This window comes from Meles meles, chromosome 1 (assembly GCF_922984935.1).
Source record: "Meles meles chromosome 1, mMelMel3.1 paternal haplotype, whole genome shotgun sequence".
In the NCBI taxonomy this organism is placed as follows: domain Eukaryota; kingdom Metazoa; phylum Chordata; class Mammalia; order Carnivora; family Mustelidae; genus Meles; species Meles meles.
The window spans coordinates 173,512,786-173,581,638 of record NC_060066.1 but is presented as its reverse complement, the minus strand read 5'-3'; the positions used below and the strand labels follow the sequence as shown (position 1 = coordinate 173,581,638).

The 68,853-nt window shown below is 40.4% G+C and overlaps 1 protein-coding gene and 1 pseudogene across 1 annotated transcript; both read right to left on the bottom strand.

Moving 5' to 3' along the window:
- Positions 1 to 14,402: 14,402 nt before the first annotated feature.
- NDC1 (NDC1 transmembrane nucleoporin) lies at positions 14,403 to 62,531 on the bottom strand. Its single transcript, XM_046027374.1, has 18 exons — positions 62,198 to 62,531; positions 60,531 to 60,651; positions 58,193 to 58,294; positions 55,820 to 55,994; positions 54,002 to 54,140; positions 49,932 to 50,040; positions 47,520 to 47,571; positions 44,734 to 44,869; positions 43,857 to 43,949; positions 42,130 to 42,211; positions 39,732 to 39,887; positions 36,509 to 36,754; positions 36,288 to 36,403; positions 33,752 to 33,802; positions 31,970 to 32,033; positions 30,646 to 30,746; positions 19,740 to 19,900; positions 14,403 to 17,086 (listed from the first exon to the last, which is right to left on the bottom strand). Exons 1-18 carry the CDS (start codon positions 62,252 to 62,254, stop codon positions 17,023 to 17,025), a joined length of 2,025 nt encoding a protein of 674 aa, XP_045883330.1. The 5' UTR covers positions 62,255 to 62,531; the 3' UTR covers positions 14,403 to 17,022.
- Positions 46,707 to 46,786, bottom strand: LOC123927816 (annotated as a pseudogene).
- Positions 62,532 to 68,853: the final 6,322 nt, after the last annotated feature.

Below are 68,853 nucleotides of genomic sequence, written 5' to 3'. Positions count from 1 at the left end.
TGTGGTTCCTACTTCTCAGGTGCTTCTCGCCATCTGCGGCCCATCTTCTCTGCGGCCCTCATCAGGCCTCATCATCTCTAGTCAGAATCACTGGGCCAGCCTCCCACCTGGGTCTCCTCTCCACAGCCACAGAGGTCTTTCTAAATCACTGATCCAACCATGCCGCTCTTCTCGCTGAAAGCCTTCTGAGTGCCTGTAGCTCTTTGGGGGCAAGAATTGTTTTAGGTGCCAGCCTAGCCCTAGTACTGAGCACAGACAGGGCCTGGTATCCGTGCACACTCAGTGAATTATGGCTGAATCCAGGCATAAGTTAATAGAGTGAGTGAAAGAGTTACTAAAGGATGTGCAGGCCTTCTGGAAAGTCATTCAGAGAGGTCTGAAGTAGTGTATCCAGAGGACCCACCATCTTGGTCCAATAATATTGAGAACCTACCATGCCCAGGAGCTGTCCTGAGGAGCCAGAGATTCATGGAGCTCCCCTGACTGGTAGTGGACTCAAAGTCTTCAGCTAGTCATACAAAGGAGTGCACATCTGGGAATCATAGGAACCACTAAAGATAAGGTCCCGAAGGAGAAATGCTCCGCATGATGAGAGGCAGTGAAGTGGGAGGAGGAGTTGGAGGCCTGATGAAGTCACGGAAGGCTTCCCTGAGGAGGTGATGATTCAACTGGAATCTCAGAGGACACAAAGTCCCTGGTTGAGGAGCCAAGGAAGAGCTTTTCAGCAGATGGTCAAGTGTTCTCTGAAGCCCTGAGATGAGGGGAACAGAGATCCCTTCCAGGCAGTGAAGGAAGGGGAGTGGGATTGGAAGCCATAGAGTGAGGGGGAAGGCGCCATGTGAGACTGGGGAAGGAAAAGGGATGGGTCCAAAATGAATGAAGAATTTTAAGCTGAAGACTAACATGATCTGATCTGTTCTGAAAATACCGTTCTACCTGTTGCGTGGAAAGTGGATGGAGAAAGAGATGAGTATGGATGCTGTTAGAATCATCACGAGGAGCCCCAGAGAGCAAGGCTGGGGAGCCTGGACTCAGGTGGCCGGGTCAATGGGGATGGACAGAAGGGGCTAAATGCGGCTTTACTTAAGAAGGAAACCTGACAAGCCTGGAACCTGCGAGTGACAGGGAGAGAAGGGAAGGGAGAGGCCCAGTGTCTGGAAGTAGCAGTTTTCAAGTTTGGAACTTCCCCTGGGTGGCCTAAGGCATTCCTCATCCTTAATGGTGGTTTCTGTAAGCAAGGTGCGGCAACTGTCAGTCCACTAAGTTACATCCCTTCCTCACTCTCATTTCTAGGCAACTGCTCTTGCAAAACAACTTGCTTTGGGTTTTTTGTTTTTGGGTTTTTTGAGAATAATTTTATTTTCTAAAAAATCAAACTTCTGGGGCACCTGGGTGGCCCAGCAGTGGGTTGGGCCTCTGCCTTTGACTCAGGTCGTGGTCTCAGTGTCCTGGGATGGAGCCCCACGTCGGGCTCCCTGCTCATCGGGGAGCCTGCTTTCCCCTCGCTCTCTGCCTGCCTCTCTGCCTACCTGTGATCCCTCTGTCAAATAAATAAAATCTTTAAAAAAAATCAAACATTTTTTTAATTTTTAAATTACGTCCAGTTAGCCACTGTATAGTATATAATTAGTCCTCGATGCAGTGCTCAGTGATTCATTAGTTAAGTGTAACAATCAGTGCTCATCACAGTGTGTGTCCTCCTCAATACCCATCATCCTGTTACCCCCTCCTCCCACCCCCCTCCCCTCTGAAATCCCCAGATGTTTCTTGTGGCTCATTGTTTCTCATGGTTCGTCTTCCTCTCTGATTTCTCCCCCTTCGGATTCCCCTCCCTTCCCCTATGGCCCTCCGTGCTATTGCTTATGTTCCACATATGAATGAAACCATATGATAATTGTTTTTCTCTGTTTGACTTACTTCACTTAACATAGTCTTCTCCAGTTCCATCCGTGTTGATGCAAATGGTGGGTATTCATCCTTTCTGATGGTTGAGTAATATTCCACTGTATATATGGATCACATCTTCTTTATCCATTTGTCTGTTGAAGGGCATCTCAGCTCCTTCCATAATTTGGCTAGTGTGGACATTGCTGCTATGAACACTGGGCTGCATATGCCCCTTCTTTTCACTACATCTGTATCTTTGGGGTAAATACCCACTAGTGCAATTACTGGTCATAGGGTAGCTCTGTTCTTAACATCTTGAGGAACCTCCACGCTGTTTTCCAGAGCGACTGCACCAGCTTGCATTCCCACCAACAGTGTAAGAGGGTTCCCCTTTCTCCACATTCTCACCAATATTTGTTGTTTCCTGTTTTGTTAATTTTTGCCATTCTAACTGGTATGAGGGGATATCTCATTGTGGTTTTGATTTGTATTTCCCTGATGGCTAATGATATTGAACATTTTTTCATGTGTCTGTTAGCCATTTGTGTATAGCCATTTGTGTATCTTTTTTAGAGAAGTGTCTGTTCATGTCTTCTGCCCATTTTTTGACTGGGTTATTTGGTTTTTTGAGTGTTGAGGTTAAGAAGTTCTTTATAGCTCTTGGATACCAGCTCTTTATCTGTAATGTCATTTGCAAATTTCTTCTTCCATTCCATGGGTTGCTTCTCAGTTTCACTGTTTCCTCTGCTGTGCAGAAGCTTTTTATCTTGATGAAGTCCCAAAAGTTCGTTTTTGCTTTTATTTCACTTGCCTTTAGAGACCTGTCTTGAAAGAAGTTATTGTGGCTGAGGTAAAAGAGGTTACTGCCTATGTTTTCCTCTAGGATTTTGATGGATTCCTGTCTCACACTGAGGTCTTTCATCCAGTTTGAGTTTATCTTTGTGTACGGTGTAAGGGAATGGTCCAATTTCATTCTTCTGTATGTAGCTGTCCGATTTTTCCAGCCCCACTTATTGAAGACTGTTTTTTCCCCCCTTTGGATATTTTTTCCTGATTTGTCAAAGATTATTTGACCACAGAGTTGAGGGCCCATATCTGGGCTCTCTACTCTGTTCCACTGGTCTATGTGTCTGTTTTTGTGCCAGTACCATGCTGTCTTGGTGATCACAGCTTTGTAATATAGCTTGAAGTCAGGCAACATGATGCCCCCAGCTTTGTTTTTCTTTTTCAGCCTTCCCTTGGCGATTCAGGGTCTTTTCTGGTTCCATACAAATTTTAGGAATTTTTTCCAGCTTTTTGAAAAAATGCCGATGGTATTTTAATAGGGATGACATTGAAAGTGTAAATATCTCTGGGGAGGATAGACATTTTAACAATTTTTATTCTTCCAATCCATGAGCATGGAATGCTTTTTCCATCTTTTTGTGTCTTCCTCCATTTCTTCCATGAGTGTTCTGTAGTTTCTTGAGTATGGATCCTTCACTTTTTTAGTTAGGGTTATTCCTAGGAATCTTAAGGTTTTTGTTGCTATTGTAAATGGAATTGATTTCTTAATTTCTTTTTCTCCAGTTACATTGCTAGTGTATAGAAAAGCAACTGATTTCTGTGCATTGATTTTATATCCTACCACATTGCTGAATTTGCTGTATGAGTTCTAGTAATTTGGGGGCTTTGATTTTCAGCACATCACAATATTTGCAGGGAAATGGAACCAGACGATATAGTAGCCTCCTAGCTAGTAGTCTTCCTGCTTTCACTCTTACTGGGTACCCACTCTCCCCAGTCTACTTTCCACGGAGAAGCCAGATTGAATTTTTAAAAACAGTAAGTGGTCCCATGTTACTCCTTTGCTCAGAACTTTCCAATGGCTGCCTTCGACTCAGAGTAAGAGCAAAGTCCTGATTGTAGCCCACCAGGCCTGACATGGAGGTCCCCTCCTGTGTCTCTGACCTCCCCTCCCCACTTTGCAATCTCTTGAACTTACTAAGCATGCTCTGGTACCGGGGTCCTGCTGTCTGGGACTTTTCCCCTAGGTATCCACATATTCTGTCTCTTACCTCATTCAGGTCTCTGGCCCAACACTGCTTTACCAGGAAGGCCTTCCCTGACCACAGCATCCCACTGTGCTATCTACTATCTACTTGTTTTTCAGAGTACTCACCACCACATGGCATTTGTTTATATTCCTCGCCTGTCTCCCCCAACTAGAGCCTTAGTTTGGCTACTCTGAGCTACTTGCTATCCCTGTGAAAACTGGTTAAATATTTGCTGACGAAGAAAATAAGCCAGCTCCATCTTATTATTTAATTAAGAAGATCTAAAAGGGTAATATGGTCTTCTGATCTAATAAGAATAATAATTGTGATTATTTATTATTATAGTTAATAGCAACCACAAAAACATTAACGTTTTTGAAATAAGAATGATGGGCTGCAGTATGCCATGCCAATTTGGAAGACTGACTCCAAAATCCAATGTCCTTTTATAGCAGCCCAAAAGATACAAAGCCTTTTCTTGCTGTTCTCACATGACCTCTTCAGTGAGAACAGGGGGGTCAAACTGACCACTCATTATCTGGTGATGAACACAGCTGTCCTCTCATAACTCTCTAGCTTCGTGGAAAATCCTGGTGACTTATTCATGTTTTAAAACATGAATAACTAAAAGTCCACTAAAACAGATTTATCTTTTCATTCACGAGCAGTATTTCCAAAGTTCGGAAGTTTTCCATTGGACTTACAAATTGAAATACGAAATCTTTTTAGTAAATTTGACTCACTAAATAAGTCTTAAGCTTGAAACATTTTTGGAGACAATGTATTATAATGTTCTGTTTTCCGGAGGCAAAGGAGCAAAGCCTGGCACAACCATCAGGGGTTTCCAGTTTCAAAGAAGACAAAGAAGTCTAGCTTCTTCAAGAAAGTCAGGCTGAAATTAGCCACAGAAAAACAGCAAGCTATTTCTAAGGTTTTGCTTAAAAAATACACACTCCTCTCACACATTCTGGGATTGTTGGCTTCAAACTGATAAAATATTCCTTCTTTGGGGGTGGGGGGGAGAGGAAAAAAAAGAAAACTAAGAGCCTGACTTTGAAGACTGATCTCCCTGCATCTGAATCCCTTCTCTATTAGCTGAGTGTCCTCGAGCAAATCATCTCACTTCTCATCTCAAGCTCCTCTTCCGGAAAACTGAGGTAAACGTCACGATAACCCTGGCAGATCAATGGCTATTAAAGAGAATTCGCATAGAGTCCAGAATCCAGCACCTAGCAGGTGCTTAAAAAAATAAAAAATAAAAAATAAAATGGTGGTAGTGATCGCTCTATCGCTCTATAAGCATCTCTCTATGGAAGCCCACTCAAGCCATCAGCACTTTTAAACGTAATGTATATAAAATCAATTTCTAAGAACATATCGAAAATACAGAAAAATATGAAAAAATAAATCCCCCATCAATACTACGAAGAAAACCTCCCCCCCCAAATGAGAAGTGGTGTGGATCGCAGACTTCTCCTCTAACAATTTCGAAATAGTGACCTCTGCTGGCCAGTGGGAAACGTGAGCTTTCCAGCCAACTCTTTCACAATTGAGCAAGGGTTGAGTCAGCCAGGCTTGGTCCCTGTCCCTGGAACAAAAACCAGGTGTTGCATTACAAGGACAGAAATCGTCACAAGGGTTACCACGATGTAATTGGGATGTTAACAAAATTAAAGGCCGGCCTTTCCATTTGCTCATCCACCCAGAAGATTCTTTTTTTTTTTTTTTTTCAAACCCCGTGGTCTCCTATTTTTAAAATGTCATAATTGCATGCAAATGTTACAGCTGAAAAACAACGCAAGGGGCATTAAAAATCAATGTTCCGTGTAAGCCTCAGATTTTCCAGCATGAAGATCCAAAAGCAGGAGTGGTGACAAATGTGGAGAAAACAGAGTGAAAAAGTCAGAATGCATCATTAAGAATATTACAACAAAAGGAGGGGGGAAATCTTGGGGAATCCATGTCTGATTCAGCGGGACTAAACAGCCAACTACAAAGGAGGCTTTAAAGAGCCCTGCAGACTTCTTATAGATAGGACCCAGAAATCCAGCTAGGAAGCCGCCACGACCCTTCTCTTCGAGCAGAAGTGAACTTGATGGAAGAGTCTACTTAAGAGTCTGCTGGCGGGGCCACTGAGACACGAAACACATTCCCACCACGTCAGGTGTGAAATAAAACAGAGGTTGCAAACTGGCAGCCGTAGGGCTGTGTAGTTTGCTTTGGCACGGGCTCTATTTTTTTTTAATTAATTGGTTTCCAACACTTAAGAAATGGAGATTTCACATCAAAATCTGAATTTGTGCCTTCTTATAAACAGATGGGGAGATCTAGTCCTCTCTGGCCAACACACTCCCATAGTGACAACCAGGGGCAAGCAGTGGCGGTCCTCCCTCCAGAGGGGGGTGCACACCCTCTGGTTTGCTGTTTCCCCATCCAGTCCACCTCGCTCATCATGTCACCTGTCTGGCTTTTGCAAGCCCTTGGGTCTGAGACCCTGGGTTTCAAAAGCCCCAAGGCACTGGGGATGAACTCAATTCCATTCAAGCAAGTATCAACCACATGCAAGGCACTTAATATAGGCACAGGGGTTATAAGGAATAAGACATGATCCCCGAACCCCAGGAACTCCGAGGTCACAGTTTCCAGGGAGAGCGAATAAACTTGAAATTATAATACATTACCACATATGCACTGAAAAGGCATAGAAGTGGTAAAGACTAATGATTAAATTTCCTTTCTATCTTTCTGAGATGGTACTTCGCTCACTTATTTCAGTCTTTCTTCTCTTCTCTATGCACTTAAGGGTATAAATTTCCTTCTAAGCACAGCATTAGCTAGATCTTCTAAGTGTAAACGTGTATTTTCATGATCACCCAATTAAAATCATTTTCCCACCCATGTGGTTTCTTCTTTGACTTTTAAAGGTGTATTTCTTAATTTCCCAACATGCAGAATGTTCTAACACTCTTAACTGATCTCCACCTTGACTATCTTGTGGTCAGACATACTCTAAATGATTTTAATCCTTTGAGATCTGTTGAGACTTGCTTTATGGACGCACATCTGGCCAGATGTTCCATAGGTGCCCACTGAATCAAGTTTGCTGATCGTGTCACTCAAATATTCTACAGCCTTCCTGACTTCTAAAATCCACTTATTCTACCAGTGGCTAAGAGAGGTACGTAGAAGATCTTAAGATATGGCGGACTTGTTTCTTCCTCCTTATAAGTGGCTCTGTCCTTTCTTGTGGATTTTTGAAAATTGAGGTATAAAATACAGAAACCTTACATATAGGGCACCTGGGTGGCTCAGTGGGTTAAGCCGCTGCCTTCGGCTCAGGTCGTGATCTCAGGGTCCTGGGATAGAGTCCCGCATCGGGCTCTCTGCTCGGCAACGAGCCTGCTTCCCTCTCTCTCTCTCTCTGCCTGCCTCTCTGTCTGCTTGTGATCTCTCTGTCAAATAAATAAATAAAATCTTTAAAAAAAAAAAAAAGAAACCTTACATATACAGTACAATGAATGCTCATATGTATACACCCACAGTCCAAATCAAGCTACAGAACATTTCCAGCACCTCAGATTTCCAAGCAATATGCTACCCCTCTCCGTCACCACTATTCTGACTTAGGGTGAAAACATTATTTTCCCTGTTCTTGAAACACATACAAATGCAACCACAGTATATATCCCTTTGTGCCTGGCTTCTTTTGCTAAATATTATGTCTAAGAACTATGTCTACATTCACGTTGTGTAACACGGCAATAGTTCATTCTTTGGATTGCTGTGTGAAATCGTATTGTGAAAGTACGGCACGTTTATCCATTCCACTACCGTGATGGGCATTTGAATCATCTCCAGTCTGGGCTACTGTGAAAAATCCTGCTACAAGCATCCTTAGTAAATGACTTTTGGTGGGGACGTGCTCTCATTTCTCTCAGGCATATACCAATTCGTGGAACGGATAGATTCTAGAGTAGGCCTCGGTTTCATTTTAGTGGTTATTGCCCATTTCTTCACTTTCCAGCAATTCTATGGGAATTTTAGTCGTTCCAAATCCTCAACACCTGTCATTGTCAGTCTTTGAAAGCACTTCTGATGGGTGTGTAATGGGATGTCAATGTTGTGTAAATTTTTATTTCCCTCATAACTAATGGCGCTGAGTATCTACCTCCTCTTTCTTATAAGCCATTTGAATACCTTTCTTTTATAATTACCTGCTATACAGAAGCATTAAATCACTATATTGTGCACTTGAAACTAATATTAACACTGTCTGTTAACTAATTGGAATATAAATAACAATTTCATTGATAGGAAAAAAAGTGCCTCATCATCTTTTGCCCATAATTTTGATTGAATGTACTTTGAGACTGTTATGAGGTACATTAACATTAGAACTATATCTTTCTCATGTACTGAATCCTTTACTTCAAAGTGTCCTTCTTTATTTCTGGTAAGTTTTTTGGCCTTAAAGTGGACTTTGTCAAAAATTAATACAACTAGGGCGCCTGGGTGGCTCAGTCAGTTAAGTGTCTGCCTTCAGTTCAGGTCATGATCCCAGGGTCCTGGGATGGAGTCCTGCATGGGGCTCCCTGCTCAGTGGGGAGTCTGCTTCTCCCTTTGCCTGCTGCTCCCCCTGCTTGTCTGTGCAGTCAGATAAATAAAGTCTTTTTTTAAAAAATTGATACAACTAGGTGAGCTCCTTTTTTGTGTTTGCATGTTTATCTTTTCCTATCCTTTGTTGTTCAACATATCTATCTTTATGTTTTAAAGTGGCTCAACAAACAGTTGAATTTTGTTTATTTAGTTTAGTTATTTAGTTTGATAATCTTTGTGTTTTGAGTCAGTCCATTTTCTATTTAATTCAATTAATAAATCTACATATTACTATGTACATTCTCTTTTTGCTGCCTATTCTAGATTTTTTTCCCTCCTACTGACTTTTTAATCTTAGTTATTCTATTTTTCTGCTCTAGAATTTCTGTGGTGCTTTTTAAAATTTCATATAAAGTTTTATGTGCATGTGTGCTTTCTACTACATATGTAAGTAGTTTCTAATTCTCCAATGAATTAAAATTTCATTTTTAGGTGTTACTGAACATACTAATCACAATTATTTAAAAATTTCTGATAAGAACACACATTTCTCCAAAGAAGATATTTGGATGGCCAACAGACCCATGAAAAGATGCTCAATATCACTCGTCAGGGAAATACATACCAAAATCACAATGAGACATCCCCTCACACCGGTCAGAAAGGCTAAAATCCAAAACACAAGAAATCCAAAACAAGTCTTGGTGAGGATGTGGAGAAAAATGAACCTTTGTGCACTGTTGGTGGGAATGCAAACTAGTGCGGCCACTGTGGAAAACAGTATGGAGGTTCCTCAAAAAGTTAAAAATAGGGTGCCTGTGGGCACCTTGGTGGCTCAGTCAGTTAAGTGTCTGCCCTTGGCTCAGGTCATAATCCCAGGGTCCCGGATCAAGTCCCACATCAGGCTCCCTGTTCAGTGGGGAGTCTGCTTCTCCCTCTCCCTCTGCCCTTACCCCCCTGCTCCTGCACTAAGTAAATAAATAAAATCTACTTTTAAAAAAAAGTTAAAAATAGAACTACCCTACAATCCTGTAATCCCACTACTGGGCATTTACCCAAAGAATACAAGAACACTAATTCAAAGGGATACGTGCACACCTACATTTAGTATAGCATTGTTTACAATAGCCAATTATGGAAGCAGCCCATGTGTCCATCCATAGATGAACAGATAAAGAAGATGGGGCATATATACACAATGGGATACTACTCAGCCCTAAAAAAGAATGAAATCTTGCCATTCACTACGACAGAGCTGGAGAGTATAATGCTAAGTGAAATAAGTCAGTCAGAGAAAGTCAACTTACCATCTGATTTCACTCATGTGGAATTCAAGAAACAAAAGAAATGAGCAAAAGAAAAGAGAGAAGAGCAAGAGAAACCAAGAATTACACTCTTAACTACAGAGAACAAACTGGTTATCAGAGGAGAGGTGGGTAGAAGGATGGGTTAAATAGGTGGTAGGGATCGAGGAGGGCACTTGTGATGGGCACCAGGTGTCGTATGGAAGTGTTGAATCACTATATTGTATACCTGAAACTAATATTACACTGTAAGCGAACTATACTGGAATTAAAACCTTAAGATAGATAAATTAATTCAATTTAATTAGTCTCAACTCTAATCTGGAGCCCCTGTGGGTCTATTCTATTGTTTCTTGGTTTTGTTGTTCTCATTCATATTGTCTTGTCTCTTCCTGTGCCTGGTTATTTTTAATTGTGTGCAGACACTGTATTTGAAAACTTGTTTGTAAAAATAACTGAAGCCTAGATGTTGTTTTTCTCCACAGAGGATTTATGATAGTTTCTCCCAGAACCTAGAAATACTGGCGAACAGGGATTACCACAAATCAATTTAATGAGAATTCTAACTCAACTACAGTTCATTCACTCTATCTCCTCTTCACCCTTCCGTCTAGGGTGTAGACTTTTGGGGTCCCAACCCAAAGCAAGGGGACTTAACTCCCTCTTTTTAGGGCTTTGCAGGCCCAAATTGTGCCCCTATCTTGGGGCTCTGATAACAGCCCCTCCCTCTTTTCTCTCCTAATCAACAAAGGTAAGCTTGCAGAAGCTATGTTGGCACTGCGTGACCTTTTCCCTCAAGCCTAATTAGATCCTTGAATACTTGACCCATTTGGGCTAATTTCTTTCAATGTGGAATGTGGTTGGCCTTCAGAAATGGCCAGTCTCCATTATATAAACTCGGGAGCTAGAGGGCAGCTGGAGCGAGTGGTGGGCGGCCAGTAGACAGGCAGACAGAATAAAGCACTGAAGCAGAAAGAAGCAGAGAACCATTTAGAGATCCTTACAACTCTCCCGGTTCTTCATGGGACAGAAGCATATCTCTACTTGCGCTCACCAGGACTTTCCCCACACCCTTAAGATCAACTCCCCTTTTTACACTTACGCTAAACTGAGGTGGGGATTGTATCCTTGCAGCTAAGGGCCACAATGTTAGGGAAGGACTAGTGATTCATACATATATTTAAGATTTATATATTTGAGAGAGAGAGAGCACGAGCAGGAGGGGCAGAGGGAGGAGAAAGAAATTCAAGCTCCTGACTCGGGGCGACCCCATGACCCTGAGATCACAGTCCAAGCCAAAACTATGAGTCAGATACTTAACCAAGTGGGCCACCCAGCACCCCTATTGTTTTATATTTTGTCAAGACTATAGAGTACTAGGGGCGCCGGGGTGGCTCAGTGGATTGAGGCCGCTGCTTTCGGCTTGGGTCATGGTCCCAGGGTTCTGGGATCGAGCCCCACATTGGGCTCTGCTTGGCGGGGAGCCTGCTTCTCCACTCTCTCTCTCTCTGTCTGCCTCTCTGCCTACTTGTGGTCTCTGTCTGTCAAATAAATAAATAAAATCTTAAAAAAAAAAAAAGACTATAGGCTACTGTTACTAAGAAGTTGAGAGACAAATCAAGAGTCAACATATCTTTGAAAGACTTTCAGGGTAAAGGCCTGTGATTTTGAGGCCAACTTCTAATGTTTCTCTGCCAGGGACATCCCATTGGTCTTCCAGAACTGCTTTACCACCAGGATCACTATCACTTGCAAGGCACAGTCAACCGTATCTGATAAGATACGTGCGTGCAGGTAGACTATGAGCAGTTGGAGGCAAGGCAGAGCCACACAGCTCCTGCAAAATAATGCAAGCAGTGAAGTGGGCTAGCGCCAGGACACTAAGGAGATGCTGCATTTAGTGCCGAAAGGGTCCATAAAGGAGGTGGGCACAAATGCTACAACAACTATTGCTTGGAATAGGCTAGGAGCAGAACAGGTGCTCAATCAACCACAGCAATAGCAAGACACATCAGTTGTGTAAACAGTTCTTTGCAAACAAGGGTTGCCTCCATTTACTTCTCCCAAACAGGGTGGTGAACCCTTTGAGGACAAGGTCTATGACCTTGTACAATCAGTGCCCATCACAGGGTCTGGTATACAGTAAGCAGTGAGTGAATGCTGAATGAGTGAATGGAAGAACTAATAGCATTTTACAAGAACTGGTCTACAACACCTTGTCTGAAACTCCTGAGGCCATATGTTTCAGAATAAAGAACTTTTCAGATGTTAGAAAGGTAACAATGATACATATTATATAACACCCTCGTAGGGCCTGGGGCAGTACTTCATAGTCAAATATGCTACGACTAAAAGCAGAGTCATATTACATGGAATAAACTAAGTCTACAAATAGCCCCACATCCATTCAGATCAGGTTTTGCTGCCAAATACATTTTGTCACCAAACTTAACCAATAAAAAAATGCTCTAGATTCCAGAATTATAAAGATCTGCTAAAAATGAAAACTCAAGGAACCCTAGAAAGGACTGCTAATTTTCACTTTTTTATTGGAAAACTACTGTTAGCGGTGCTGATAGCCTACATGAGTTCACAGGTAAGTTTAGCTGCTGATTAGACCTGGTTAAAGAAAATGAAAGGTCAGGGGGCGCCTGGGTGGCTCAGTCAGTTAAGCGGCTGCTTTCAGCCATGATTTCAGGATCCTGGGATCCGTAGGGAGTCTGCCCTCTCTCTCTGCTCTTCCCCCTGCTTGTTTTCTCTCTCAAAATAAATCAGTCTAAAAAAGGAGGGGGCCAGAAGGAGCTATCCAGAATAAAGCTTAGAAAGTCAAAAATATTAAAATAGAGAGACAAGACGCAGACAAGACTGGAAGGAGAGGGAGTTCATAATCTACAAGGGGACACGAATTTGTAATCGGTTAAGGTCCAAAGAGGGATGATGAAGCACTGAAAAAAACACATGGAAAACTATGTGAGAGGATCTGGAAAGGCTAAGCTCATTGTGAAGGATGGGAAGCACGCCAAGACAGACATTCAGGCAAGGGAACATGAGCACAAGCACATAAAGGCATGGCACGGCGACTCATGATCTATCACCTGCTCCGATTTCAAGGTAGGTCTATGAAACCTGACTGTTTCTCAGCATTCCAACCTTACCTATGGGGTCTAACCATATTCAAGCTTTCCAGTAAGTGCATCAGATGGCAGTCTACCCTATAGCAAAGGATAGTTCGTGTGCTTCAGACACTCATCCGAGAGCCCCACGTGAAAGAGAAAATCCACCAGAGCTGCAGTGCAGCCTCCTAACTTGCAGCATCAGCCACCTGACACTTGCTGGAAATACAAACTCTTGGGTCCCACCCCAAACCTACTGAATCAGAAACTCTGGAGGTGGGGCTCAGCAATCCATGTTACTAAACTTTCCCAAGGTTCTGAAGCATGCTAAGTTTGATCAACTCCTGATCTAAAGTACACCTTTCTCCCAGTATGATTCAGACCACCGCTTAGAATTTGTTACAAACATCTCTTGGGAAGCAGTCCAGACCTCCCGAAGCCACAGCACTGCAGCGGAACCCGGACTCCACAGCTCCAACAGGCACTCCCTGTGAATCTCGTGCGTCTGATTCCAAGTTTCCAATGTCACTGCATTAGATTATCAACTCCTCAAGGGCAAGAACTATATTGTTCACAGTTCAGTTTCTTTCTAATAGTGGGGCGATAACAGACACTCAGTGACTGTTTTTAAATGATTAGCTAGCTCTGGATCAACAGGCACATTATTACATCAATGTCAAGGTACCATGACTGGGAACTACAGGGGGTATGTGCTTGTCTGACCTTGTCTTATTTCCCTTAACACACAAAAAAGTTTAGCTTATTTTAAAATGGTGGTCAGCAGCTTATTAAGAACAGCTGGATTGCTGGGGTGCCTGGGTGGCTCAGTGGGTTAAGCCTCTGCCTTCGGCTCAGGTCATGATCTCAGGGTCCTGGGATGGAGCCCTGCATCAGGCTCTCTGCTCGGCGGGGGGCCTGCTTCTCCCTCTCTCTCTGCCTGCCTCTCTACTTGTGATCGCTCTCTCTGTCAAATAAATAAAAGAAATCTTAAAAAAAAAAAAAAAGAATAGCTGCATTGTTAACTGTGGAATTAAAGCTATTTTTGTTCTAAGCTCTTTCGTTTTAAAGAGGACTGTGGGTTGGGAGAGCAAAAAAGGGAGTTGAGGGCCTTCGTGCAACACCTCAGCTATCTTGAGGTGAAGTTCAGACTAATCAGAGTAAAGCTGATAGACATAACTGTTAGCCTGGGGGAATACGATCCACTCAGAAACACTACTCCAGCTCAAAAAGAGACGGCTTTCAGCACCCGCATCCTTTGTTTAGATTTGGAAGAAAGAGACCCTCAGAATTCAGGCTCCTTAGTTCTTACTGAACACAGGTCACCCACCAAATCAGTTCAGTTAGAGGCAAGAGTGCCACATTTCTCAAGAAGTTAAACCTTTTCAAGTTTTATAACCAACGGAGACTGAACTGAAATGGCTCAAGAAACACACACACACACAAGAAATTAAATTATTGAACTCGAGGATACATGCATTTTAATTAATAGTTCCGTTCAGAAAAACTGTCAATTTATTTTTCTACCCAATTCGGTGTCAGTGATATACAAAAATATAAACAGATTACCATATTTACAGGAAGATATACAAAACAATCACCAAGGAACAAATCCGGCAAAGTGTCGAACTGTTGCTTATCCACAGCCACTCAACTGTACGTGGTTTATTGTAGGACAGTTGCCCAGTTCCCCGGGAAAGATGCTATGTGAACTCATACCTTCCATAAGCTCAAGCAAACACTACAAAAGCTGACAGAACCATGCTTAGCACTGACAGTCAGAGAAAAGCTTTTAAAGAACATGCTCTAATTTTCAGGCCAATGTTATAGCATCAGCGGGCTCACAGGCAGGATGTGGCTTCATCAAAGGAAATGCTTCCCTCCTCTTGGCCTTCCTAAGATCCTCTTTCTTGTATACAGGAGAAGGAGCTCTCTTCGACAGCAGGTGATTAAGCTACACCCTACCCAGCAGATGGTGTGTAGATTATCAACACACAATGGGGAAAAGGAACGGACTTTCTTCTCTACTAAATACAATCCAGGTTTGGGGAGGCAATTTCCAAATCGGACATTATGTGACCTGTATTTTGTACACAGCACATTCCCTTGAGAGAAGATAGGATTGAGCACCTCAGAAATGTTCCTATTCCTCATCAAATATATCTTTTCCCAAAGTATATGGGAATGCAAAACCCTAAACCATGCCAGATATTAAGGGAATCATCCCATCGTCACTCTCAGGAATCCAATGGGTCACATAGCACAATTCTTCTTTACTGGAAGCAGAAGGTTAAGAGTCCTTTTCTCCCAAAATACCTCAGCCAGGGGCAGCACAGAAAGTGGAACACAAAAAGCTCAACAACACAGAACACGTGTTTTCAGTCAACCTCGCCACAATCTTCCGGTCATCTCCAAGACACTACCACATTCAAAATTCAAGTTCATATTCAAAAAAGAGAGCACTCTACTTCAGATGACAAGAAACAAAGAGAGAGAGAAAGAGAAGTAGGGAGGAAGAAAGAGAGAGAGAGAGAGAGAAAGAAAGAGAGAGAGAGGGAAAGGAAGAAAGAAAGAAAGCGGGAGGGAGGAAGAGAGGGAGGAAGAAGAGAAAGCAGAGAAAGAAACAAAGGAACGACAATTAGCCTAACTATTCCAAATGCTGGACAACCGGGGAACCGCCTCCTGAAGACACTCAAGGCCAGCAGGATTCATTTATAATTTGGCTTGTGCTGGCTGAAGGGGTAACAAACAAAAAGAATAAAGATATAATGCATCAAGTAATCAGACAAATGGTAGACATACATACCACATTAAAGATTCATATACAATACTGTGCTGACTTTAAAGAAGAAATTGGGGGAGAGGAGAGGGAACAGACAATAGGAAAAGAAATACAAGGGAGCGTTTCAGCCCAACGCCAGTCCAGTGAATACTTACCAGTGGGACTTCCTATCTTTCATCTCCAAAGAAGTTGACCTAGTCAATTATAAAATTACCTTCTCACTTTTGGGACATACAACATACTCCCAAGTATAGTAAGCCCTCCGACATTTTGGCTTCACTTGCTATTTGATGACTAAGTTGTTTCTGGTTGTAAAGATTTTCCTAATATATTTTTATTAGCCAGTTAACACAGTAAAGGCTGCTCCCTCTGTGAGGCCAAGCAAGCTTCACCAAATAATTTGATCTAATGAAGATGAAGGGTGGGGGGTGGGGGGATGGAAAGGAAAAAGGGAAAGTTTCCTGGTTTTAGTTGCAAAACTTCTTCTCTCACTTGAAAACCTCTGCAATCACTTAATGTTTTGTTCCAGAAAAAGAAAGCAAAACTACTTGGGAAAATACCCATATACTTATTGTTTACTAGCATGATACAAAACAAATTCATAGTTGTCAGTCAATCGTCTTTCGAAAACCAAATGTGAATGTTTAATCTTGTAACTTAAGAACTGAATTTTTCCACATTCTTTTATATAGAGTTAGCATCTGTAAATTGAGATCTTTTTTGGACAATCATGCAAATTTAATTTGTCCCTGGAAAGAAAAACACAACCTACCAGATTAACAAAATATGTCCTTTAAACAATAATTTTTCTGCGAATTTTTCTGCACTGTTACCACTTTTATCCTTCAGTAAACAGAAACTACTCTTAAAAGGCTTATGGATTTGAAGTGTACATAGAGTTAAAACTCTCAGCACAATTAGGAAGACTGAATCAAGTCAACCTATTTTACCTTCTGAGCAGGCTCTACTCAGCTCAAAAGTAAATTCTAAAAATTTTCCAGCTATTATTATTAAGCTAGAGAAGTTAGAGACATTTTTACTGCCATCGAGGCTTCTGTAAAATTGAATAAAGATTTTATTATACCACACACACAAAAAGCAATCGGTACAGAAAAGGCAGTTTTCAGTTATTCTGTTGAGAATTTCTTTCCATGATTTCTCCCATTAAAGTATAGTTTTCAAAGCAACCACCACGACAAAGGAAGCATCTAATTAGTCCATTTTCTTCTGATCCAAGAATGCTGAACATTTACTGTCCCATCTGTAGCTGTATCAGCAGTGTAATGAACACAGTTTATATTACTGAGCTATTCTTTGAACTCCAAGAACTGTTGAAGTCTTTTCTGATGTTCTGCAGATGCTTGCACAGCACTAAATGAAACATAAATTCAAAGCATAAGCTTTATTTTACATTAAGCATATTAAGTGAACCACAGAGCACAGAGTCAATATTTTTCAAAACAATTAAAAACAAATAGAAATCTTCACTTATTGAGTACTTCTGAGAAAGCTGGATGAAAACCCTCCTTAATCTAATGAGGAGGAGGGCTTGCATTCAGTAACAGCATGCTTCTACCTTCTAAAAGACCAAAGCAAATTAAGACTGACAAGGGAAAGCATCGATTTGAACCTGCTCTGCTGTGGAACCTGCTGTGCAGAGTTCCAGGCCTGGCAGCAGATTTTCTGGATTTTATTATTTTATTTAAACCAGATTCCAACATTATCTTTGAGTTGTGGAGTATTTGAATTGCCTTTAATATAAAATCCTTTAAACTAAAATGTTTGGATAAAACACAATGGACTCCACTAATCGTTTTCAAAGGTAACAGCTTGGTGGTTTAGATTTAGTTCTCCTTTGAACGTAGTCGTGTCTCAGATGGGGAAATGGAGTTCTCTCCCCACGCTCGCCCCCACTAACGTACACTACCTTGATGAAATTAGAGCAAATATATCCCGAAACTAGTATAAAACTTCCTTTTAAACTTTTGGGCAAAAACTGAATACAGTGAAAGATTCTCGTTTTCTGGCTGTTGAAGATGTATTATTAATGATAAAATTCCAGATTACAGAAAGTTACCACTTTTAAAAGTGCCAAAAAAAAAGTCTTATTATAGTAATTTCACTACAAATCATCCCCAATTGCCTTACAAAAACACATCTCTGCTAGATTCAACCTTGCAGCTGCCTCCAATTGAACCATTTCAAGTACTTTACTGTGTGGACTGGTGAAGCCGGATGACACACCTCTTCCACAGGAGGGTCAACAGAGGTAAACAGATCTTTGTGAAAAGGCCAGAGGTCAGGGAGACCACACCGCCTAGTAGTATAGTACAGACACCAGTGGACAGACTCTGAGGTCAGAAGGATTTGAATCTGAATTCTGATTCTGCATAATCATGGGGAAGTTAAACCATTAGGTAACTTGACCACAACCACAGATAGTTAATGACGTAACTAAACATAAATCCAAATGTTTTAACTCCACATCTTTTTTTCCCACCATATCAGTTCTGTCCTAGACGTACAAAATAGTCTCTGCTGACCTCATCAAATTTAAAACATGGCTCTTCCATGTTTTAGAGAAAAGAAACTAAGGCAGAATTTCATCCTCCTAACTTTTTATCAGTCATCTATCCCCGTTTCGTATTTAGAACTCTCCGCGCCCCCTCTCCCTGTTCTCGCTCAATCATCAGTACACATATCCCAGGTTCCACAGCCATCCAGTATCCCCCACCTGACATCTTAGAGGCAGTCCTGGGCACAGGAAGAAAAAGAGGTGTTTAAGAATAGGAAGATTGGATTTCAAGCTCCCGTTCTAACACCAACTAGGTGGGGCGATTAGGCAAGTCCTTCACCTTCTTGAGCCTCAGTCTCTGCATCTGTGTGGTTATCATAACTTCTACACTTCACAGACTCTTTAAGGAAATGAAACGAACATGGATAAAGTGCTCAGTGTATTGTCCAGAACAGTGCTGTCCCAATAAACTTCCTGTAATGACAAAAATGTTCTAGACCTAAGCCATCTAGTATGGCAGCCACAAGCCATATGTAGTTATGGACGACTTAAAATATGGCCAGTGTGACTGACCCACTGAATTTTGTTAATTTAAATTTAAACTGACATGTGCAGCTATCATATTGGAGAGCACAGATCTAGAAGACACTTAATAAAATTTTGTCTGTTTTTAAACAAGTGAATAAACCTTTCACGGCTCTTTACATTGCCACACAGAACCAAGTGTTCCATAAAAACCTACTATTTCTGCTGTGTATTATGGAAGGAAAAGGAAATATCCTGCTGTTTCTAAAATCAGGCAGTTTGAGGAAGCTCTGAACTATTTATTGATAGTTCTGCATACAGGAAAAGCAATCTCTTGTGTCTTCTAAAGTTCATTTATAATTGTGATAAACACAGTTAATAAGTATCCCTTATCCTGCCTAACTAGATTGTTTCATGAGAAAAAAGCAGTAAACATCAATGAAACTAAATATAAACAGGTCTGGCATTTGTGGTTTTCTCTCCGGTTCCGTTTCCGAAGGTGTTATGATCTGTCACTATTTTTCCAGCATGATTCACAAAGCACCAAGGACTCGTTTACGGAACACTCTGCTCACCCCAAGTCTTAACTAGCTAACCAAGATGAAATATCAGAAGTATTTTTAATATGCTTTTCTGAAAAGGTACTCCATTTTTTGCCTTTTTTCTCTCATAAGGATGTTTTGGTAATTTAAAAAAATTATATAATTCATAATTATATATAATATAATGAAATTACATTTACTGCTTTTATTAACTTTCTATATCCTCTTTTTTGTCTGTATGAAAGGAGGCCCCAAAGCTTATATAACAGGCCCAATTTTAAAATATAAATATTACTAAATCCAAACTGTTAATTCCCAGTAGGAATCATGAAAGCCCCAAAAGAACATGTTCAACATGTGAGCCTTTATAATTCTCATATCTATTTCTCAAGGGAACTCCCGAAAGTGGATGCTTATCATGGATTAAAACAGGTAAACTTACTTCAGATGTTCACCAAATGTAGTAGTTATTCGATAGATGGCAGTTTTTAGTGATGCTCTAAATGCAAATCTTAACGTTTTATAAGAAGTGTCCACAAGACTTCCGGAAATACGAGGCGGTTTACTGGAAGCGTGAGGAAGCTTGAAGTATTTGTCCACTGCCTAGATCAAAAAAGAAAGAAAGAAAATAGTTCAGAATATCAAGGAAGCCATATTAGTCCAAAGGATTAAGGAGATTTTATTTCAAATAGATGAACAGAGATATACACATCATACAGACATACTAGACAACATTTATTCTGGATCACAATCAGAACAGTTTGCGGGGGGGGGGGGGGGGGCAAAAAAAGAGCAGGCTGAGAAACAACACAGTGGAGGTTCAGCCCCAACAGCAGTTAGCAGAGAAAAGTCCAGACCCGTTCTCTAAAAAGGAGCTATACTCCAATGGCCTTGGAAAAGCAAAGCTGGGAAGTGAAACACAGATATCCTACTCTGCTTACGGTGTGTGACCGCTAAGAATACTTCAATTACAGATCTCAGCAAAAAGAGAGACAAGACCAAAACTATACATAAATCAAGTTATTTGCGAAACTAGCTATTTTCCTTTTCATTTCTAGATGATAAAGCATCTCTGAACAAGAACAGGTGGGGAGAACTGACTTTATTTATCTTTGATAAAGAGATTTAAGTATATCTTTTAAAGGTCCGAGGTAAACAATATAATTTTTATATAACTACATTTAAAAAAGGGAAAACTGAAGAAACAAAAGTTTAAGTGGATGAATCTAGTATAGCAAGATCATTTCTACAGGGAGAAGAAATAATAGTAAAAGCCTATTCTTTATACTTATGGCTGTAACCACCAAAAGAACTAAAAACAGTTAAAATGATTTCTGCCATCAAGTTTTTTTTTTTTTTTTTTTTAATTCATTTGACAGAGAAAGAGACACAGCGAGAGGGAACAGAAGCAGGGGGAGTGAGAGAGTTGGAGAAGTAGGCTTCGCACCAAGCAGGGAGCCCGATGTAGGGCTCGATCACAGGACCCTGTGATCATGACCTGAGCTGAAGGCAGACCCTTAATGACTGAGCCATCCAGGCACCCCTGCCATCGAGTTTTTAATTTCAAGAACGCTTTGTATCATCATTCTGAGGATTTTGATGATTTTTGTTGTTTTGGTTTTTTGATTTTGGTTCTTTCTTTCCTTCCTTTGCTTCTTTGGTCTCTATCTTCTGCGTTAGAGATTCTACTCAGAAATCTAGTGATCCCTGGCTCAAAACTGAGGGTGGGACCTCTTAAAAAAGCTGACCGAAAGCTGAGTACACAGAGATTACTGACAACAGGCTTCACAAGAGGTGATCTGCATGGGGTTTTTTTTAGGGTGGGTGCCCAGCTCAGTCAACTTTTTCTTCTTGGATTAGTCAGAGTTCCCAGAGAAGAGTTTTCCAGTACCCTGTCTGGAGGGCCTGTGTTCAGGTGAGTATACCCCTGTGCTTTTCAAACAGGACCCACAACAGTGTCTATTGTTACCTACTCACAACGCTGCCAGACCAGAGCCTCCGGTGTTCTACCCTCTGAAGGATAAACCTCAACTGCAGGGAGAAACACCAGCAGCAGAAAATCTAGGGATCTAACCCGTTTTCAAACAGCTCTCAACTATCCTTATTCTGGTACCTGTCCCTTCACCCTCGGTTCCAGAGGCACTTGGTGCCTGTCCCACTACTGACTTCAGATTTGCCCCTGAGATCTGTTAAGTTAGTTATCTCAACCATCTGCTCTCCAGCTTTGAAGACCCTGTTGCTGTTGTCTCCTCTCCTGTTTATGGATTTATGTCTTTTTAAAAGTCCTTTTACTGTAGTTTAGCAGAGCTTGGGGGGAAGGAACAAGATTTAATGCGTGTGTTCAGTTTGCCATGACAAGTTCAAGCCCAATCGTTTATTCTTTCAGTAGTAACTTATAAGAGTATTTCCCAAGACTGGGACATATTCGAGATCATTTTAGGCAGTATGGGAGGTGGTATTCAGTGACATACTTAAGCAACATTAGATAACACTGAATCATAATAGGTAAAGTTACTCCCTTTTCAATTTTCTTGCAAACTTTCTGACTAACCCTCATCAGACAAGGAAAAATAGTCATCATCATTTACCACCTGGGTCCAATAGACCATTTTTATAATTTAAGGTTATCTTAAAAAAAATTTACAGAAGAATGATACCATGAAAATGCAATATTTTAGGGGCACTTGGGTGACTCAGTGGGTTAAGCCTCTGCCCTTGGCTCAGGTCATGATTCCAGGGTCCTGGGATCGAGCCCCACATCAGGCTCTCTGCTCAGCAGGGAGCCTGCTTCCTCCTCTCTCTCTGCCTGCCTCTCTGCCTACTTGTGATTTCTCTCTCTGTCAAATAAATAAATAAAATCTAAAAAAAAAACAAAAAAACTATTATTTAAAAAAAATGCAGTATTTTAAAAAACTTTTGACAGGGGCACCTGAGTGGCTCAGCGAGTTAAAGCCTCAGCCTTCGGCTCAGGTCATGATCTCAGGGTCCTGGGATCGAGCCCTGCATCGGGCTCTCTGCTCATCAGGGAGCCTGCCCCCCCACCGCCCACTGCCTGCCTCTCTGCCTACTTGTCATCTCTGTCTGTCAAATAAATATATAAAATCTTTTTTAAAAATTAAAAAAATAGTGCTCGCTTCGGCAGCACATATACTATAATAAAAATTAAAAAAATAAAAAATAAATAAAAAATTTTGACAGCTCATAATTTTGTTGGAGAGACTAGCCATTTTCCTTACACCATAACTGGAAAACTTTTCATCCTTAGGTTTATAAAGAAAAATTCAATGACCAATCCAGTGAGGTTTTTCATTTCAATATCATTTATTTCCTTCCAATTACCTTTGTATACACCTTTGTATACCTTTAGCACTTATCCACTTGTAAACCATATAAAGTAAATTTTGGTGTAAAATATCACAGAAAATGAAACAATACTATCACATATACTTTCGACCAAGTGGGATGATTCACAGGTTCTTATTATAAAATATTGTCAGACAAGTCTTTCCTCTTGAATGACTTACTGGATGGGAATATTTCCTTTTTCTCCTAAAAAATACATTGTTCTGTCATTTATACTGGAGTTTGAGGAAATATACCTAGAATATTATCATCTGAAGATTCACAGTCTGAAATTCCTCTTACATGATCACCATTAAAATCTAGAGCGGTGCTATCCGGTATGGTAGCCACTGAGATACATGTAGCTACTAAGCACTTGAAATGTGGCAGCTCTCAACTGAAATATGCTGTTAAGTGAAAAATACATATCAGACCTTGAAGACTTAGTGTTAAAAAATATGGATAAGGAAGATGTGGTCCATATACACGATGGAGTATTATGCCTCCATCAGAAAGGATGAATACCCAACTTTTGTAGCAACATGGACGGGACTGTTAGAAATTATGCTGAGCGAAATAAGTCAAGCAGAGAGAGTCAAGTATCATATGGTTTCACTTATTTGTGGAGCATAACAAAGAACATGGAGGACATGGGGAGATGGAGAGGAGAAGGGAGTTGAGAGAAATTGGAGGGGGAGATGAACCATGAGAGACTATGGACTCTGAAAAACAACCTGAGGGTTTTGAAGGGGCCGGGGGTGGGAGGTTGGGGAAGCAGGTGGTGGGTAATAGAAAGGGCACGTATTGCATGGAGCACTGGGTGTGGTGCAAAAACAATGAATACTGTTACGCTGAAAATAAACAAATAAAATAAATAAATAAATAAAATGCAAAAAATATGTAAATTATCTCATTAGTAATTGTGTATTAATTACATGATAAAATTAAAATACTGTAGATTTACTGAGTTAAATAAAATGTATCATTAAAATTAACCTCATCTGTATTTTTTTTTAAAGATTTTATTTACTTACTTGAGAGAGAGACACACACACACAGAGAGGGAACAGAAGCAAGGGGAGTGGGAGAGGGAGAAGCAGGCTTCCCACTGAGCAGGGAGCCTCATGCGGGGCTTGATCCCAGGACTCTGGGATCATGACCTGAGCTGAAGGCAGACACCTAACGACTGAGTCACCCAGGCGCCCTCATCTGTATTTCTTTAATGCAACCCCTAGAAAAACGTAAGGTTACATAAATGTATTGCATTATATTTTGATTTGACACGGCTGTCTAGAGTTCTATTTGCATTCATGTTCTGATTTACCTAAATAATTACTGAACATACTGGCAACTGTCTTCCCATTACGAGTGTGAGCAAAACATTTTAAAATTCTGAATTAGCAACCATATTCAATGAAAGCTTAAAATTAAAAAAAAAACTATAAAAATGTGTATCTAGGCCTTTTCTTGAAAGATGACATAATACTATGTGATTTCATCATTCTCCTGTTTTCTCGTTGGTCTTTTTACCACAGTTGGAAATAACTGATGAGTAATGATGAAATAATTTCCTAGGATGATCAAAGAGTAAATTGTTCCAAGATACTGGAAATGGAAAATCACTAAGATTCCAAAATACATCTTAGATTTTAAAGGGTCCTAAGGGTAAATGCAAAAGAATGAATTTTATTGAATTGTTTCTTCTCTTTGTTCTTCAAAAGACCTCTAGGAATAAAAGTCATAAGATATCAGCTCCTACAAATAGAACAGCTCAAACAAGAAATGCAAAAAAATTAGTAAGGAACAACAGACCCTAAGGATACAGAGTTAAATGAGGAAGAAAAAGTCTGAGTCTGGAGCTGGTATGTCCACAATGCATCTTTCATCCTCCTTAATCTCCTTTTATGACAAAGGATAAACCGGTTTTAGGTTCAGGGACTTCAGCAAATAGTAGTATCTACTAGCTAGAGCTTTCACTTACTGTCTTTTCTCACTTTGTCTTATCCTTAATAATGAAATCCAAAAAAGTCCTGAAAACAAAAACTTCTGTACCGTTTTGGTGGAAAAAGCTGACCTCACCTCATCGAGCAGTAAAGCCTGACCTGAGCTGACAAGGGCTGTTTATCCTTTATTTCACTTAATTTCACTTACTATGAATACTCAGATATTTCACTGGTGAAAATATTAATGTATCTGATTAAAGGGATTCTACCCCAGATTCCAGTAGGAGTATTACATAATATTTGGTATATATACAATGTTATATTCTTAAAATTTTAAAAATCTGAATTCTGAAATATTTCCTAGGGTATGAGATAAGGAACAGTATACCTATATTCTGTTTGTAGCAACTCAAGTTAGTTGTCCTTTTACAAAAGTGATATAAAATTTCCTTTTAAATAAATTTAAGTTAAAAATGAATGACTTAAGGGGTGCCTGGGTGGCTCAGTTGGTTAAGCCACTGCCTTCAGCTCAGGTCATGATCCCAGAGTCCTGGGATCGAGTCCCACATCGGGCTCCTTGCTCGGCAGGGAGCCTGCTTCTCTCTCTGCCTCTGCCTGCTATTCTGCCTGTTTGTGCGTGCACTCTCTCTCTCTCTGACAAATAAATAAATAAATAAAATCTTTTCTTTTTTAAATCTTTTTTTCTTTTTTTTAAAGATTTTTATTTATTTATTTGAGAGACAGAGATCACAAGTAGGCAGAGAGGCAGAGAGAGGGAGAAGCAGGCTCCCTGCTGAGCAGAGAGCCGGATGCAGGGCTCGATCCCAGAACGCTGGGATCATGACCTGAGCCGAAGGCAGAGGCTCTAACCCACTGAGCCACCCAGGTGCCCCGTAAATAAATAAAATCTTTAAAAAAAAGAATGAATTAAAATACTAAGAAAATAATAGTTCAGGTGGCATATACCTAAAATTATAATAATATATGGTTAGTAAACAGTTACAGCAAGAACTATGAAAGTCTTACATGAATAACTTAAATCTAGGAAACACCAGTTTATAATATTTAATAATGTGCCCCATGGTCAGAACTGAAGTACTCAATTAGCTGTTGAGTTTAAACAAGTATCTCTGAGCACTCATTTTATGCATCACACATGGTTCCTGGCCTGAGGACTCAGATCATGTAACTGGGATCTCAAATACCTAGTTAAGGATTATCCCAAATAAGTAAAAGGGTAAGTGATGAGTACAGTACACCACTCAACAATACACTCTTCAGGAAAAATTAAAAATTCCAAGAAGGCCTTACCTTAGCCCTTACAGAAGCCTAAAAAAGGGCTATCCTATGAAAATAGGCACTTTGGGCCCATTTGGATTTATATGCAGTACCAAATACACAAAAACCAAATGAAGAGAAAACCCCAGTTGCTATCCTTTGAGGATTTATCTGTCAGTGTCATTAACAAATGTCCACTGTCCAGAGCCTTCAAAGTTCCTGGTCTCAAGGATCCTACTTATAACCCAGTTAAAACAACAGTTTATTCCACTAAAGCCAGAATCCCAAACAATTGGTAAGGATAACAGCTTTGTTACGGAATTTCCTTAATGGAAATCATGACTGTAGAGCAGAGTTTCTCAATCTCAGTACTACTGACATTTCGGACTGGGTGATTCTCTGTTGTGGCAACTGCTCTGCACATTACAGGCCATTTAGCAGCATCCATGGTCTCCACACAACAGATGCCAGTAGCCCTCCCCTCTCTCTGTGCCCATCACAATGTCTCCAGACGTTGCCCAAAGTCTCCTGGGAAGCAAAACCGCCCCTGGCAAGAACCACAGCTACAAAATTATAAAAATATTAGATGATGATGTTGATAGCTACATTTACTGATTGCAGTTACTGTGTGCCAGAAACTGAGTTAACTGCTTTATGTATGTAATTTCATTTAAATAGTAAAATAATTTACTAACAAAGCCATCATGCAAACATCACAACCATTTTATTTAATGAGATGTTTTTATAATATTAGCATCTGCTATGTATTGCATACCTCTCTTACATTCTCTGATCATCCTGCATTTCTGTACATTGTGGTACTTATTATAATTATAGTTAATTATTCCTATTTGTCAATAATCTGTTTTATACTCTGTAAGCTCCTAAAGGGCAGGAACCAGGTCTGTCTTTTTCTATTCTGTATCTTAGCACATGGTAACTGTTATATAATTGCCAGGCAGTTGATAACTTGGTCAGACACCACTCCAGGCTTTTTACAGATATTATCTCTAACCTTCATAATAACCCTCCAAGGTACTACATTTTAAAGATGAAGACACAGTGGGGTGCCTGGGTGGCTCAGTGGGTTAAAGCCATTGCCTTCAGCTCAGGTCATGGTCCCAGGGTCCTGGGATCGAGCCCCACATCGGGCTCTCTGCTCAGTGGGGAGCCTGCTTCCCTCTCTCTCTGCCTGCCTCTCTGCCTACTTGTGATCTCTGTCTGTCAAATAAATAAATAAAATCTTTAAAGATGAAGACACTGATCTAAAAGATATTTCATAAGTTACCCTCGGTTACTAAGAAAGTACTGGAGGCTGGACTTGAACTGGGCAGCTACTTGACACTGTGTCTCTTGGAATGCTTGCTTACAGTATTTTTTTTTTACTTAAATGTAAATTTGTTCACTAACATACAGTGCAATATTGGTTTCTGGAGTAGATGTTAGTGGTTCATTGCTTACATACAACACCCAGTGCTCAAGTTTGCGTACAGTACTGACTGCAATACTTTTTTTTAAATCTTGAAAGACCTTTTCTCCTGTACACTATAAGAACACTGTCGTACAACATGGTAATAAATAAATAAAGTAATAAAACCTTATATTTGCTGGGCACTTAATATGGGATAGGTACCTTGGGTGCTTTACAGAGATGATCTCATTCAGAATTCACATCCCTGTTGTCAGGGATGAGGTAAGTACTGTTATTACTCCCTCCAATTTCCAAATACAAATGCTGATATTTAGAGATTCCTGTATTTATTGGTTATATAACATAGTCCCCCCCCACCCCCACCCCCATTTTATAATTTCTGAGTTGGAGCTGTATCTTCTAATTAATGATATCCTGGATTCAATGAAATATGATAAATGTTTTTCCAAGGTCGCAGAGCTAGAAAGTAGTAGGAGCTAGGATGCAGACACAGGTAGCTCTCAGTTTTTGGTCCTTCTGACACACTGCCATTCCATCTTAGGAAAGCAGGTTAAGAAATGCATACCTCTCCAAGCCCTCACAGAGGCAAAGGACTTGGGGGTCTGAAAGCCTAGTTTTCAAATCTGTCTCTACCATTTACTGAGCATGATCCTGGATAAGGCATATCAATAGATGTAGACTTTTTGAGACAGACACAATCCTATAGTACGTTGGGTAGAGCAGCGCATGAATCTAGCAGAACAAAGAATGAACTATGACATATAAGAGAATACTGGTCAAGGGTCTCGGAGCCTTCAAACCCACAGTTCTACACTGCTAATGCCCTGCAAACAGCTCAGGGTCAAGTCCTAGCTCTGCCACCTACGAGACTTGTGAGACCTATGGTATATCACCACACTCCCAAGCCTCCCTCATCTGTAAAATAGGCCTAAATATCTCCGTCCTACTTCCTTTACAAGACAGTTATGAGGATTAAAAAAACAAAAAACAAAAAACCAAGAATGGTATGAGTGAAATCATATGGCATTTGTCTTCCTCTGAATTTCACTTAGCATAATCCTCTCTAGATCTATCCATGTTGTTCCAAATGACAAGATCTCATTCTTTTTTATAGCTGAGTGATATTCCTGTGTGTGTGTGTATGTGTGTGTGTGTTTGTGTCCCCACATCTTCTTTATCCATTCATCTATGGACAGAAACTTGGGTTGCTTCCATATTTTGGCTGTTGTAAATAATACAGTAGGGAGAAGGCTCCATAGCTCAGGGGTTAGAGCACTGGTCTTGTAAATAATACAGTATACATAGGGGTGCATATACCTTTTCAAATTAGTGTTTTCATTTTCTTTGAGTGAATACCCAGTAGTGGAATTACTGCATCATATGGTACTTCTGTTTTTAATGTTTTGAGGAACCTCCATACTGTTTTCCAGAGTGGCTGCACCAGTTTGTATTCCCACCAACAGTGCACAAGAGTTTCTTTTTTCCAAATTCTCGCTAACACTTGTTACTGCTTGTGTTTTTCATTTTAGCCATTTGGACAAGAGTGAGGTCAGATTTGAGAAACAAAACAAACAAGGGGTGCCCATGTGGCTTAGTCAGTTAAGCATCTGCCTTCAGCTCAGGTCCTGGGATCAAGCCTGCAGTCAGGCCCCCCACTCTGGGCGGAGTCTGTTTCTTCCTGTCCCTCTACCCCTCCCACTGCTCTCTCTCTCTAATAAATAAATAAGATTAAAAAAAAAAAAAGAATAAAACAAAGAAAAAAAGAGACAAACAAAAAAACCCAACAGACTCTTAGCTATGGGGAACAAACTGGTGGTTGCCAGAGGGAGGCTGGTGAGGGAATGGGTGGAACAAATGAAGGGAATTAAGAGTACACATATTGTATGAGCAATGAGCAATGTACAGAACTCTTGGATCATTACATTGTAAACCTTAAACTAATAACACTGCATGTTAATTATATATACTTGAATTTAAAAGTTTAATAAAGTTAAAAAAATAAAAAATCCCAGAAGTTTGGTATATAGAGAATTTAAAATTAAATCTTCCTAATTAAAAAGATAAAATAAAATATAAGAAATCGGTCCATAAACTAAAAACTACTGTCCTATTATTATTTTATTGTAAACTACACTGCCAGCATGATGAAAAACAAACTCTGCTATGAATGTCAAAGATACACCCAAAGCCTGGTAACCCAACAGTGCGGTTAGGCAAGGCGATTGTTAGATGATGTGCAAAATACTAGGAAATTCTTTCATTACAGAAAGGTGGCTGGGTAAGAGTACAAATAATAAAACTATTCACATGTTCCCACATGTCTTAAAAAGGTACATGAGAAAGTGAGCACAGAAAGAATTCAAAGGGGGAAAAACACAAATCACTGGCTTTGATGGGTAAAACTTTATAAGAGGTAAAATAAATTGAGAGTTGAAGAAAGGAACGGCAAAGTGTGTTTTCTTTTCAGGCTTCCCAAGACCCAAAGATGCACCAACTGCCCTCCTTTAAACCTACTTCAACACCACTGCCCCAGAAAACCTAGTGTGCAACCCAGCTCCCACCTCAAGATGCTTCTGGCACCCAGTGTTCCTATTTCTCATCTGACTTACAGCTACAGTGACAAGGCACCCAACATGAAGTCAGGAAAGCAGCCTGTTCAAAGGCAAGAAACAGGTTTTCTCTGTTTTTAGATCTAGGACTAAAAGGATTTACTACTTTAAAACTGTGCACCCAGTCTGGCAGCAGGGATCCACCAAGCTCAGCTCTATCCTCTTGAGCCTCTGGCCAATAGGTAACATTTATCTGCACGAATAACTTAACTACAGGTCACTTTTAGTAACTGCAAGTTGTGTAAGGAACCAAATTTAGGGGCGCCTGGGTGGCTCAGTGGGTTAAAGCCTCTGCCTTCGGCTCAGGTCATGATCCCAGGGTCCTGGGATCAAGTCCCACATCCGGCTCTCTGCTCCGCGGGGAGCCTGCTTCCTCCTCTCTCTCTCTGCTTGCCTCTCTGTCTATTTGTGATATCTGTCAAATAAATAAATAAAAATCTTTAAAAAAAAAAAAAGAACCAAATTTATATTACTGAACAGAATCCTAACATCCTAAATAATCTGATTAATATCAGAGGGTTAATAACTTCCTTTTTCTATTTCTATAAAATTATTATTAACAAAGAAATTAGTTTCTCTTCCTGGTCTCTCTTAGATTGTTGATTTCCCAAGGGTGAGAACAGTACCATATTTAACTTCTAACATATGCTTTGTCACTCAGTAAACATGAGCTATAAGAAACAAACCGGAAAACCTGGGAAGGAGGGAAAGACACAACCTCTCCCAAACCCAAATACTGCTTACCTCTTGCAGCGTCAACAAGGTATTAAGAATAGCTGGTAGTGTAGTCTGGACAACTCCAAATTTGTCTTCGGTAAATGATGCTGCTACTAAGTGAGACAGACCTCAAGAGGAAAAGAAAAAAAAAAAAAATTAAAAGGAAATCCAAACTAGGCACATCTATTTGCAATACATCTGCTGAGAAACGATTAATATCCTGAATATGTGAAGAGCTTAAAATATTGGAGTGGGGGGAGTACAATAGAAAAATGGGCAAAAGACTGGAACAGGCACTGGAAAGGTGCTCAACTACATGGGGTCATGAATAAGATAACAGTCTGCATTCTAGCAAGAAAAAAAGCTTTTAAATAATATTGTGTTTGGTAGTGATGGGTGGTAGGAAGAAAATCAAAACAGAATAAGGGAACAGAGTGAAAGCTGTGAGGACACTTTTCATAGGGGGTCAGGAAAGGGCTCTCTGAGGAAGTATCATTTTAAGCACTCAGAAGGCAGGATCTAGGAGATAATTAAAAAAAAACAAACACTTCTTTAACAACTAAGTTTCATATTCAAGCTAAGTTAAATATGTTAAAATGTTAAAAATGTTATGTCAATATAAGTTGGCAGTTGAAAACATTCTATTAATTGCCGGGGTTTTTTTGTTTGTTTTTTAAAGATTTTATTTATTTATTTGACAGAGATCACAAGTAGGCAGAGAGGCAGGCAGAGAGAAAAGAGGAAGCAGGCTCCCTGCTGAGCAGAGAGCCCAATGCAGGGCTTGATCCCAGGACCCTGAGATCATACCCTGAGCTGAACGCAGAGGTTTTAACCCACTGAGCCACCCAGGCGCCCCTAATTGCAGTTTTTTTGAAGTAGAAAAAGACAAGCAAGAATCCCAGGCTCAGTTTCTCTGCTTACAAAGAAGGATAATTTCTGCCCCAATTAAAGTATATTTAAATATCTAAGAAAATTGATCCATATAAAACAAAGACATAGGGGCGCCTGGGTGGCTCAGTGGGTTAAGCCTCTGCCTTCGGCTCAGGTCATGATCTCAGGGTCCTGGGATCGAGTCCCACATCCGGCTCTCTGCTCTGCAGGGAGCCTGCTTCCTCCTCTCTCTCTCTGCCTGCCTCTCTGCCTACTTGTGATCTCTGTCTGTCAAATAAATAAATAAATAAATCTTAAAAAAAAAAACAAAGACATAAAAATGTATCTAAAAATTCAAAGACTGAGGTCAAGATCCAGACCTGACCTTTCATGGATATACTTCAGTAAATTTTTTTTTGGAGATGCTTCAGTATTTAACTGATAAGTAAAATCAGAGTTGTAGTTCACTGCGATTGCTTACCTTCTAATGCCCAAATATGCATTTGGGCATCTGAAAAAACAGCCTGAATAGAGGCCTCTGGGTGCTACAAATACAACAGAAACATTTAGGTAAGTTCCGCTGGGCATTAACTCTGTTATTTCATCTAATCAACTAGGCAGCCTATAACAATAAAAAATTCATAGCAGCCTCTCAAGAATTAAAATCTGAAATTCTTATATAATAGGATTTAACTGCAATAAAGCATTCTGCCACCAACTTATTGTGTGACCCTTGCCCAATCTCTGAATCTGTCTCAGTTTCTCATTTAAAATAAGAGTTACACACACTCAACTCACCTCAGATTAGTATACAGAATGGCTACAATGCTTTTTTTTTTAACCTCAGAACTGCCTAAATACATATTACCTCTCCTAATTGTCTACCCTCAGCCCCACTCAAAAGAAACACCATCTAACCTTCTTTAAGATAGCAAGGTCGAAGAGTGGGGAGCACCAACTGGCCCATTTAAACAAATGCTGATTTTGTGATGCACCCAACGAAGCCTATTAAATACATTGGCAAGTTACATGTCTCAACACCAAACAGGAGCGTGTACAACTCCTTATCATAAAATAGATCCACTTGCAAAACTAGAATCAAAGGCGGCCATTCACTTCCACGGAAAAAGCAGATCTCGTTCTGCATCTGCTCTGCCACTTCTTGGCTCCGTGCCCTTAGACTAGTTACTTGACCTCTCTGAGCCTCAGGTTTCCTTATCGGTAAAATGAGGACAGAGAGGTATCTCAGAGGAATGCTGTTAGAATTAAATGAGGGAACCTAAGAGGAAACAACACAGTGTACATAAGACACAAGGGTGAGTCCTCTTCCTATCCTCTGAAGTAAAACTTCGGACAACCCCTCTTCCTCTTGGTGGAAGACAAGATACCTTCCTCAGGGGGCTGATGGTTGTCCCAAAGCTCTGATGAAGAGCCTAAGGTAGATTCTTTTTGGTAAAGGTCATTGTGCTAGGTGGGATCTCCTCTGCCACCAAAGTGAGAAAACAGTTTCAAGCCCTTGAAATGATTCTTTGTTCTGTGTACCTATATTGTCAGAGTCACTCTTACTCAGATCTCTCTCCCCACGGAATAAAAATGAATGATGCATGCCAGTGCCCTTGGAGTACAGTATTAGCTAATACTGTAATATCTTCAGAATGAAAGAAGCTAGACTAAAGTAACTAAAACAAAAAAAAATTCTTTCCCCTACATATGGGCAAAGGTTTAGCTCATCAAAGGATTAACATACAACAGCTGTAGTGAGTGAAAAAGGAAGGATTCTTTAGCTTCTGCCATTCAGTTACTCTCCTATGACAGCTGGAGCAGCTGACACACAAGTTGGAAAGTCATTTAGTTTGTGGCCTGAATTACAACTTTTTATCCCACACAAGCTTAACATCTGCAGCCTAATCCAGTCATCTCTCTTCTGAACACCAAACTGGCCACAAAGATTGTAGCAAGACAATGAGCCATGAGGGACTGCCATGGATTTGACCCTTTTGCAGGAAGAGGTTGCCCATCCCCACAAAGCTGCCTGCAGCCAGGAGACTCAGAAGTCCAACAGAGTCAAGCCACAGGAAGTCCCTGAGATGAGCTGGGGGTCTAGGGCAGCTCTTACTCTCACAGAGGTTCAGTGAAGCACTCTACAAAGCTGTCTGGCTTGCTAGGCTTGAGCTCAATATTTAGAAGTCAAATCCAGTCTAGTACTTCCTTTATTCTTTCATTTCCTCTCCCCCCATTCCCACGCTAAACTACATATTCTTACCTTACTGAAAAAATACATTATCAGCACCCGTTTTGATAAGAAATTCTTAACCTGAGTTGGAGAAAAGAAAGAATGAACACATTTAAAGTTTTCAGTTCTATTCAAATATAATGTTAACACATTCCCAGGTTCTTGCTGACACTACATTAAATGAAACACTTCATATCTTACAGAGAAAGAACAATATTTGCAGTAAACCACATAAGTAAATACCTTTTGTACATAAGCTGGATAACCAAGATGGATCATCTAACCTAAACTGACTTTCCATGTACACATGCTAACCTCCAAATTAGAGTTCTATGATAAAAGGAATTCAAAGTGGTTCCAGTGATATTTTCTTACTCAGTTCTCAACAACTGTCTTGAGCTTTAGCCTCTTAATAACGAAAAAGCATGTTCCCCTTACCAGAAGAAAAAAAAAAAAGAATCTTAAGATAGGAAATGGTTTTCTACTAGTTGACATTTACAAGGGAAACAATCTTCTTAGTATTAAACTGAAAGCTACATACCCCAACTGACTTGAAAGTGAATTCATGATATGGCAGGATTTATGGCATGTAAGGCAAATGGGATCCCAAGTTTGTGAAATGCTCACAGTGCCTCTATTAATCAATCATTCCATCAGCAAAGATGTTATCATTCCTCCCATCTTAAAAAAAATAAATCCTTTCCTGGGACGCCTGGGTGGCTCAGTGGGTTGGGGCCTCTGCCTTTGGCTCGGATCATGATCCCAGGGTCCTGGGTCGAGCCCCGCATCGGGCTCTCTGCTCCACGGGGAGCCTGCTTCCTCCTCTCTCTCTCTGTCTGCCTCTCTGCCTACTTGTGATCTCTGTCTGTCAAATAAATAAAATCTTTAAAAAAAAAAATCCTTTCCTTGACCCCTCAACTCCCTCCAGCTGCTAATTACCCCCATTTCTTTGCACCCCTAATAGCAAAACTCCTTGAAAGATCCAGCTTTCCTTGTGGCCCCTGATTCCTCCCCCAATCTCTCCTGGCTCCATCCAATCGGCATTCATCCCATCTGCTCCACCCAAAAGCTCATCAAGGACTCAATGACCTTAACATTGCACCCCCAGCAGTTCATCCTAGAGCGGCTCTCAGGCTACCCATCAAGCAGCACATGGCACACCACTCACTTCTCCTCTTCAGTTTCTTCCTACCTCCACAATCACTCAGTCCCCTCTGCCATTCCTCCTCATCACCCAGATGGAGTCACTAGAGGATCCCGTTCTTGCATCTTTCTTCTTCTGTATCCAATCCCAAAGAATTTTCATGGAGTCTCATGGCTTTAAATACCACCTGTATGCTGATGACTTCCAAATTACCACTTCTAACCCGAACTTTTCCCTACGCTCTAGATATATGTCTCAGTTCTTACTCGGTATTTTCAATTGGTTGTCTAATAAGTATCTCAAAATGGACATAAACCGATCTCATGATTTCCCTACCTCACCTCTACCAAATCTCCTCTTCCAGAATCATCAGCTAACTGCAACTACACTATATCAGAAGATCCTCCTGCCAACAACCTGAAAGTCAACATTGACTCTTTTACGTCACAACCAGACCATAAGCAAATCCTATTACACCTGCTTTCAAAATATACCCAGACCTTGATCACATCTTGCAGTCCCCACCACAACCACGCTGGTCACGGATACCATCAACTCCCACTAGATTACCTCAACAGCTTTACAACTGTCTCTCTGCTTCTATTCCTCCGAGAATCTTACCTCAACACGACAGCTAAAGCAGCACTTTCAAAATGTAAGGTTACATCATGTCATTCTCATGAACAAAACCATCCTGTGCCTTTCCGTCTCACTCAGAGAAAATGTGAGTCTTCAAAACAACTAATGCGCCTGATAAGCTCTGGGTGCTGCTACCTCTCTGACTTCCCCAACACCTACTGGTGTCCACACTATCCCTCACCCAAACCAAGTCCACTCCCACCTAAGACCTTTGCATTTTGCTGCTCCCCGCCTTCCGTTCAGGTTTCTAATCAGGTGTCACCCAAGCAACAAGACTTCTCGTAACTGCTCTATTCTTCTGCACAGTACTTAAGACACCAAATTTCTTCCCTTTTAAAACACATAACTGTTCATATTTTGAATATAACGTATTGGGATCCATATTATAATCAATAGCATGACATGATTTAACTGGCAACTTTTTCCTAATAGTACCCAAAATAAGTCTTACCATTAGTAGAATTTTTAATACTGAAAGAGATACAGTTTAATACATTTGCTTGTTCATCTATTTCCCTTCACTGGAATATAAACAAACAGTCAGGGGCTTTAGTTCAGTGTTTTCCCAGTGCTTAAAACCACACTCTGCATATATAAAGAACTCAGCAAATATTTCTTAGATGAAAGAATTCACAGAGCAAAGGCATCACATTAGGTGAAGTCATATGAAGTTGCAACTTACACAGCTCCAAACCAGTCAAATACCAGCAACTTCATATGAGTCAATCCTGGATGCTCTCAATGATACATGCGAATATAAATCCTATAACCATATCGCCCTACCTGTTCACGTTTATTCTGAATCCATGAATAAATCATACTGGGCTGTCTTGCTGTCTTACCCTCAGCACTAACAGAGGTACATGGAGAAGGATTAGAAAATTCAGTCATTTGCTGATCTAAAGAAAACAAAAAACAAAACAAAAAACCAAGAAGGTGAAAACTCGGGTCATCTGAGTCTCTGTAACTACGACATTTCAAATTTTAGAAAACAGTCCCCTTACCAGAAGCAGAAGTCCACAATCTTGGCCCTCTTCTTATGAGCTGAGAACTCTGAGGGGACCCATAGCAGGTATTTACATCAAAAATTCCAGCCATCCGATTCACCACACTAGAGCCAAACGGGCTTCCAAGGGGGCTGGCAACATCAGGCGTAGACAGTTTGGGGGAAAACAGTGACATCTTAACTAACGGTGGCACTGAAGGCCGAGGCATCTGGCTGGACTTTGGGGTCTGAAAAGTAGTTTCTTCTGTAAAAGAACAGATCCAGTGCTGAAGAGGCAGCCTGAACAAACTGCACCCATCTTGGGTTTGGGTTTCGTGCATTTACCCAAGGCTCAGGAACGGGTTTCCTTTGGGTTTATGTCCTCAACATCCAGCTTTCACTGCTGCAGCTCAGTGACCGCTGGTGGAACACTCTGCACCCCCTTCTGTTAGATTGGTGCAGCCTTGCTTGTTTTCTCCCCCCAGAGAATATCTTCAGCTTCAAGGTCAGTTTCTCTAAATCTAAGGTGTGTTGAATGAACTTACCAATTTACATTTTACTTCCAAACGGCAAGTTCAATGACTGCACTGGAGTATGCCCAATGCTACTGCAAGTGCCTACTGCAGCTGCCACTTGACTAAAGCAGACCTATACTGTGAAAGTGTACTGATAAAGGTGCACACTTATCCATTTTCCACAGCATTTTTTTTTAAATATTTTTTATTTAATTATGCAACAGAGAGAGATCACAATCAGGCAGAGAGAGAGAGAGAGAGAAGCAGGCTCCCTGCTCAGCAGAGAGCCCGATGCGGGACTCGATCCCAGGACCCTGAGATCATGACCTGAGCGAAGGCAGTGGCTTAACGCACCGAGCCACCCAGGCTCCCTTCCACAGCATTTTTTTGAGTTAATAAAAGTCACACCAGAGATGAATTTGCCCAGGATCATCTACAAATAGGATCTGTAAACACCTTGCTCAACAATGATCTTATCACCACCAATTTATAGATTCTGTTGTATAAAAACAAAGGAATATTTTTCCAGCCACTTCAGTACATGGCACAAAGACAAATAAATTACACTAGTATTCTATCTTCTTAATAACACCGCCATAAGGGGCACCTGGGTGGCTCAGTGGGTTGAGTGTCTGCCATCGGCTCAGGTCATGATCCCAGGGTCCTGGGATCCAGTCCCATTGGGCTCCCTGCTCAGCGAGGAGCCTCCTTCTCCCTCTCCTTCTGCCCCTCCCCCTGCTTGTGCTTATGCTCATGCTCATGCTATCTCTCTCTAAGAAATAAAATCTTAAAAAAATAAATATATATATATATGCATATAAGTATATATATACAAAACCACCATAAAACATCAAACATTTAAAGTGCCAAACTTTGGAAATATTTGATGAATCAATTTAAAAATTAAGACAGAGCTTTTTACATTTTACCCAATTAGAAACAAATTTGACTGAGCAATGGAATGTGACAGCAACTTAAAGCAATGCACAATTCCTGTTTGATCAGACCCACGACTCCCCTCACTAAGCCAGGGTTACAATGATCTAACATGCTAATGTGATATAACTAGCCTATTTAAAATCCTCTAATGGCACTCTGTCCCTACAAAATGCAAACTCCTACTTGGACATACAAGGCCTCCTCCCATTATCTACCATCAACCTACCCATTCAAACTCCTTTGTGACAGGCTTCCTTTTAGCAGTTACATTGTCTTGTCATTATTTATGTGCCTCCCACCAGAAGTCAGTTCTAAGAATGTTTTTTCATCTTTTAATCTCTGGCTTCTAGCACATTGCTTGGTATATAGTAAGCATTCAATAAATATTTGTTGAATAAAAGAAATGCTAATCCAAATGTTGAGAACAACAGAGACACTCTAGAATCTTTTACAGTCTGACATTCATGGTCTTACTTAAATCATTTTTCATTTGTAATCTCTTTGTTTTTGGTCTATGGCCCCTCCAGAGTAATGATGCTTGCTGTGACCCATACAGGGATTTTTTTTTTTAAGATTTTTTATTTATTAATTTGACAGACAGAGATCACAAGTAGGCAGAGAGGCAGGCAGAGAGAGGGGGGAGGAAGCAGGTTCCCCACTGAGCAGAGAGCCCGATGTGGGACTCGATCCCAGGACCCTGGGATAATGACCTGAGCCAAAGGCAGCAGCTTTAACCCACTGAGCCACCAGGCACCCCCATACAGGGATTTTTTTAAATATCAAGATTAATTGCCAATTAAAAAGTGGAAAATTTGGGCGCCTGGGTGGCTCAGTTGGTTAAGCGGCTGCCTTTGGCTTGGGTCATGATCCTGGAGTCCCGGGATCGAGTCCTGTGTTGGGCTCCCTGCTCAGCGGGGAGCCTGCTTCCCCCTCCCCCTCTGCCTGCCTCTCTGCCTACTTGTGATCCCTTTTCTCTCTGTGTCAAGTAAATAAATAAAATCTTAAAAAAAAAAAAAAAAAGTGGAAAATTTCACCCACAATATTTATAGCTTTCAGGCTTCACCTAATGGCAGGGAGGGGGGATGTGGCACAGAACACCAGGTCCAAATTCCCACAGGGGAACAGTGGACTGAAGCTTACCCCTTCCCTGTCAGGTGAAGCCAGTGCTCTCAAGTTTACCACATTCCTCACCCAGCCAGTTTTGCTCATTTTCATTCAAGGCCTGCCTCCAAAAGGCATGTGGATGTTAAGGCCTTTCATCAGTCTAACATTCCTAGGCCTCTTCTACTTAAGGAATTTGGTCAAATAGCCTCAGTCCCTCCACTGTACTTCTCAGCTTCCATCTTTCAAATATCCTATGAAGCTATCTTAAAACAATGAACGTGATGGTCCCACGGCGAAATTGCTCATTCACTGCAGGTGCTCTCCTCTGGGCATTGTCCAGCAACTACCTGTCTCGGAGATACTGGGACGAGAACAGCACCCACCCAGTATGACATATAATGCTTCACCTGGCTCTGCACTCGAGGAAGCTAAAGGCTTCTATCGGATGGGCCACAGTTTGTTAGCATTTCTAACACCACGGACACAGCAGACTTAATTTCTTCAATCTATAGTGATACCCAGCCTTTTTCTTGGTTCAGTACAATATTCCATGTATTAGATCAATTTTCCCTAAAAATACATCCCTCACAGTCATGTATACATACCCTGAGATTAACTACTGCCACGTTTCTTAGGGGAAAAAAATGTACATGCTTTGCCTTCTCACAGTAATATAGGAATTACCTGGAGAATTTGATTTCTTGGGTTCCACGGAGTATGAGGACACCATTCTCCCATTCGTAGCAGCGGCTTCTTGGTAGAGAACCAGTTTTTGAGTCATATCATTTAAAAGATTCAAACACTCCCTTGAAATGGCTGTCCAGTTGTGGGGATGTCCACCTAGGAGGTCCACATCCAGCTTTTAAAATGTACATAATCTTACAGTCACCTTCTCAAAGTGAGGAGAAAATTCAATAAGAAACACTACATGGCAGGGGCACCTGGGTGGTTTAGTTGTTTAAGTATCTGCCTTCGGCTCAGGTTATGATCTTGGGGTCCTGGGATGGAGCCCTGCGTCAGTCTCCCTGCTCAGTGGGAGTCTGCTTCTCTGAACTCTGTCTCTCCCCGCTCCACTCATGTGCAAGCACGCTCCCTCTCTAATAAATAAATAAGATCTTTAAAAAAAAAATGCTATAACACTTTGCATTAGGGCCCACTTTCCTTGGCTAAGCTACTATTTATACTCCTGTCATCTAGTACACAGCAGGAGTTCAATAAATATTTGGGCAAAATAATTTTCCAAAAAGTCTACGAGCAAAAGCTTGCTATTTTAGCATAAAACAAAACAAAACCAAACAAAAAACTCTTATACTGGCTGCTAAAAATAAAGCAAAACACTAGAGTATGGGTTCGGTGAAAAAGAGGATTACTTCCTTAGCACCACTGAACAGACTAAAGGCTAAGACAACGAAAACAAGCATGGCTAATGAGAGGCAACCCATGACCCCCAGTTACCTATATAAACTGTTGTGTCTGGCCCACTATGTTTTCTTACATTTTCATTAATAACAGCCCCTATTTGTTATTATATCTGTAGGAATAACACAGATAACAATCATACTTGATAATATGATAACAATCATACTTTACACTTCAAGAATTTACATTCTTTATTATTTAATAAACTACTGCAATCCACAATCTTGTAAAAATTCCCTTACTTCTCATTATCTCTTCATTTTCTAAGACCTTTATCACCACCTATAGCTGCCATGTAAAAATCAACCAACTAATCAATCTTTTTATGTTAAAAATAGCTGAGGAGTCCACTGAAAACTGGTTTCCCCAGCCTGGGTGACATATAATGCTCCTCCTCTCCCTTAGGTCCCTCCCTAAACATTGTCCCCATTTACAGCTCGAGAGGAACACAACTTAACCTGCATGCAAACAAAATACTCCATCAGTAAGTTTCAGAAGGTTTTGTACTGCTATTAACTAAGGAACTATGTAATGGTTGAGTAAAATTTTAATAATACACCCTAGAATGTAAGTTCTCTGGCAGAGAACATGTCACCCTGTTACGGTTTACTGGAGTAACTGGTGAAATTATTTAATGCATAGAGAATTCCTTGGTGAACCTAAGTCTGATAGAAAAGACTTGGTTAATTTTCCACAGCATCAGCTCTGGATGTTTCATGCTACTAAAAAGAGAGTGTGGCTCAATCATTTAAGCTTTCATGTAACTGAATTTCATTTCCATGTAACACTTAACTATAGAGGTTTCTTTTAGAATGTGGGAATTGGCAAGCATAGTAAAAAAATGAAAAGCTGATTACAGAGATGAAAAGCTACCTATGTTCCCTATTCTCCATTGGTGACTGGGCTGAGATGCTTTCCATCCAGGAACAAGGGAGAGCACTGGCATGTTTATAATAAGTAAAAATGGAGAAGCCTTTCAGAGTTGCCAAAAGCATCCTTGGTCACTATCAAATCTAGTACTCTTACTTTTTTTTAAAGGGAGGGTCAAAGTACATTGGGGAAGGTATGTGCTGTGGTGAGTGCTGTGAAGTGTGTAAACTCAGTGATTCACAGACCTGTACCCCTGGGGCTAATAATACATTATATGTTAATAAAAAAATAAAAATAAGAATAAAAAAATAAAAGGAGGCAAAGTAGCATGGCAGAAGGAGGGAGCTCTGTACTTGGGAGTCAAGGGACAAAATTTCTTACTCTATGACATTAACTTTATGTAAGCCACTTAATCTCTCTGAGACTTAGATCCCCCATCTAGGGATTAGACCACCTGATTTTCAAGACCCTTTGTAGCATTAAAACTTTGAGGATTCTTAAACTGTACTCTTCTGCCCTAAAACTGTCAACCTACCTCATAATTTTTTCAGGTTAAGGGAATGAGGCTGCTGAAGAAGATAACATATAAGAGTTTAAAAATACTTTTCTGGAAATGTAACTTCTGACCACAGCAATGGTGGTTAGAATCTTACTTACATAAGATTTAAATCAATACTTCACTTAATGGACTCACAGCTGTGTGATATTGTATTAAACACATCTCTCTCACCAAAAACTTTGAGTGGAACACTTTCTGCATACACATGCCTGTGTCTGTTACTTTAAGCAATACCTGGCTGGCTAAGGCTAAAAACTTCTTGTCTTCGTGAAGGAGAATACTGAGAAAGCAACATCAGGTCCTGCAATGCCAAATACTAAAAAGAAAAAAAAATACACATTATTTAATTTTTTTAACTTCTATATAAAAATCTTATTTATGAATTAGGCTCAGCATTATATATGTAATGGGAAATTAGTTGAAATTTTTCATGAAGGAAATACTCTTCCACTTTCTAGACTCCCAGAACTTTCCTACCTCTACCTTCTGTAGGCTGCCCCACTCACTGGAGGCTCCAGCTACAGATCTTTGTGTCTTTTCCCACTTCTTTTTTTTTTTTTTTAACATTTTTTTTTAAGAGTTTATTTATTTGACAGACAGAGATCACAAGTAGGCAGAGAGGCAGGCAGATAGAGAGGAAGGGAAGCAGGCTCCCTGTTGAGCAGAGAGCCCGACGACGGGCTCGATCCCAGGACCCTGGGATCATGACCTGAGCCGAAGGAAGAGGCTTTAACACACTAAGTCACCCAGGCGCCCCTCTTTTCCACTTCTATGGTGGGAAACTTAAAACATCACTTCCTCCTGGAACTTCCCAGGTTCCCCCACACAAACATATACTCACACAGCTCTCAACTGTGGCACTTAACATAATTTATTGTAACTACCTGTCTCCTTGTTTCATGTGGTTCCCCCCACTAAACTGTGAGGCAAAGATAGCGTTTTACTTGCTACCACATCCAAAGGCAGTGCTGGGCACACAGCAGACTTTTGTAATAAATTAGTCATAATTGATGTTTAAAGATAATCAGAACCTCAGTGGGTCATTTTCTTATCAATTTACAACTTTCCTAGAGTGTATTCCAAACTCTGGGTTCCATTTTCTTCGAATTCTTTTTTAAGCACTATGATCTCTTAACAGAATCACATATATTATAGATCTACTTTACAATTTCAAAATGCAATTTAAATCAAAACAAGTTATTCTCACTTAATTTGTGAGCTTACTACAGCTTCTTTAAACTCTTTTCATTAAAATTGATTTTAGGGGGCGCCTGGGTGGCTCAGTGAGTTAAAGCCTCTGCCTCCAGGTCGGGTCATGATTCCAGGGTCCTGGGATCAAGCCCCAAGTCGGGCTCTCAGCTCGGCAGGGAGCCTGCTTCCTCCTCTTTCTCTGCCTGCATCTCTGCCTACTTGTGATCTCTGTCTGTCAAATAAATAAATTAAATCTTAAAAAAAAAAAAAAATTAAAAAATGATTTTAGGATCATTATCATTATCTATTTTGAGTTCACTGTATGTGTACACCTACATACCTTTGATCGTAACAGCCAACAATACTACATGAGTAAAAATACACCTTGACTCATGATAAAAACAACAACAAAACAAACAAACGAAAGACGGTATTTTGTTTTGCTACCATGAGGAGTTTGTGAAAAGCTAACACACACGGTTGTATATCATGGTATTTCATGGTTGAAACTATTTTTATATCTATCCTAAATACAGTTTAGTTTAGCTTGTACAAATACACTGAAATATATTCTTGTATTTTAGCCACTTGGAATGAAAACTGAAAAAGTAAATAGCATTCAATGTAGCATGTAGTTGATTTTTTATAATATTGGTACTAGAATATTCTAGGCCCTCAAAAAATGTATCAAACACACTGCATATTAAGTCCATTCCATAAGACAAGTTAGAGGTGACTGTATAAAGACACAAAATGTACAGTTCAGGTACCTTAACGATGAGGGGAGGATTGCTGTTTAAAACCTTCGGGAGGCATTCATCTGACTCTTCTGAAAATGGTGGCTGAACAGGGAACAGATGAGCCTACAAATATAATCAAATATAAAGACTATGAAATGATGATTTTCTTGACTTTATTACATTCAGTAACTTCACGCTAACTGTAATTTATTACAACAGGAGATAACACAACAAATTAGTATCTTCGGTGTTTTAATAACAGCTTGCATTAAAATTAAATATACCCAAACACACTACTTTCTAAAATGTTACTTTCCCAATTTTATTAGATCTCTGGCTGCCAAAAATGAAACAAATATTCTCTGAAGCCACTGAAGGATACAAACCTACAGAGATGGTAAAATGAAACATTCATTTTCTAAGACAAACACTTGTATGACAAAGACAACGGAAATCCCATTCATTTAAAATCATTTCATTACAAAATTTAAAACTTTCTCTCAAAGAACAATTATTGTCTTACATTAAATATTTTAATAGTAGTAATATCAATAGCACAAAAAACTGATTTAAAATTCAGGCATTTAGTATGTGCTCAATAGAGAAACGGAAACCTTCAGAATAGAATTACACTACAGATAAAACAAAGTAAGCTCCACTAGCAGTTCACTCAGTTTAGTTGCCAAAAATCAAGAACAGTAACACTGTTCCTTACAGACACAGACAGCAGAAACACAGTAAATTATGGTTACAAATGATACATCCCTAATGAAGTCTCAGCAAAGAGACCGAAACCCAACTTACTCAAAATGGCTCTGGGCACAAGAGCATACTGCTCAGTGCTCTGCTATAAATAAGTCTGTGCACTCCCAAACACAAAAGCATCAACAAAAAACTCAATACAAACCTCTGTGGCAAAGATTTTGAAGAGTATCCATGAGATATACCAAGTCATCAGAAGAAAGACACCACATAGCCAGACATGGTAGAGTAATGAGAGATTGAGGAGGCCACGCACAGTGTCAAGAGGCCTGTGAAACTGCCTATGAAAGCAGAAATTACTGTTTAATCCTATGAGGAAAATACAATCTAAGCATTTAATAGACTTGGGCCTCATAATGAAAAACAAATAAATCTTACTTCTAAATAATAATGGTGATATTAGACGCCTTTCCTTTTGCACCCCATAAAATTCTCTCCCTGATACCTTCTTATGAACTACACAAGGGAGATTTAAAGGAAGAGCAGACCTAAATTTGTGCTCAGTTTCTTGTGTTCCAAATCTTCACTGTCATTTACTATGAAGGAAGAATGAGTCAAGCCTATAAACCAACCCCTAGAGACTGGGTAAAATTTTACTATTGTTACTTTGTAGTTTAATACATAACCCATTCAACAGGACTAGCACCTCTCCTGGGCCAGATTTCAGCTCTATCTGTACACCCTAAAAACAGTTCCACAATAGTTAACAAGACATCGCACTATCTAAAAATCACAATCTTTACTTTTAAAATAATTTAAGAAACTGTTAGAAGGCTAAAAGAAGTGGCACCTGGGTAGCTCATTTTATTGAGGATCTGATTTCAGCTCAGGTCATGATCTTGGGGTCCTGGGATCAGCCCCCTGGGGCTGTGCTCAGCAGGCCGTCCACTTGTCCCTCTTACTCTGCCCCTCCCCACACCGCACATGCACTCTCTGTCTCTCTGTCTCTCTCTCAAATACAATCTTTAAAAAAAAAAAAAAAAAAGTGAACAATCACTGTTTTACCAAAACATTGAACAGATAAATAGGCAGAGTCATCAAAGTCCTACAACCACACAACTAGCATTTTTTTTCAAGATATTATTTATTAATATGGCAGAGAGAAAGATCACAAGTAGTCAGAGAGAGAGAGGAGGAAGCAGGCTCCCTGCTGAGCAGAGAGCCCGATGCGGGGCTCGATCCCAGGACTCTGGGATCATGACCTGAGCCGAAGGCAGAGGCTTAACCCACTGAGCCATCCAGGCGCCCACAACTAGCATTAAAAATAGGATTAGAACCTCTGGCTCTGCCATTTATCAGGGCTGTGATTGTGTTAACTGGTTGACATAACCCACCTCAACTTCTTCCATATATTAGTGGCAGAATCTCTTTCTACCTCTTATGGCTATTGTGAGATTTGAAACACTTTATATTAGGAGTGCCCAGCATAGTACTTAACATTTTCTGGGAAGAAGCAAGTTATTTTCAGATTTTTAGTAAATTTTTGTAAGGTTGTTTTTTTTTTTATTTATTTGACAGACAGAGACCACAAGTAGGCAGAGAGGCAGGCAGAGAGAGAGGGAAGCAGGCTCCCTGCTGAGCAGGGAGCCCGATGCAGAGCTCAATCCCAGGACCCTGGGACCATGACACAAGCCGAAGGCAGAGGCTTTAACCCACTGAGCCACCCAGGAACCCCTTTAGTAAATATTTATTGAGGGCCCACCATTATTAAGGACTGTATATTAGGCACTGCCCTATAAACAAAATACATTTTAAGTGAAAGAAAAAAAAGTACTATATTAAATTACAATCAAAATATCATTATTATTTTTCTTTTTCCATTTGACCCAATGTAAAATTCGGATTAACATAATAAATGACTCATGCATTTAGTTTCATATCTAGCAATTAAGCAGAAGACAAAACTAAATTTTATCTAGGAATTTTTTTTTAAAAGACTTTATTTATTCAACAGAGAGAGATCACAAGTAGGCAGAGAGGCAGGCAGAGAGAGAGAGGAAGAAGCAGGCTCCTCGCCAAGGAGAGAGCCCGATGTGGGGCTCGATCCCAGGACCCCTGGAATCATGACCTGAGCTGAAGGCAGAGGCTTTAACCCTCTGAGCCACCCAGGCACCCCTACCTAATTGATTATTTTCAATTAGCAATAATCGCGCCTCGGATAAACCTCATTGGCTACGATACTGCCACTGCGCAAAGCTACCTAGGAATTTTTAAAGTTAGAAATTGAAATTCATAATGTAGGAACCATAATATCTTAAGCACCCACAAATATCAGTATCTTCACTCCTGAAAAATGGTATTAGTTAAATCCATATACGATGAACAAAAAAAATCTCACAGTAGAATAATCAATAATTAAAAGAACAAATACCACTAGAGAAATTTACACTTACTTGCCAAGTAAAGATTAAAGCTTTAACTATGTGCAAAGGACATTGGGAATAACTAGAGCAATACACCCGAGTGCTACCCCTCAATTGCCACTTAATGACCTTCAACTGGTCCCATGACCCTGATCAATTTTGGCTTCCTTAGAGGCAAAATTAGAATAATACCATAGCACTGTGCTGGCCTACTACAACATAGCGGAGAATGATGACTGAGGAGAAAAGCAAAAGAGAGGTATGTCCATGCAACTCAAGAAGCTCACGTTTTCATAATACAAAAGCTATATCTAACGAAGAACAAATTATCATTGCTGACTTCCAGGTAGAGAAACTGGGTGACTAGAGACTGGAGCAAAAGGATTCTTTTTAACTATATGCCCTGTTTTATGGCATTGGAATTTTAAATTATGTGAGCCAGGTATATTCCAAAATGAACACAATTATTTAAAGGCTAACTCTGAACACCACCATCTGGAAGTGGCAAACACCTAAAAAGGATGGAAACTAGCAGTGTTAAAAATCAGACTTTTCATCTGTCACTTACTCATCTATCTGAAGATCCATCGCGGTGCTGATCCAAGCTTTGGGAATATGGCCTGAAAGGAAAAAAATACCATGCTATGAACATAAAAGTTAATACAGCAAATCTTAACCATGCTTTAGTATGAGGTTGATGAGATAACCAAGTAGACACCAAGACCTTGGTCAGAATACTACATTGTTTGATTAGGAATGGACAGAAGGAGTGCCTAAAAGGCTCCATCAGTTAGGCATTCAATTCCTGATTTCAGCACAGGTCATGATCTCAGCCCTTGGCTGAGAGATCAAGCCTGACGTTCTGTGCTCAGCAGGGAGTCTGCTTGAGATTCTCTCTCCTTCTGCTCCCTAAGACTCCCACTCTCCCTAAAATAAACAAATAAATCTTTTAAAATGGTCAGGAAAAGAGAATAATTTCTAAATACAGAAGCCCTTGCTTTGCACAGGTCAGATTATGTACATATTTCAGTCATATTTCAGTGGCAGTTAAGTTAAATCATAACAGTCCCCCAACAACACAATTCAAATTTCAGTTACCACGGTATATTTACTGTGAGCAACTGAACATAGTACTTCTAGCTTTTCGGTACACAAATCAGTATGTAGGTAATGGATACACACCATAATTTGTGACTAATCACATCCCTTCTTTCTAAGTCTGTTGGTGACTGGTCATTCAGTTCAGGCATAGGCAGCAAAACATGGGATTGTGCTGCCTCTTTGTCTCCCTGAAAAGCCCACACAACATTTTACAAAAACGAATAACTGAAAGAGGACACTGGCCAAAAAGACCAAAGTGAAACAAAGAATGAAAAGTGGTAACACTTGAAATGAAACCTGAATGGAACATAAGGGGGTTATAGAAGTTACAGCTGACCACGGAAATGCTGACTGGCTGCTGTGTCAGCCCAGTTGTACAATATAATTGTAGGGAACATCCAGACTCATGGTAGCAGGTTAATAAAGAACAACCAAGTGTTAATATTAAATGACAATTATAAGAGAAATGTAGAAAAATGGGTTATATAAACTATAAGTGAAGGAAGTAGACAACAAAATGGCCTATGCCCAGTGAGAACAACTCTAAAATTATTCCACAGAAAGTTATATAGGTATCCCCTGCTTTTCCAAAGTTTGTGTTATGTCACTTCACTTTTATGAAAGGCCTATGCTAGCACCTGCTTTCACCAACTGAAAGAAATCCAAATTTACAAATAAGGCACAAAAGGGAAAACAGCATTCAGCACTTGTTTTGTCCCAAGCCAGAGCTGTCACTGCACAGAAGCAGGGCATCCTGAATGGTGAGAAGGGTGCAGCCAAGTTCCTAACCTGGGAAGTACACTCAGCATCTCAGCATCAAGCCTCCAGAGCTTTCAACTGTGTCTGGGAGCATCTGTGCTTTATCCCCATTTGCTTTGTGCATCAGTTAGCAAGATGTGTCCGAAGGCATTAGAAAAGCCTGAGAGAGGTTATTTTGGGGGTTTGGAGCTGCTCAAAGATCTTTTCATATAAATTAAAGCTAATTGCTTCTTCACTTTGTGCCATTTGGCTTACAGAAGGTTTCATAGGAACTCTCTACTTTCAGATGGTGGGGGAAACCCATAGTCTGAAAAGAGTATTTTAGGATGTTGAATTTTGTTTATATATTATTATGTGTTGCTATTGAGCTTAATGTTTTCCACTCAACTTGAACTGCTCATCGTATTAAATAAGTACATCTATTTTTGTACTTAGAATTCATATTAACAAATTCTATAAGGTTCCCTCAGCAGCAGGATATTTCTAATATATTAGTACCAAGTTACAAAAAGTTATAAAAAGGAGTAGTTTATTTATAGAATAATATAAAATATTTTTAAAAAGCATTTTTTATTGTAGTAAAAACCACATAACAAAATTTATCATCTTAACCTTAAGTGTACACACACTATATGCAATTTGTGCAACAGATTCGTTAACTTTTTTATCTTGCAGACTGAAACTCTCTACCCGCCAAGCAACAACCCTCCTGTTCCCCTTCCCACACAGCCCTGCCAAGCACAATTCTACTTTCTGTTTCTAAGAGTCTGACTACTCAAATAATACCTCAGATAAGTAGAATCACGCAGTATTTGTCTTTTTGCAACTGGCTTATTTCACTTAGTATGTCCTCAAGGTTCATCCATGTTGTAGCTTGTGATAGGATTGCCTTCTTTTTTTAAGGTTGAATTATATCCCATTGTATGTATATACCAAATTTTCTTTAACAGTATTGTTCTTTAACTAAACACTCTATGAAAATCTAAACAATGAATCAGTTGGACTAATCACATACCTACAATTAAGAAACATACAAATACAATCAAAAATGACTTTGCACCTGACATTTTCTGAGCAATAAGCTAACACATACACTGTATCAAAAAGCAGAAATTCTTACCAAGAAAATAATACAGGATGCAAAAATTCCTAACCAGGAACAGTGATTCCACACAACTATGCTTAACTAACAAGAGCAGAGATCTCCTGAAACGTAAGAACTTGTATTGCTATGAAAAAAGAAGAAAAACAGAATCAAATGACACATCCAAGTAGAGGTTCAATTTTATTTTAAAGCAAGCACATAACTAAAACAGTCCACATATAAAAAACATAATCACTGTATAAAAAAGACAAAGTTTATTCCAAAGGTTAAAAAATCAGTAATCTCTGATGATAAAATATTTAATATTTACATTATACAACATCTCATTGATACAAGAGCAGAAATGACATAATTAACAATACTGATCTATACGTATAGTAAGGACTACAGAGACGGAGTAAGCACAAAAAACATATGACCAGGACAACAGCGCTAACATTCTTTGGTTCTTTAGCAGGTACTACTCTAAGTACAACCCTATAAAGAAGGTTCCATTATTATCTGCATCTTATTTATGAGAAAACCGAGGCACACTGAACCAATCATCAGTTAGCAAAAGGAAAACCTGACATTTTAACCCAGGCAGGCCAGTTTCAGAGAATGTAATCTTAAATATAATGTATACACTGCCTCTACACTGTTTTTAAATGCTATCTGCAAGAAAAATAGGAGGCAAAAGAAGACACTAGACTGAGTCAGGAGACCTGAGTTCTAGTGCTTCTCTCTGCAGCACTGAACAAGGCATGTCTCCAATTACGTGTGCGGTAAGAAGGATGACCCAGCTGAACAGTGCACTAATGAGTAGTACCTTCAACTCTAACAACCTAAGAAAGAAATATTAAGAAAAAATGTGAAATGCTTTTTTCCTGATAAAACTAAGCTTCTTATGAAATAAAGATTATTTGTCCCCCCTCCCATTCCTGCCCCAAAAATACCAATGGAAAAAAAGTATTTTTAAATTATTGGAAAGAACCTAAGGAAATTTAATGCAGCAAAGATGAATTTCCCAAATTCTGGTCTTCTTTTATGCTTCTATTATGAATGATCCTTCTTTAAGGAGATTCAGAGGATAAAGAAGAGCAAATAATTACAGTACACAGGTAAAAGTTTTATCTTCATACCATGTCTGTGAACTCCTACAGTATCTTTGCCAAAAGCAGTACATATGAATACTTGGTCACTAAACACACAGCTTCAAGAATCCTGGTTTATTTGGATATATTCAAAGTCCGAGATATGGAATTGCACAATTCCAAGCAGCCACTGGATGCTAACCTTCTTACTTGACACCACCACACCACCACCGCCCCCCCGCCCAGTAAAAAGAGTATAGTTCCTATACTATTCCCACTGAAGCTCTCACCTCAACCATTACTCACAAGGGTCCAAAGAGGAGAGGGAAGCAGGTAGGCATTTCAGTAGATATGCAGAGAACAGCTAATATACCCTCTTACTGCTTCCCAGCTGAAGTGTTTTTCGATTCCCTTTTGGGTTTCTTCCATTATTTGGCTAGAAACTACCCTCTACCGAGGATTTACTACATGCCAGGCTCTATAAATCTTATCTCATTTAACACTTTCAGTCTTGTTGGTCTAGAACTTGCTAAGCCCTGTCTTGTTCATCCACTTCTTTGTCCTCTACTCCACGCTCATGTTCTGCTTTTCCCTATCAGTCTGTCATTAAGAGTTTGATAAATGGAACTGGCTTTAGAACTACAGGCTAGTTTAAAGAAAAATTAATAGGCTAATGATAAACTGGTTAGAATTAGATCTCCAAAAAGACATAATCTTTCACAGTTACGTGAAAACGGTAGTTACTGAATAATAGGGATAATATAAAACTGTTCATGGAAGCTTCACCCGACAAGATACATAACGTTAGAGGCACTCTATATGTAAATGTACAGGAAAGGGTCTAGCAGAAAATACACTAAACTGGTCACAATTATCTCTGAGGCAAAGACTGAGATTGGCCCCAGAATGGCCAAAGAGAATTTTCATTTTATCTATACTATTTGAATATTTTTTAATTGAAATGTTACTGCTATACTCTTAGGAAGTAATCTGACACCACAAAAAGTAATGATGATGATGCTAATAATAATGGTTGTTACTGTTTGTAAAAAAATAATAAAAAATATATATTTTTTTAAGGTCTAACATTCTCTGGTCAGCTTGCCCAGTTAAAGAAAGTAAATGGCTATTGCCATCATATCACTTTATGGAGGTTCAGAAGAAGAAATAGGTCTGATCTTACACTGAGCTTACAATTTCCTGAAAAATCAACCCTGATTTCCTTAGCAACTTGAAGTACATAAGGGAAGGTCATATAACGGAGATCAGACTCTGGTATGCTGGAAAGCTAAGGTATGGTGTCCTTCTTCCCCCTCGATCTTCTGAGGAGGCAAATATACCCAGCTGGGCAAACAAAGGCAGTTACAAACGTGATAGATGAGAAGCTATGATCCTGGGCACAAAGATTCATCATTTTAACTGCTCCTGCCAAAATCCTGACCTCCCTTATTCTACTGCACCCACCCAGCAAAACCCCTATTCTAACCATCCCCAGGCTGAAGAGAGCACCCAGCTGGGCAGACCAAATACCACTATACATTCATGGTTCCAAGAGATGCCCCCAAAACATATTTTGGCCAAATAGTGAATGACCAAATGTTAGAAGTTAAGCTTTGGCCAGAGTTGAATCTGAAGTCAAAGCCAAATATTACCATCAGAAGAGAAACTTCTGGGATACAAGAATAAATCTAAAATTTAGTCAAAAGAAATTACAAAAAAATTTAGTAGGCAAATTTAGTAGGCAAATGTGACATTGCATGGTAGGAACAATTTCTTTGTACTGTCAATTACTGGCCTGCCCCTACATTTACTCTACTGCCTATGTGTGATGTTAAACAAATGGTCACTTTCAACTGAGGTTCAGGAAGAAGCAAGGTATTTGGGGGTATTTCATTTTTCTCTAACATTTTTCTTCTTCATATTCTTAATTATATTTAGATAAAAAATGATTTAGCATGAATATTTCTGTACAGAATTTCAGGGGTTTTCTTCCTTATAAAATTTTAAAGTGGCAAAGCTGATACCGCTTTTAATTCATCGTCTCAAAATGTGAAGAATTTCTAACGGGGACTCTTTCTTCATCTTCATACACTTATGGTCTGCAGGGAGGTAAGGGCCAGCTTCTTTTCTGGGAGCACTCCCTCCTGCAGTAGGTGGATTTTCAACAGACTGCTCTTCAGGGAAACCGGGAGAAGCCTAATTTACACACACTCTTACTCTCACATTTGTTCACACATCACTCCCTCCCCACCAGACTGGGTCCTAGTGGGAAGGGGCTGGTTCTAAGACTTTTGCTCCAAGGCCCAGTCCTCCGCCTGCCACAGGACAGGAATGAAGCAACGAAGAACACAGTCAGGAAGAGTGGGAACAGCCTGGGGAGAACCCTGACGCCACAGGAGAAATCTCAACTGATACTTCTTTCTCCAGCTTTAGGAGGTAGTTCTAGTTGCACAGAAGGCTCCTATCAGATTATATTTTTAAAAACCTAACTGAAAGAGAGTTCCAACTGTCCTAGTCAAAACTGTTTTATTTATTTATACACATGCCTTGTTCTAGAAGATTTGAGACTGTAACTGACATTCTATACTTACTTGCATATCGTCAAGCCCATGAGTTCTTAGGTTCAAAAAGAAGCTAGCAGCTGCACAGAGGTACGCTGCATGCATGTCATCATCATCCTCCCCCAGCCCTGCTAGGTCACAGCCACTGCCATTACCTAGCAGGGAGGGAAAGAGTGGGCCAAGGCAGTATTCTCGGAGCGGCAGCGGCAAGGGCAGTGATAGCTCTCACACATATGCTAAAATCTCATGAAGACAAATCTCTCCTCTCCAAATGGCATTTTGATGATCTCAGTCCTAAGTTTTACTGACCAAATGTTGAATTAATCAGATGAGGCCAGTTTTATATATATACATATATATATACACATATGTATATATATATATATATACATCAAGGCAAGTTTACATCTGCCAAATTCTGACATAAGGTAACACCCAAATGCTATCTTACCTGTATGATGGGAAATGGCAGATAATTCATGTTGTTAATAAAATACAGGAGACTATAGCTGTAGCCCATAAATGCTCCAGCCAGTAGAAAAAAAAGGTGATACTCATTTAAGCAGGTCTGTGCAGCAGGGCTGTTTAAACTGGAGAGAAACAGGTTATTAATTTGACAGTCAGGGACACATATCACTGCTTTAGGCTCAAACTTTGACTTAATCACTTATTAAATGTCCCAAATTCTAACAAAATAGTTCATTTCAGGTTCAGTACAGGCAAGAGATGAACAAAACCCTCTCCCTGATGCATGAGAATTTGACCTCTCTAAAGGTTAACATGTTAGCTCTTCCTCTGGAAATCTGAAAAGGGTAAGAATGTTCCCAATACTGCTTACAGGTGGATATGCTGTATCTAGACGGAGAGGAACTAGAACTGAACGTTATGGACCTGCTAGAGATGCCATCACTTTGGGTTTCTCTCTGTGTTATCTCTTATAACTGGGCACTCCTTCACCGGGACCCTTTCACTAAAGAAAACTGATTAGATTAGGGAGGGAAAAAAAACCTGCCTTATGTAATAGTAACTGAGGGACAAAAAGAAATTAAATATTCAGTAATATAGGGGCGCCTGGGTGGCTCAGTCAGTTAAGTGTCTGCCTTCAGCATCAGAACATGATCCTGGGGTCCTAGGATAGAGCCCAAGATGGGCTCTCTGCTCAGCGTGGAGTCTGCTTCTCCCCCTCCCTCTACCCCTCCATTCCCCACTTGTGCTCTCTCTCAAATAAGTAAAATCTTAAAAATGAAGAAGAAGAAGAAAGAAAATAGGGAACTTAAGATTACTACCATAATCTCTTTTTTTTTTATTTACTTATTTGACAGAGAGAGATATCACAAGTAGGCAGAGAGAGAGGAGGGAAGCAGGCTCCCCGCTGAGCGGAGAGCCCAATGTGGGGCTCGATCCCAGGACCGTGAGATCACAACCTGAGACGGAGGCAGAGGCTTAACCCACTGACACACCCAGGCACCCCTACCGTAATCTTTATTGATTTTTAAAGTTAGAATATCAACCTGAAATTCGTGTCAATGTCATGTGTTCAAGAACTGTTAACAGTTTATGGGGTGCCTGGGTGGCTCAGTGAGCTGAGTGTCCAACTCTTGATTTCAGCTCAGGCCATGATCTCAGGGTCATGAGATCAAGCCCCATTGGGCTCCGTGTCAGGTGTGAAGCCTGCTCAAGATTCTCTAAGATTCTCTCTCTCCCCAGCCTCTGTGTGTGCTCTTTGCCCAAAGAACTATATCAGTTTCAAAATTATACAAGTACTCTATTGAAGAAGGTAGTTGTAATTATTTTAAAGTTTTTTTCTTCATTCTTCCCCTACAATCCTTCCTTAAACTCCCAACCTAAATGCCACCTCCTCCAAGAAGCCAGGGATCTTCCCTGCTTCCTGAACTGCCACAGGTTTTATGTGCACATCTCGCTTTCTTATTACATCCCATGTCACAGAAATTCCTATTTCTCTCCTACCACACCCGTTTGTGTCCATGGCTTAATTCCCCTCCTGTTCATAAATCTCAAGCACCTTATAGTTTATGCATGAATCCCTCTCATAAATCCAACAGCACCTAGCACAGCGCCTTGCATAGATCATGTTTTTAAAAAAACCTGTTGAATTCAGCAAACATAAATATCAAAAACATGATATTAAATATAAAAGCACCTTCCATAAAAGTCTCGAAAGCAAAGAATGTCCATAAACTATCTGTGCATGTCACCTTGGGCTTAGTAACTAAACAAGGTTCCATAGAAAGAATATATTTACTATTACCTCTCAGTACCAGTGCAGGGAACCACAAGGAAACGGTATTGACCCTTGGTTATCACCACAGCACACCAAGCCACCAGCATTCCCATTGCAGCATGGACAAAAGAATGCATGAGCTGCTGGGGGTGAATGATCTTCCCTATCAGTGCCAGTCTGGAGCAGGGAATGGAAGGCACAACTGTAAACAAAGCACATTACCATGGCTTTAGGCTGCAGCAAATGAAGTCAGAGGACCTGAACTATTATTCCCTCTCATACTTGCACAAATATTCCAAAGGGGAGGAAGAAACTGAGAGTCAATGTAAAGTACAGAAAAATTCTAAGTTAAATATTTGACCTTAAAAGATTTTGAAAAGATTGAATACACAAAGATGCACACAAAAAAGAAAAAAACAAAGACTCTGAGAGAGGAAGCCTAAGGATAACATGATTAACATTTTTCAGTTCTTTTTAAGTAAAATTTCCCGACAGTTCAAATAGTGCCTACCCTGCCACTCTCCTAGGTGCCAGAAAAGAAGAAATCATAATTTTTAAAAGACAGTGCTTGTCCTCTGACAAGTTATTTTACTTCAGCATTTGAACTGGTCAATATATAGTCCAACTGTGAAAAAATAAACCACAAAATACATAAATAATGACAATACTGAATACCAAAATAAATGTTTGTATAAGAATTTCTAATGCCTCTCAGATAATCAAAATAAGTTTTCTGGAAGTGTACTGGGGTAGGTGAGTGTGGGTAGGAGGGATGCTGACTCTTGAAAGCAGCTAGTAGAGGGTTTCCTGATCTATCCATATACATATCCTTCTTTTAGTATATTCCAAGTAAAGAGACTGTAAAGAGATGGAAAATTCATGTGAAGGGAGAAGGCTTAGGTGCTTTACACTTTGAGAAAGAGGCTGCTATCACCTCTTCTTCCCCCCAAGAAATGCCCATTAGACCTACTGAGCATGCAACTGTCTTATAATGCTCTGAACATACCAAAGCTTTTCGTGTCTCTAAGCCTTTTTACGTGCTATCCTTTCCCCTGGATCATCACTTTCCTTCTCGAATTAATACAATTCATCCTTTTAGCATCACCTCTTCCAGGGAGCTTCCCAGGCTGGGTAAGTGGTGCTCCTATATTATATATTCCCATATTATCCAGTGTATTGTAATTAAATATATTTGATGTTTAGTCTGTCTCCCTATTAATTGTGATCCTCTCAGAATAACTGGGACCGTAACACTTATCTCTTATCCCCACACAATGCATGGCACATAGAATGCTTGCTGAAGGAATGAGCCAAACTGACTAATCAGACTTTAAGAATGACAAGACAGAGAGGCCTAGTGTGGCATCTACATCAAGATGACCTAAGTATGTGGGACCATGTAAAAGAACATGTGCTATAAGCCAAGGAGATCTGTATACGGCTTGAACAGAAAAAGAGATCCAGCAGTTAGGAGTGAGGGACTAGGAAAGCAAAGGAAAAGGGTATGTGTTATAACACCCAGAGTAGGATTGGAAATTTCATACCAGCTCTAAGAAGCAAGTACTGAAGAGCTAAAAAGAGGAATGATGTTATACTCGAATAAGAAGCTTCTCACTGTACCATAAGGACAGACACGGGAATCAGAAAAGGCACAAAAAGCAAAAAGAAAAACAGGAAAAGAAAAAGCTCTGGAATCTAGCAGGTGATTCTCCCAAGGCAAAACATACAATTGGGTTTTTTTAAACTACAGAATTATAGACTTTTATATTTGAAAAGGACCTTAGAAATCATCTGGTCCTGATCTCCTACCCTATAAAGGAGTTATTTTTATAATACATCTGCTGAGTCACAGCCTTAACAGCAGCTGTGAACTATTAAAAGGCCTAAATTTTTTTTATTGTGGTAAAACACACATAAGTAAAGTTTGCCTTGTTAACCATTTTCTTTTCCATTTTAACCATTTTTAAGCATGTAGTTCTGCAGCGTACGTACACTCACACTGTTGTGTAACTATTGCCACTATGCACCTCAAGACTTTCCCCCAACCTCAACCACAACTGTGCCCAGCAAACAGCTCCCCATTTCCTCCTCCCCCAGCCTGTGGCAACCACCATTCTACTTTCTGTCTTTGGGAATCTGATGACTCTAGAACCTCCTATGTAAGTTAAATCATACAATGTTTGTCCTAAGAGCTCTAGATATTTTTCAAACAGAGAGGAAGTAACCTTCAAATAAATTTTTAGTTAAAACATTCAAAGCAGATGATTCTGTATGTACATTTTAGGCTGACACAAAACAAGCCTGTTCCACACATCCACATACAAAATGCACTGAGCCTGCCATTAATAATAATAATATAAATTCACATACTTTTAAGATGATTAACATCTGAAAACTCACCTGCATAGAACTCCACATTAAAAATACTTATTATGACTACTACCACCGACAGCAGCAGGAGGTAAAAGATTACATAGGAACTATATAGATCACTGAAAGAATCTAAAACACAAGAGAGATGAATTAGTACGTTCATTCAGTCATGTAGTCGTGATCAGTATATTGCAATAGAAAAATGGTTTGAACCACAACTGTAACTTTCCTTTTAAAAGTTATCTTTTCTTCAAGAAGTCACTCATCCACTGTTGACAGGTCCACAGGACATCAACTCAAGAACTACAGTGTGAGTTATTTGGGCCAAGCTCTGGGTCCTTTAAAATTATACTAGAATTTCTTTTAGATGACACAGATGTTAACATCAGAAAAATACTACCATATGCAAATGTCTTTCTTCATGTGAAACAGAGAAGTACCACATTTAGTAATATACCAACAAGGCTTCTTTTTACAATGTAAATAATATTTTTCAGATCTCTTCTTAACAAATGCAATTAGCTTCTATTACCAAAAAAGTAACATTTCTCGAAATAGCATAATCCATAAATCATTCAAATGGTGAATTAAAAAAAAACAAAAAAATCATGATATCTTTGTAAAAACACTAATATATTCACATTTTAGAGTAGTTCAACAAGCAATATTTCATTTAAAAAATCTGGCCAAGTTTAAAATATATATATACATAACAAAATAAAAACATAAATAAGAGAAATATAAACAGCAAGGAAATACATTTGCTGAATAGACTAAAACTTAATGAAATCAATAACTTTTAAGAGAATAATTTATTGGTCAAAACTAATAAGAGTATTTATTAAGGATTCACAATTAAACCCCAACATTATACCGAGCTAAGAAAATGAAAGAACTGATTCGTGTGACTGGAAATAAGAGAACAATTTCTCTAAAAAGACTTTGTAAAGCAAAAGTTGAAAGAGATGAGTAACATTTGATGAGAAAAATGGCATAAATCAAATCTCATCTGCAGAGAAAGTATTATTAGGATTAAAAATCCCTGACCCATGAAATGGCAAAAAAGTTTTTTCTTGAGTGCCAAATCTGAACAATGGGTAATGGTTCTAGATTTCAGGACTGAATATTCCCAGCTTGTGACCAGACCGCTGAGATCAATGAGGGATCCAGGCTCAGGGAAGGTGATTACAGAAATACCTGGCATCCCCATGCTGGCTCATGGCTTAATTTTATCTGCCATGTAGGTCCCACGCAAGAAGTGATTGAGACATCTCAACAAGAAACTTAACACTACTACAATTCTTTAGCAGCAATAGCTCCAAAGACCACAAGGTAAAGCTGCTAACTCCTTGAAATTTAGCACTTTTTTTCTGAAAATTAAATTAACAACACACTTTCCACTTCCCTAGGCAAAAGGAATTTGTTATTGTTGTGGAGAGGGAAATAAAAAGATTTCGAGAGTATTTGTGCTTCTTAGCCTTAGGCAAAACTTTAAATTTAGAGTCCAAAACCTACTCTGGCAACACTTCTCTCTAATTCCAATTGGCATAGTGAAAAACAGGCTTTGAAGTCAGAGACCAATGTTCAAATCCTGGTTCCAGTTACTCACTGACTGTATGTCTGCACAGACTTCTATAACCTTCAGCCTCCTCATTTATAAAGGAGAGATAATGCCTCTTTATTATATAGGATTGTAGGAAGGATAACAATATACTTAAGATGCTTAGTATGGTACGTGGCATGCAGTACATGGCAATAATTGGAGGTTATTATTAATTAACATGATCATACTTTAATAAATTTAGTAATTTTACTTTCATCTCCACATTTAATCTGCTCCAAGCTTTTCTTCCACATCAGTCTTTGTGTTCACCTCTACACTTCTTAGTCTGTACCTCCTTCCTCCTCTTCTCTCTACTCATCTTTTTATTAGCCACAATACAGAAATGAAGCAGTCTTATTTTTAGACAGGCTTTTTAAAAAGATAAATGTCATATTTTCTACTCCAAATTTTTAAATAGACAAAGGAAACAGTTCTGGTCCTTAAAAAAGAAAATGTCAAAAAAGCAGTCAAAAAAGACAAACACATAAAAAAAATTAAGCTAAGTTTTCAGTTATGCGGTCTTCTAATAATCTTTTTGCTCATGTGATAATACAGATCTCTGACAGGTTTACTAATCTTATAATTACACAGTGAAAAAGTGATTTATAAAGGGAATGCCTTAAGGTCACCTCAAGGGAAATGTTTTGCTATGTCCATCAAGACGGGCAGTGATTAAAAACAAATGACCTGAAACATAACACAACTTTTATGTTGAGAAATAGGTCCTATAAATTTGATTTCCCCAAACTGAGCACCACTTACCAGACAGCCACTGAATAGGATGAAATAAATCAATGCTGCTGAAGATGATAAATACTGTGGTACAGACAGGTAGAAGCAGCACTGACCAGATAATACTTGCAACTATCCTCCAGCCCAAAACCTATAATTAAACAAACAAAATCCCTCAATCATGAACTCAATCTACTTCAGTTATTTCAGTTATGCAAATCCTATCTCTTCATAGGGGATGTCAATCACTAGTATTTACACCAGATCATAGTGCATGCAGCTATAAGCTCCAATGGTTACTCCTATTAATAACATGACATACAACTACCGAATCTTGTAAGATCAGGGAACTGATGCTTGCATTTAGGCCAGAGTCAGACGCTACATTAAACATCACACTCTGAGGGAGGAGAGGAATTGTCTTAGTTTTATAACTGTATTTTATAACAAGTTATACTTGTCTCTCTCTCTTTTTTTTTAAGATTTATTTATTTATTTGACAGACAGAGATCACAAGTAGGCAGAGAGACAGGCAGAGAGAGAGGGAGTGGCAGGCTCCCCGCTGAGCAGAGAGCCTGATGCAGGGCTCGATCCCAGGACCCCGGGATCATGACATCAGCCAAAGGCAGAGGCTTTAACCCACTGAGCCACCCAGGACCCCAGCCTTATGCTTGTCTCTTTAGGTTTAATTGATTGATATATCAATATCTAAAAGCTGTATACATTTTATAGGGATCATCTGCATACTGTAATTGTGTTTACAATTATTAGCTATGGCAGTTATTGGACAATTAGCACAATGTATTCATGTGTGAATCATCAGTGCCTACCATTTACGAGATACAAGATACACTACTGAGTAAGTGAGTAAAGAAGAGATACTGAGGGGTCTGAAGCATGAAAGTGCTTTACTTTAATCGGATTTACATTTTGGAAGGTAAAATACTCTTGGGTTTGCAAGGTGCTTATGATGAAGGTGGATCAGAGGGGGCAAGACCCACACAAGAGACAACTAGGAGGCAGTCTACTACACCTGCCCAAAGCCAAAGTTCACAGTGTACAAAGGAAGGCAGTGGCAATGGGAAAGAAAGGAGAAAAAAACAAACAATAAACTGCGGTCATACTTTCTGAAGTACAGCTATAGAAAATCAGTAATTGATAATATAGGTGGTAAAGAACAGGCAAGACTTAAGGACTCAAAAATTTTACTTGGGATACAGCCTCTGCTGAGGCCACATCTCATTCTTTCTAATTCTAGACATTCTTTCCCACTTCTTACCCCAAGTGATCAACAAGTTATTCATTTGCACCTACCAGGTACACCATCCTTGCATAAAACTCTTGACCATCCCTGCCCCAGTTCCCATGCAGGTCATCCCTGTCATTCTAAACAGCTTTCACTCAGGACTCCTCTCCCACCCCATGACAAGTCTGTACTTAGGACGTCCCGCCACTGCACACTAGTACCCAGCTTTCCCTAGCCCGCCCCGCCCACCCCACAACCAGACTCCACTCGGGACACCCCCCACATCCCTGTAATCACTCCCTCTGGCCGTCCCCTCCCCACGCGCTCCCCACGCTGCACAGGAGCCAGCCTCTCAGCCGCCCGGCGCGCACGCGCGCTCAGCGCGCGTCCGCCCGCCAGGCCCGACTCCAGCTGCGGGCCGAGCGCGCGCCACAGAGCGCGCAGCACTCACGCGCCACAAGATGTCCCGCGACCCGCCGGCGTAGGGCCGACTCGCAGCCGTGGCCATGGTGATGGCGGTCCCGGCTCTGAGGGGTGCAGGAGACAGTGCGCCCGCCCGCCACCGGTGTTCAAAGGGAGAAAGGCCCCAGGAGGACCCTGTTGGGGCTGCCTCAAACGCTGCCTGAGAGAAGCCCGGGCCAGGGCCCAACAAGTCCCTTCGAGGCTTCGTCTGGACAGGCCTAACGCGCCAGAAGTGCCCCCCGGACACGTCCCCCAGAGGGGGCTGGGATTCCAGGACCAGCCCTCTGGAGTCCAAAAGGTTTCTCCGAAGTAGAGTCCAGCGGGACGCCAGAAACCGGGGGCGACGCTGCATGCTGGGAACTGTAGTCTCGAAGGCTGTCTGGGCGCAAGGGAGCGTTGCATTCTGGGACTCAGAGTTCCAAAGTACAGCATGCCGGGAGTGGAAGTTTTCCCAGAGCTACCTTGTGACGTGCTGGGAATCGTAGTCTTTTATAAAGCCGTTAAGCGTTAACAGTGTCCATTGACCGGATTTTACACTTGGATCTGGCAAAATGACTGGCGCTTATTTCTCCCAATTTTCTTTATCGACTGCCTGAAAGTGAAATCAAACAATGTTGTGGCCCTCTCCACAGAGGTACTCACTGATTTTACAGAAATGGAAAATAATCTCTATGAAAGTGAATTTGGGGGCTTCTGGGTGACTCAGCCCTTAAGCGTCTGCCTTGGCCTCAGGTCAAGATACAGGGTCCTGGGATCAAGGCCCGCGGGAATGCTGCTTCTCCCTCTCCCACTCGCCCTGCTTGTGTTCCCTCTCTCACTGTGTCTCTCTCTCAAATAAATCTTTTTTTTTTTTTTTTTTTTTTTTTTTTTTTTTTTTTTTAGTGTATTTGGTTTCCTAAGATCTGGTTCCTAGTTCTATCTCTGCCACTTGCTAAATGGAATGTCTTGTCCTCTCTGAGACTCCATTTCTTCATCCAGAAAACAAGGATAAAAATAAAGATGGCATCCAGTGATACTGCGAAGATATGAAAATGCTACTACAAATACGGATTATCCTTAATTTCCTGCCAGTAAGGAAAAATATTTTTACCGACCCAAGTCCCACTTAATGAAGTCTTCTCTGATTGCATTAGCTCTCAGTTAGATCCCTGGAGGTATACTGCTAACACCTTTTAATACCCAATTATATACCACAGTCAACACTCAGTACTCTGTAAAGACAGAGAGATTTAGTGATTTACTGATTCTGGAGAAACTCAGTCTAGTGAGAGAAATTGAGATCACACACAGCACTCTGTAATGATTGCTATAATGGTTTCCCAAGTTGCTTTAAGATTATATTCATTTTCAAAAACATGTTAATATCAATCATGTCTGAAGCCCTGCAGAATAAACGGGGAATACAAAGGTAGACCAAGTCTCTGCCAAGAAGAAACCTTCTTTCTGGTGGTGGAGAAAGATGATAACATTCTAAATGAGTGTCATTAAACACAGACAAGGTTACTTGCAGTCAGTTTACTTTGTCGAGTTCCTTTAGTACCGGGTTCAAACTACTAGTTGTCTACCCCAACATATCTTTCTCCTCTACTTCTTAGAAATAGAATCCCTGATTTTTAACTGGGCATGTGGCTACATTTCCTAGTCTCCCTGGCCGCTAGGTGGAGCCAGGTGATTGATGAGTTCAGGCCAATAAAATGTAATCAAACTATTACAGGGTAGTTTCCCAGAAACTCCCCTTAAAAGAGAGCTAGCCACGTCCTTTGCCCCCTTCTTAATCCTTTCCTGCATCCAGCTGCATAGAATTTGGATGTGTCACACTCTAGGCAAAATCAAGTATGAGTTCAAAGTAAATTTGATTACTGAAGCAACCATACCAATCCTAGCTACCTGCCCTTACCTCCTGACTTCATTTACACAACAGAGACAATTATTTATTGTTTGCACCGCTTTTATTTTTAGAGCAACTAATCATATTCTGAAATCATCGTGTGTAACTACCTATTTATTGTCTGAATTCTAACTAGTACATAAATGTCCCATGGGCAGAGACTTTATCTTGTTTATCATTGTTTCCAAAATGCTGTAACAGGAGGAGGCAGTCAATAAATGTTTGTTAAATGAACAGAAGAATGAGTGGAAGAAACTGCAGCAGAAAGTGTCTATTCAGGACAACAAACTTTGTTACCTAATTCAAAGAGGAACGGAACCCAGGGAATAGATAACAAGTATTCAAAGGGCTGAAAGGGCATAGGGGAGAAAGAATAGGGTCGTAGTAGCAAAGGGAGAAGGGAGTTATCCAGACATCATGAAGGTGCTACTCCTACATTAGAGCCCACCAGCACACTCATGATGTGGGGCTGCTGGGGGGAACGGCAGTACTGCTGTCAGAACTACACCACTGCTGTTGAGCAGGAACTTGTATTATTTCCTTAATTTGCTTTAGCTTATTTTGAAATCTTACATTACAGTTTTCATCTGGTTTTGTGGGCATGTCTTTCCAGAATGTTTTCATATCATTAGGGATATTATTCAGCTCCATGTTTTCATTTTTCCTATAATAACTTCATTATGAGGTTTGATTGCAGTCCTTTCTGCTGCTCATTTTTATATGAAATTCGTTTTCCTGCACATTTAGGAAGGAGGGGTGAGTTAGGACAGCTTTGCTAAATTTGAGACTCTATCACTTCTTTCTCTGTTTTCATGAAGTGTTCAAATATATGGCTTCAAACTTTCTGGATCTTCTGGCTCTGTGCCCTTCCCCCACTTTCATCTGATTTCCCTTTTCTTTGCCCCAAATATCCCTGGCCTGCTCTATCTCTATTATTCCCCGCAGTTTCTACTCTTGTGTCCTGGAAAGATACTTTGGCTGGTTTTCAGAGTCCAGCTTCTTCACATCCTTCTTCGGACCCCTTGCACTCATCAACTGAAAACTGGGTTGTACCAAACTGCCCCCAAATCTAGCTGCTTTTCTCCTATTGGTCCACTGCACTTTCTAGCGAGTACCTCTTGGCTATTTTGGGGTTTTCTTATTTTTAGATTTCTCAGACACCCAGCTGCTTCCTTTGCTTCTTTCCACAAAAATGCTGATACCATGCAAGTCTTTGAGTGGCTAGTGGTTTACACCTGCTTGAATTTCGGGGTTTGTGGTCATATCTTGTCACCCAAGTTTGTTATTGATGTTGTCCACAGGTTTTTGGTTTTGCTATCCCAGATACTCTATTTTTATGGAGGAATTTGGGAAGATTCAAAAATGTCACGGCCATCTTTCCAGAATTCTTTTCTCTTAAATCTTTTTTTTTTTTTTTTCTTTTTTAGGTAGGCTCCATGCCCACTGTGTAGCCCATGAGGGGCTTGAACTCATGACTGTAAGATCAAGACCTGAGCTGAGAACAAGAATCAGATGCTTAAATGACAGAGTCACACAGAGCCCCTTCAATCTTTATATACAAACCAGTGAAATCAAACTGACAATGGAAAAACCACCATCCATTAACTTTTCTAAAAGCAGGGGTTCCACGATGTAATAGTTATGTAACTCAAACCCATTCTGGTTTCATTCAGGGTGGCAGCGTGCCCAGCTAATGAGCATTTCCCAGCCTCCCTTGCAGCAATGGATGACCATGTGATACATTTCTGACCAATAAGATAGAAGCATAAGGCATTAGATGGGGTTTGGGATAAAGCTCATTAAAAGCCAGGTCAATTCAACTGGTCAACGCTCTTTGCCCTATCCTTCCTTCCTGCCTGTAAAAAGTGGAACTGAGCTGGAGAGAGCTGAGCTGCCAGGTGTCTGAGCAGTGAACGTGAAAAGTTACAGTCAAGTCTTTAATCAGTTACTTTAATCAGTAATGTTATAAGCAAGATACGAAATGGGAGAAAGCACTGGCTCTCCTTATGTTCCATTTTTCTCCATGGCACAGTGCCACACAAGGGTCACGTGGGTTGGTGCAGATGTGGGCACAGTCTCACTGCCTAAACAAAAATCTCCCACCATTTTATAGTTTAGGAGGCAGGAGGAGAAAGTGGGGAGGGGCTACAGGTAGAGGAGTACTGAATACTGGGTCAGAGTGGAAAAGACATCTTTAAGGACCCCCAGTATGTTAGTCTCAGCAAAGGCACCTGAGAGAGGCTATGGCTAGGGCCCTCGCCCCTTAGCTCCATTAGGCTTCCAGAAGAAGGAAGCTGGGCTAGAAATGTAGATTTGCCTAAGAACAAGGTGGGGTGATGGTAAGGTGAGGCCAAAGGCCCTGACCACAACTCCCCTCGGAGGGCGCCGTGCTCAAGCTGTGCACCTAGTCTGGTGCGCGTAGGGGGCTTTCCCAGGAGGCCTGTCAGGAGGTAAAGGCCTTCAGGTCCATAGCCCCTAACTGCCCACGATCAGGCCTGAAAGATCACACATAGGGTTCTGGCTTGGAGCCAGACTCTTCATTGCCTATGCTTTGCCGGAAAACAGCACACGTCTTGGGATCAGATGATGGCAAATTCACTAAGGACTGCTGAGCGGAAGAAAAATTTTTAAAAGCCAGAATCCTTAACGGCATCATGGAGTAGCTGTATTCACCTGCGTGGGGCTAGCTCTAAACTTCTATTTCCATGCAAAAAGTACAAGTGCTGATTTGTTTAAGCTACTGCTTTTAAGAGTTCTCTTACAGTTGAATACGATTCCGAAGTGCTTCAAGGGGATCCCGACAGTAGGGGCTCCTAAACGGTGGTGCTGGCTGGTTCATGAAATTTTCACTGGTCCTTGGTAGGTGAGAAAAAAATGAACAAAGTAGTCAGCTTTCCAGAAAGCTCAATTTATTCAAGTTTTTAGTACTGACATTATATCCTTCCAGATTATTTGAGAGTATGATAGCCTCTCTTTTTATAAGATGATGGTTCTAATTTATGATGCTGATTGTGTCTGAAATCTTACTTTAAAAATCCTGACCTCTGTCTTAAAGAATCTCTAAACGTTTTTTTAAAGACTTTATTTATTTATTTGACAGATCACAAGCAGGCAGAGAGAGAGGAAGGGAAGCAGGCTCACGGCTGAGCAGAAAGCAGGCTCCCTGCTAAGCAGAGAGCCTGATGCGGGGCTCAATCCCAGGGCCGTGAGATCATGACCCTAGCCGAAGGCAGAGGCTTTAACCCACTGAGCCACCCAGGTGCCCCAAGAATCTCTAAACATTTTGGGGGGAAAACTTTACCAGTCACACCACACAAGTACTCAGTAGTAACTAAATTCCTCCCCAAACGTGGATATTTACATGTGCCTGGGGGAAACTCACTGCTTCCTTCCCTTTACCACTTATAACACTTCTGTGACCAGATATGTGGACCTTCCACACCACGCCAATTCTCACACTACCTGCCTGGAGGTAGTGCAGAGCCCAGAGGGTAAGGGCACAGTCCCCTAAGACTGCCACCCACTTCAGTTGTCAGTTGCAAGCAGTGGGTCCCCAGGTTACCCATGAGTTCTGTCCGACTTGGCTACAAATTAAAAGGAACCCAAGGCCCCCTCCCTTGGTTTGGTAATTTGCTCCCAGGACCAGAAAAAGTTTACTCACTATTGCTGATTTATTACAAAGGATGTTTTAAAGGATATAAATGAATAGCCCGGTGGAGAGGTACATGGGGTGAGGTCTGGAAGAGTCCTACGTGCAAGAGCTTCTGTCTCTCTCAGAGCTGGGGATGCACCACCCTCCTGGCAGGTGGATGTATTCACCAACCTGAAAGCTCTCCAAACCCTGTTCTTCTGGGATTTTTATGAAAGCTTCATCATACGGGCCTGATCGATTATTACCTCCATTTCCAGCCCCTCAGTTCTCTCCAGAGAATGGGGAATGGAGCTGAAAGTTCCCAGCTTCTAGTCATGGCTTGGTCTTCCTGGTGACTAGCCCCATCCAGACCCCACCACCCCAAGAGTCACCTCATTAGAAAAAAAAAAAAAAGCTCTACCACCCAGGAAATTCCAAGAAATTTGGGAGCTCTGTCAGACACTCTATCACGCAGGAAATAGCAAGGCTCTTAGTAGCTCTGTCAGAAACCATAGCAGAGGCTAATATATATATATATATTTATTATTTCATAGTCTCCTTTTATTCTTTAGTGGAGAAAAATCCTGCCACTTTTGGTGAGACACAGGAAGGGGAGGTTGCAGACAGCAGGTACCGGCCGCTCACAGGGCCCACACGCGTAAGAATCACTGCCTTGGGCAGCAGGAGTTAGGTGTTAATGAAAGAACACCAGGATACCAGCTCAGAGAGGGTCTGGAAAGTAGAGACACCAAGTTCTCTGAGGAGTCCCTGAAGACAGAAGAAACACTGAGCTGGGCGGGGCGGGGCGGGGCCAGAACAGCTGCTTTCAAACGCCTGAAGTCAACAAAGGAAAGAAAGCTCAGACTATATCTAACACGCCCAGGGGAGGAGGTCAGACCAAGTGGCAAAGCTGCAGAGACGTGCGCACAAGGACTTATTCCAGGAGGAGACAGCGACCTTGGAGAGGCTGAGGCCGGCAACCCCCCAGCTGCGATCCTGTGCCTGCAGGATCCGCGGGATCGGGGACCTGGTCTGTTCTGTTCACTGCTCCAGCCCCATCACCTAGAACGCTGACCAGCACATATGAGCACTACCTGCATTTGTGAAGTAAATTCATGGAGGGGAG

Coding starts and splice junctions, on each gene's coding strand:
- NDC1 (XM_046027374.1), bottom strand. CDS start 62,254: ATGGCCACGGCTGCGAGTCGGCCCTACGCCGGCGGGTCGCGGGACATC. Junction 60,652..62,197: donor CGCGGGACATCTTGTGGCGC/GTGAGTGCTGCG, acceptor GTTTAATTATAG/GTTTTGGGCTGGAGGATAGT. Junction 55,995..58,192: donor TAATGTGGAGTTCTATGCAG/GTGAGTTTTCAG, acceptor CTTTGTTTACAG/TTGTGCCTTCCATTCCCTGC.